The sequence below is a fragment of the Lissotriton vulgaris genome, chromosome 3_1 (assembly GCF_964263255.1).
Source record: "Lissotriton vulgaris chromosome 3_1, aLisVul1.2, whole genome shotgun sequence".
Taxonomy (NCBI): domain Eukaryota; kingdom Metazoa; phylum Chordata; class Amphibia; order Caudata; family Salamandridae; genus Lissotriton; species Lissotriton vulgaris.
The window spans coordinates 659,301,856-659,373,944 of record NC_141689.1 but is presented as its reverse complement, the minus strand read 5'-3'; positions in this window follow the sequence as shown (position 1 = coordinate 659,373,944).

The window sequence follows — 72,089 nt, the reverse complement described above, 5'->3', positions numbered from 1 at the left end:
AGCCCTCAGGAAATGCAGAGAAGCAGGTCTGATACAACAAAGCAATTATCATCAAGACATAAGTGATGGGAAATCTTAGACAGATATTTTCACACAGAAAACTGTGTGAAAAAGGAGTTCCATGGGTGTTGCTGTGGGTGCTCCCACGCAACACCCATGGAACCTGACACATTCCCAGATTTAAGCGAAATTGTAAACCTGGGAAGGCATCATAACCTAATGCCACCCAAGGTGCGGAGCTAGGAAGGTGTAACAAGGAGAAATGTTTTCATTTCTCCTCGTGCATTTCTTATTCAATGTGTGCTGCATTATAGCACACATAGAAAAAGAAAATCACCGGAATTGATTGATTGATTTTGTGCAGAAAGGTGTCCCACCCTGCACAAAATCAATCAGCTCCGCAAAGCAGGCACCCTTGCACTATGGTGCAAGAGTGCCTTCATTGGTGCATGGCAGTCCATTGTGCACCGACATTGGGGAAAAGGGCAGGAATGCGCTGTATCACAAAGAAGCAGCACATTCCTCCCCTTTACAGTTAATGAAAGGCAGCGCAGCAAGATTCCTTGCGGCACTACCCATATGTCAAAACCCTATAAATGAACCCATATGTCAAAACCCTATAAATGAACCCATACGTCAAAACCCTATAAATGAGGCCCCTATTTTTGTTTGCCTCAGAGCAGTGTTGACGTGCTAGGCACATTGGGATTGTTCCACTCAAAGTATTGCTTTATGATAGCCATTCTTGAACCATTTGTGCGAAGTCTTCATGGTCTTAGGCTGTGTATTTTGTCCTCCACCTATGGTGTGCCACTGTTGTCTCAGTTCAACCTCATCTCATTTGAGCTAAGTAGGATAAAAGTAAAAGAAGGTGCTATAACATTGAGAAAAATGTCGGGAGCCTGTATTAAATTTCAAACCAATGTAAACATACCCAAGCTGCTGCGACAATTATGTTCTGAAAGCATTATTCGGTTCTATTTTGCTTGGGTAGAAACCCAACAAAAATAACCATGGAAAAGGTCGACCTGAGTATGCTGACCTATGTATCCTAGGATATTTTATGAGTGCTCCATAACGTGCAGTTATGTGGCCACATTGTTTGAAAATTATACAGCAATACACACCCACTACTCCCAATTTAAATAAAATATCCCAGCATTGGTGGGAACACCCAAACTTTTAACAGTAGGTTCAGGCTTGCCGTTCAAGATGTGCTTCAAATTGGGATCTAACATTTTTATTTTGGCTACTTCCTTGGGGACAGTCATCATGACTCATGCTAGGCTTTGCCTTTCGTGAGTTCCACCTCCGTCCTCCATGGTAATAAATAGCATATTGCACGCAGCACAGCTGCAGGTGTACTATACTGTATGGGCCTTATCTACAAGAAAGTGACTCAGCACAGCATCGCAAGCCATTTGGCTGCACTGCAATGAGTCACTTTCAACGCACAGGGATTGACGCACAATTGGCTGCCATGTGCCTACGCAGGCACCCTTGCAACATGGGGAGATCGTTTTTGTGCAGGAAGGAAACAAGAGAGGTGATTTCCTCTTTCTCTGTGTGCTGCAAAATGCAGCACGCATAGGAAGAGGAGAAAACGAGGAGACATGAAAACATTTCTCCTTGTTGCGCCCCCCTACACCTCCCATGGGGAGGCGTAGCTTTCTGACGCATTCCCTGGAATACAAAAGGTTGTAAATCTGGGAATGCAGCAGAAGCCATAGGCATGGTGTGGGAACACCCACCGCATCACCCATGGCACGCCTCTTTCACACTAAGTGCTGTGTGAAAAGGGGCCGTATTTACAAGGACACGAAAAGCCACGCAGGGTTGATTTACATGCCCTTGTAAATATGGGGCAAGAAAATGATCCGTGCAAGGGATTTGTAAATATGCCCCTATGATTTTTTTTCTGAAACATGAAGGCGGAGAGTCTCTAGGTATTGCATTCCCTTCTCTGTGCTCTTGAAATCTCACAGCAATAAGCACAGCATGGCGCCCCAACCTCTCTGCAGAGCATTCCCATTTGAAGGCTTGCCGGGGACAGGAAACACTGTCATTTATATGCCATGGTTTCAATAGTATTCTGAGATTCACAGATGTTAACGGATATTCCATGTACAAAACTGCTTTTGAAGGATAGACCGTGATCTTGTCTTCAAATTATAATCCTCATTTGCACAACACGCTTGGGGCATACATATGAATAGCCTCACAATATATTCCGTCTCCTTTTTTTATTAGGTTCGATGTTCAGTGTAAGTTTTGCCCTAAGGTAAATTGACAATCAGTGACAAAAACGATGCAATTCCAAAACAAACAGCGATATGCACAACGATTTAAGTGTCGTATCTCATTAACCATTTTCGGAATTAAAAACAAACTATGGAAAAATACTGCCTAAAAGGATAACGTTTTTCTAAGGCAGATAAGTGACTTAAGGGCACTCTGCTAATCGTTTTTTTGATTATGCCACATTCCAAATCCCCACGTAGTTTCTACATCAAACATATTTATCCAGAGGGTCAACAAGTGACAGAATAAGCTTTAACTAAACAGATCAAGCCCAAAATCAATATTGAGATTGTGCGTTTGCTGTCCATTTTCACAATCAATTTTGCCTTGGTCAGCCTCAAATGATCTCAGAGTATGCTACTCGATTTTGAAAATGTTTATGAAACTACCCCACACATTTGGAGACCGCAGTTGGTCTGCTTTGTAAATCTGTATGATGTTGTTAGACCTGTCTGCCTTAGAGTGGTCTTCCCCCAAAAGTTTTGCCTTACACCTCCATTTTTATGGATCTCGTTTTTGTTGACAGTAGGACTCTGAGCACTGGCTATCAGTGCTACCATTCTTGTGCTCTCTCCTTTAAAAATTATTAAATTGGTGTTGGACCTGGCCCTTTTGACGGGTTAACCCCCAAACATTTTACCTTTTGCCGCCTATTTTTCTGACTTTGTTTTAGTTGGCTATAGGAGTCTGGGCACTTTCCCACTGCTGAGCAGTCCTAAAGTGCATACGGTCTCTGTATCAATTGTGACAGTGATTGGTTTTCCATGATTGGCATAGTTGATTTACTGCAAATTCCCTTGTAAAGTGCACAATTTGTGCCAGGGCCTGTAAATCAAATGCTACTAGTGGGCTTACAGCACTGGTTGTGCCACCCACACGAGTATGGCTGTAAATGTGCCTCAGACCTACCACTGTAGCGTCTGCGCACACATTTGTAAACTGCCATGTTGTCCTGCCAAGTGCATCCACTTGCCCGGCACAAACCTTCCCATTCCTTACATGTAAGGCACTCCTAAGGTAGGCCCAATGTATTCTCATGGGCGGGGTGCAGTGTTTGTGAACGGTAGGACATGTACTGGTGTGTGTATGACATGTCTTCTTGGTACTGAAATACTGTGTATTTCGTTTTTCACTATTGAAAGGTAGTCTGTCCCATAGGCTTATCTTTGGGGTTGCACTGTAAAATGTTTACACGTGTAGCTTTCCATAGGGACAAGATCGGAAAATGGAGCTTAGAATCTCTGAACTCAGAATTTATTAATGCTCCTTTTGGTAAAGGTGTTTTTTAAATTCTGTGGTTAAAAACACCACTTTTAGAAAGTGGGTGTTTTCTTAATTTACCATTCTGTGTGCCTCTGGCTGTTTGTGTATTCAGCATCTGGTGTTTGAGTGACAGGAGCTGGGGATGTGCCCTGCCTTGCCTGGGTGACTTACCACAAGGCTGAATAGACCTGATCTGCATTTAGAGTGGTAGGAGGACTTTTGTTTGCACCATAATAGACTGTGTCTCCTTTTTCACAATGCTGTCTCTGCCCCCTGTGGTCATACTGCACCGGGGAGGATAAGACTGGTTTGGACTGAAAGACCTTTACAGCAAAGAGAACAATGATAAAATGGGGCTTAAGTATTACACCTAAACCCCCAGGATTTTAGATTACTTTAATCCCCTGATTTGTATTGGGGTGGGACGCCCTGTAGTGGCTGCTCCTTCCTAGAGCAGAAGAAGGGCTGGACAGCCCTTTACCCTATATTATCCAGAAAAAGAAATTCGTTTGGGAGATTCCTTAAACAAGTGTGGGTTGAGCGTTCTGTGGTTATCTCCCAAGAGTGCATGGTAAGAGCTTTCCAGTTGCCTTTCTAGGGAGTGTGTGGATCACTGGATTCCTCGCAGAACAAAGGCTTGAAAACTACAAAGCGCATGGTGAGCACTTTGAGTCCTGTGATCTGTGGCATGGGCTCACTTTACAAGTGCAGCGGGTCCAGGCCGGAAGAGATCTCAACAAGTGGGTTCAGCCGCTCATCAGTGAGCCAGCAAGAAGGAGTCCCGGGCATTGCCAGTCAACCAAAGTGGCTGCCCGGAGTTACTTTCGTTGCCAGGCAACCACCAGGAAGCTGACAGGGATGCAGCATTGTCTTCGGCCACCCGCCAAGGCCAACCTGCACTGCTGAAGAGGAATCACCTGTGTGGGGCAGCGCAAGGCACTCTCCAGGTAGACTGGAGCTCCTCTTGCACAGCCCCAGCTGCAAAGAACCAATGAGGATGCACCGCAGAGAGGAACAGCACCTCCCGCCCCTGGGTGGAAATCCTTGGGCCATATTGCTCTGCAGGGGCAGCCCGCTAAGTGACACGGGCTACTACCCTCTACAACTGGGGTCCCAACAAGGCCCCCCCATGATTATGTTCATGGGGCTTTGCTGTTGAATTGTCCCCTCCCAATTAACTGCACAAAACCGGGCGAGGTATCCAACGTATTGTACCACAGCAGCTGCCCCTCTGAGCAATCGCAGACTGCTGTGGGTTCACATACCTGGAGGGGGGCACTATTTCTGTACAGTTGTGGCATAAGAATGCTGCTTTGGGGAAACTTACCTACCTACTTGTAGTAGGCGTGCAGCTGTTCCTGCGGCCTACGTTCCCAGGGCTTGCCTAGATTTAGTAATCCACGTGTTTGATCTCTACATCTTACAACTGTATTTTTAGGCCCTGATATATGGATATATGTTGTGTTTAGGCCCTGATGTTGTGCTTCACATATGGTACCTGGAGTTTGATGGACTAATGTTGTGGGTTATGCCAGTTACACCTGGCCATGATAGAGGGATAAGTACCCATGTCAAATGCACCATATGTACCATGAGGGTGCACTAAATGTAGTGTTATCATAATGTTTTACGAAATGTGCACCATATAGTTATTTACTTCAGTGCACTACGTGTGATGTCATGACAATTGCCTAGTTGGAAAAGTGATTTATGACTCATGCTTTATTATGACAATTGCCTAATAGCAAGGTGATTGATGTGATTTTTTTTCACAACAAATTGTATTGAGTGATTAAGCAAAATAAGACACGTGGCTTCCCACAGTCAGGAGATCACCACCAAGCATCATGGCATATTTTACATCACTAGTGCAAAGTCCAATCAATAAAAGGAGAAAAGACAAAAAGAAAAAGAACCCCCCCTCCTCCACCACCTGCCAACCGCCACCACCCAACTACCCTGCTACCCACCCCTTATCCCACCCTAACCCCATGCACGTGAGAATAGAAAACATTTAGCACTTGGTCGTAGTGTGCTAGGCATGACACAGTTCTCAGGCCTGTGCAGCATCCTCCACCTATATTTCTTCCTCTTGTTCCACCGGGGGATCCAGTGCCAACCCCCTATAGTCCGCCCACCGCTTCCAGATCTTAAAATGCTTACGGGGGCATCCTCTCGCTTCAAACACCGGGCGTTCTAGCCCCATAAAGTAGTCTAGTCCAGCCTTCCATGCACAGAAGGGGGGGCTCGTTCTCCCTTCCATGCTCAGGCCAGGTCTCTTTTGGCAACAACAAGTCCCAGCAACAGTAGATGGCGTTTATATATATTCCCACAGACTCCCTCCAATACATGGAGCAACCCTAATCGATGGGTGCGGGGAAGATCCCATCCCAATACCTCTGACAAGCAACTCCACACGCCCCTCCAGAAGCCAATCAGCCTAGTACATGACCACACAGTATGCAGCAGCGTACCCGTTGCAGCCCCACAGAGCAGACACTCCGGAGACCCAATCAGTCCCGTCTTCCACAGCCGCTCGCGGGTGTAATAGGCCCTGTGCAGATACTTGAATTGGATTAGAACTAAGTCGCATTGTAATGGCAGTCCCTCGCGGGGTTCCAGGGCTTCCCTCCAATCATCTTCGTCTAGGGGACCGACATCCACCTCCCAGGCCTCCTTGAGGGGAAGTAGGGTGAAGGAGCAATGAGTGACCAGTGTTTGATAGATTCGGGAGACCTTCTTATCTCCAAGGTCTCCCATTTAGACCTTCGCTTCAATTGGGATAAATTCTGGGAGCGACTCCATGTTACCGATGCTGGGCGCCAGCGCATGGCGAAACTGTAGGTATCGAAAGAATTGGGTCTGGGGCATGTGGAACTCAGCACTGAGCTCCTGGAATGATTTGAGGGTGACTCCGGTCAGTACATGGCTTAACGACGAGATCCCAATTGCGTCCCAGCTATTGAACCCCGCCAGTGAGGTCAGCTCGGGGAGCTTCCCGTTGTTCCACAACGGGGTCTCCGCTGTTAATCTACCCCACCAGCCCATGCGACGCAGCGCCTGTCGCCACACAACAAAGACAATTCTCGTGACACACGGCAGTGTCCGCCGCAGCCTAGCTGAGTACAGGATCGTGTGTAGTGAATTGTCCCCCATCAGCGAGCGCTCCAGGGCATATACTGGGTCCCCCCTGTCTCCATACCACCATTCATTAAGTACCAGTAGTTGGGAGGCCTGATAATAGGACAATAGGTCCGAAGTGGCCAGACCACCACAATACGTGGACAGGAAGCAGGTCCGCAGCGCCACCCTGGCAGCCCCCCAGCCCATAGGAAGCGGCCTAAAACAGAGTTGACCTGCCGAAACCACCGGGGGTTAATCAGGTGGGGGTAGCTCTGCAGCTGGTATAAAAGGCGTGGGAGCGCAACCATTTTGAAGATCGCAGACCTACCGAAAATAGTTAGGGGCATCCGAGACCACGTTTTCACGTCCGTATGAATCCTCTCCCAATCTGGCACTATGTTACGCTCCCAGGCAATATCGACCGATTCCGAGAGGAACACCCCCAGATACTTCAAGCCTCCGGCCGCCACCTGCAATCCTGATGCCCATGGGTCCTCCACGACTCCGCCACCCAACACCCACAGAGTGGACTTACGTGGATTCAGATAAAGGCCCGATACCTCCCCGAAAATACGCATGATTTCCAAAACTCGGGGCCCCGAGCGACGCAAATCGGTAAGAAAGAAGAGAACGTCGTCTGCATACAATGCGATTCTATCAGTAAGGTTCCCACTCCACACAAAGCCCCGCATCTGGGCGTCTATGCGCACCCAAGAGGCCAGAGGCTCCATCGCTAGGGCAAATAAGTACGAGGACAGTGGGCACCCCTGTTGGGTCCCCCGACCAATCGGAAACCTTCCCGAGACCGCCCCGGAGACACGCACCGAAGCTGTAATATCGATGATTGATGTGATTTGTTGTCTAATTTGTTTTATGTGTAATACAAAGGATATTTTTATATAACCTGGAGTGAAGTCTCTTTTTGTGCTGTGGCTAGTGTGTCACTGGTGTGTGTGTTTGTTGCACAAACGCTTTACACATTGTCTCTGAGATAAGCGTGACTTCTCTGCCAAGCTACCAAGGGTATGAGCAGGGGTTATCTTGTGTGTGTAACTCCTTTACCCTGGCAAGAGTGGTGGGTTCTGCCTGGCTTAGGTGCATATCCTAACCAAATTAGAAACCCTGTTTCTAGCAATTGGCTTACACCCAATAGGCATATTTAATTTACTTGTAAGTCCCTAGTAAGTGGTACTTCTTGTACACAGGGACAAGAAATAGAATGCTACTAGTAGGCCTGCAGCACTGATTGTAGACCCCTCTTCAGTAGGCCTGTAAACATGTCTTCGGCCTGTCACTGCAGTCTGTGTGTGCAATTTAAACTGCCATTTCGCTTGGCCACATTTCTTGCCATGCCTAAACCTTCCTTTTTTTATGGATAAAAGTAACAGTAAGGTAGGCCCGAAACAGCTCAGAGAGCAGGATGCAGTGTTTTATTAAAGTTCGACATGTCCTTTTCACTTTTAAATGTAAGAGGGCAGGGTGCAATGTATTTAATAAGTTGGACATTTCCTTTTAACTTTTACATGTCCTGGGAGTGAAAAACCCTTACATTTGTTTTTTATTACTGCAAGGCCTGCTTCTCTCATTGGATAACATTGGGTTAACTTATTATATTTAATAAGTGAGAATTTCCAATAGGAAGCAGTTAGGAATATCAATTTTAATGTATTAAAAATTGTAATTAAAAACCCTCTCTTAAGACAGAATAAAAAAAAAAAACCCCACCTTTAGAAAGGTGGCATTGTCTTGTCCTAGTCATTTGGAGCCTGTAGCTGGTTTCCTGAGTCACATGACTAGGTGTATCTGGCAGTTAGTCTTGGTGTATTGTGCCCAGGCAGTCAGCAAAAGAGCGTAGGTGTTGGCAGATGGGCCAACTCTGACTTGATGAGGGGGAGGACCTGTCACCTACCACACTTGCACATCACAAAGGCTCTGCCTAAGAACACTCACAAAGGGTTTGACACTGGTCTATTGTGACCCTAGACAAGCTTGGGGTAGGGCAGGGAGACAGGAAATTCCGAACATCTCTGGAGTGGAAACTTCTAGAACCTTCTCCTACTTCAAAATGGGCACCATGTATAACAATTGCACCCTCAGATCCATTGCAAGCCCCTCACCGACGGCATCCTCAATGACGACACAGAACTTCACATCACATCCCTGCAGCTTCTTCAGAACTGCTGCTGTGCAACGCATCTTCAGCACAGGACTTTGCACCGCAAACCTCTCGTCAACTGCATCCTCAACGATGAAGCAGAGATCTGCCTCTCAGCTCCTTGGAAACTCAGCTGCACTACACATTCACAATGCAGGATCTTGCAACGCTTATCAACCCAGGATTTAAGGGACTTTATTAAGCGGGCCTAATTTGGTCATGGTGCGGTTGGCCTGAAAATATTATTTTTTGTCCTGGTCTGACGCAACCAGATAACCACAGTTTGCACATAGTGCTTCTAGGCACTATTTTCACTTTAAACTTTTAAATTGCACTCCAGGTCTAGTGATTCGATTTTTTATTATTTTTGTGTCAAGTAGTTGATTAAATGTTGCTCTATTGTTTAAAAATTACTATGGGATAATTCTGGTGTTGTGCCTTCACTTTATCATTGTTTTAAGTGCTGCATAAATACTTTCCACATTGCCTCTAGGTTAAGCCTGACTGCTTTGAGCCAAGCTACTAGAGGGTTAAGCAAAGGTTAATTTGTGGTTTGGTGGTGAATTCACTGTGACAGAAATTGTGGCTGCTGCTTAAGTAGGGTTTTACCCCCCCCAACCAGTTTCCCAGTTTCCAACAGTCACCCATTTGTAGGCCTTTCAGCCCACGAGGAGTTCATGGCTTTTAAAATTAAGACATTTAGAAAACTAATGCTACCATGTCCCTACAGTGACAAAGTCTCCAAAGCTATTTTCACTGTGGCAGACCTAGCTATCCTTTGTAGAAAAGCAAAGCACAATTTAAAATAGTAGTGATGATATCTCAGTAACAAGACCAGCTGGAAAATAACTAATCACTAATTAAATATTTATTAAAAATCCAATTCAATGGTGGAGCCAGATTAAAAATATATATATATATATCACATAAGATTCGCCGCTCTGTAACAGGCAATAATCCTGCACTCCAAGGGGTAGTTTCCACTCGACTTTATTGGTACACTGACGGCATCTACGTGTTTCGGCTGCCACACGCAGTCTTGTTCACAATGCTGAACGCCATTCTGACAAACATTAAAATACTCTTTATGGTGTGTAAACATTGACAAAGGACACCTCTCATTAGCTCAGAGAGGTTAGTCATTCCCAATTCTGGGCACTATATTGAAACATGTTAAAATATTGATACTTAAATAAACATTTTCAAACTGCAAGATAAGTATCCCTGGCTTGGTATGAGCAGTATAATTCATCACTTACTGAAAACTTCACCACTAATGGATAGATAGAAAAATACATTTCCTTATTTTTATAGGAAAACATTGTTTGGCCATCGACAATATATATAGGATTCATCCTAAATTTTAAATGACATAAACCTCATCAAAATGCAAGTGCTAAACCTTATATTTATCTCGTTTTCTTTTTCTCCCTTCCTTGGATACAGTGATAATTAAAGTACTAGTGCTCATTTGTTATATATTTATTTGTCTAAAGAAGTAATTTGTCTTTTAATTTCTTTACTTCTTCTACTATATATTAAAATCATATACTTTTATAAGAACACATTATTCATATTTAAAGTGCTAGTGCATACCTATTCCTATTAATAATTTAAAGTGCCAGTGTCCTTTGTTCTTCTTCTTATATACAAATTTGTCTTTAAAAATGGTTCTTTTTAATGCGCAAACTGAACAGCTCTTCTTAATATAGACAAATAAATAAATCCTCATCTATGTTTAGCCCATTCGGGTCCCTGCTGTCGAACTCCAGTATATAATATGTTTCCAACTTGCAGAGCTCTTTTTCTCTATTTCCCCCCCTCCTTTTCCTGGACACTTCAGCTATACAACGGTATGGTATCAGTGTGGGATCACTTAGATGATTTTTTTTAAAATGTCTAGCTAGAGGGTAACTTCTGTCCCTATTACTAATCGCTCCTCTGTGTTGCAGTATGCTCTTATGCGCAGGTAGGGTGGTACTTCCTAAATAAACTTATTTCACAGAGGCATTTCAACATGCAAACTACAAAGCAAGAGCTGCATGTTAAATAGCCTTTTATATTAATGGTTTTATTAAAAGGTGTTTTAAAACTCGCAAGATTACCTCCATGCTGACATGCTTAGCATTTAAAACACTTTTCAAAACTTGTTCTTTGTTGTAGCCATGATTGTTTGCCCACACTCTCTTGAAATTCGCTCTTGACAATCAGATGTTTTAGTGATTTGGATTGCCTACACGTTATTTCAGGATGTTTTTTAATCTCAGGACCCAATATTGGATCTCCTCTGATAAGGTGCCAATGCATGTTTAATATAGATCTAACATCTTTATGTTTGGTGGTAAACGTCATTATGAATCTGTGAGTTTTCAAATCTCTTTGTTGCTCTTTCTTACACTGTGTTTTTGATGGTTTGAATAGTACCTTTTCTCTGTTTAGATTCCTAGCTTTATCTGACGCCCCAGTTTTGATTTCTAATGGGTAACCCCTTTGAATAAAATGACTAGTCATTTCTTGTTCTATTCTATCATATTCCTCTGGGTTACTGCAGTTCCTCTGTGCCCTATAAAACTCTGAAAGGAGTAGTCCTGATAAGTGTCATTGGGTGGAAGCTCCCTGCATACAAAATTGTATTTCCTGCCTTAGGCTTGCGGAAAATAGTCATTTCCAGTTTATCTCCTTTTGGTTTCGTTCTAATATCCAGTAAATTGATTGAAGATTTACTGTAGTATCACACAAATTTTAAGTTAAGATTATTTGCGTTAAGGTCATTGATAAACAAATCAATATTAGTTTCCGTGGCCTGCCTCAGCACGAAAACATCATCAATAAACCTTACCCACAGTAAGATATTGTCAGACCAATGTTCTAGTTCCGGGCCCTGAGCACCAGCTCCTCCCACCAGCCAAGATATAAATAAGCATAACTGGGGGCAAAGCAGGTGCCCATGGCTGTCTCTTGCTCCTGGTGGAATAAATAATTCCCAAACAGGAAGATGCTTTTAGTAAGGCAACACTCCATCATCTCTAACAGCATTTTGTTGTGATTTAAAAATCTTAATGGTCTCATTTGAAAAAAAATGTTCAGTGGCCCTTAGTCCATCAGTGTGTTTTATACTAATATAGTGTGTAACAATGTCAAGAGTTAATAAAACCATAGTGTCATCCCAGTTTACATCGTATACATGTTTAAATAGACCAGTAGAGTCTTTAATATGCGATGTTAGTGATCTCACAATAGGGTTTAAAAAGTAGTCAATGTTTGGAGGCATTCTCGAACAGACCATTGCATGACGATAATATGGGTCTCCCCGGTGGATTCACAGGACTTTTGTGCACCTTAGGCATCATGTAAAATACTTGTATGACAAGATTTTCATGCTTTATAAACATGAACTCATCCCAACTCAAGAGTTCCTGTTGTTTCCACCATTCCAGTCTTTCAAAAAATGTATCTTTTGCCATCTCATACTCTTTCATTTCAATTTGTTTATAACAATCCCTGTTCTTCAGTTGACTCAAAGCCTCTTTCTTGTACACATCACATCCCCTGAGCACAACATTACCTCCTGTATCAGATGGATTCACCAGGATTCCATCTCCTTGATGATGACACAGAACTCCACATCACAGCCTTGCAGCTTCTTCAGAAGCGCTCTGTGCAATGCATCTTCGGCACAGGACTTTGCATCACAAGCCTCTCGTCAACAGCATCCTCAACAATGAGGCAGAGATCCACCTCTCAGCTCCTTGGAACTTGCAATAAGGAACTAAGAATGTTTTAAATGTCTGAACATCATGTGCAGAAGAGATACATATGTCATTTGCATTCTGGGAGTTATAGTACTTTTAGTAACATTATTTTTGTATTCATCTTTATTGATCAGCTTGTAGACAGTAAAAACATAAGACACCCCGATGTAGGGTTCAGCATTCCACTGTTATTGTTCCCTCACAGGATATCAATAAAAGCCGTTTTGCAGTTACAGTACTTAAACCACAATGCCAAGCCAAGATATAAATTAGCATAACTGGGGGCAAAGCAGGTGCCCATGGCTGTCTCTTGCTACTGGTGGAATAATTAATTCCCAAACAGGAAGATGCTTTTAGTAAGGCAACACTCCATCATCTCTAACAGCATTTTGTTGTGATTTAAAAATCTTAATGGTCTCATTTGAAAAAAAAATGTTCAGTGGCCCTAAGTCCATCAGTGTGTTTTATACTAATATAGTGTGTAGCAAAGTCAAGAGTTAATAAAACCATAGTGTCATCCCAGCGTACATCGTATACATGTTTAAATAGACCAGTAGAGTCTTTTATATGCAATGTTAGTGATCTCACAATAGGGTTTAAAAAGTAGTCAATGTTTGGAGGCGGTCTCAAGCAGACCATTGCATGACGATAATATGGGTTTCCCCGGTGGATTCACAGGACTTTTGTGCACCTTAGGCATCATGTAAAATACTTGTATGACAAGATTTTCATGCTTTATGAACATGAACTCATCCCAACTCAAGAGTTCCTGTTGTTTCCACCATTCCAGTCTTTCAAAAAATGTATCTTTTGCCATCTCATACTCTTTCATTTCAATCTGTTTATAACAATCCCTGTTCTTCAGTTGACTCAAAGCCTCTTTCTTGTACACATCACATCCCCTGAGCACAACATTACCTCCTGCATCAGAGGGCTTCACCAGGATTCCATCTCCTTGATGATGACACAGAACTCCACATCACAGCCTTGCAGCTTCTTCAGAAGTGCTCTGTGCAATGCATCTTCGGCACAGGACTTTGCATCACAAGCCTCTCGTCAATAGCATCCTCAACAATGAGGCAGAGATCCGCCTCTCAGCTCCTTGGAACTTGCAATAAGGAGCTAAGAATTTTTTAAATGTCTGAACATCATGTGCAGAAGAGATACATATGTCATTTGCCAAGTCAAGTCAAATGATCTTTATTCGGAGTAAATACATCCATAAAAGTACAGTATACAATAAAAAAGAGCATAGTTAAGACAACAGGTACATCATATTAGTGCAATTAATAAAACCAATAATGATTGGTACAAAAGTTATATAAAAGTTAAAAAATATATCATTTCCTATAGAGGAGAGCTTCCACATGTCCAATCGTAAACATATACCCATCAAAATGTGTAAAATAGAAGTTGTGCAAATTATGCAAAGGATGCAATTTCACTCTTTTCATCATAGTGAATCCATAGAAGCACGGGAACGGACAGCAGCTTTAAGGAAGCTGCTTACACAGAATATCTCCTCGTCTGACCTTAACATTCGAAAAAAATGTAATGCCAGATTAAAGTCTCTAAGTTCATGTCTGCGACAATACGGCATTAAGTAGCGAGTGGTGTACAGCCTATAGAAACTACAGAAAAAGAAGAAATGCACCAGGCTTTGTTTGCCTCCCATACATGGACAATCCAGCTTATCTAGATGTTTGTTATATGCCAGAGGAAAATTTAACAGATTCACAATACTACCATCCCGGAGACGGAACAGAAGACTCCTATTCCATCTACCAAATGTAGTGAGCAGATATCTCTGTGGTGACACTGATAAACCAACATTAGGGTCGCGGAGGGTAGAGTACTTAATAACAGATGGCTTTAGATATTCCAGTCTTATCCGTTCCATATTATAAAGGTTGTACAAGGCCCCTTTGATTTTATTCTTATGGGAGTGGTCTATGGTGTTAGGGGAAGTAAATAAAGAGCCATACCCCACACTAGTCAAACTTTTCTCAACCGCGTTCAACCATGGGATATGGTGAGACCTATCACTTTTTAGGCAGTCAGTTAGTATGCTGCGTGTTAGGATGGCCGAAGGGTTAAGCCAAATCTTTAGCCAGAAAAGCGCTGGTCTTGAACGGATGAAGTCTTCTATAAAGGTTAAGTTAAGTTCTTTATGGCAAATGTATGTTGCGGCAGAGACAACTCACCCCAATACCTTTCGACAAAATCTGTTTTCTTCAGTTTGAATAGAGATACAGTTAGAATATCACAAAGAATAAACGTAGGGAGGGTCAAATAGAGCTATATTTAACGACCAAAACCACTCATGCCCTGAGAAAGACTGTCAACAAACAAAAAAGTGGCCTGGTCAGAAAACTGTAAGTGTCAATCTCAGCTCTCGTACTCTTACTCCAGTTGAGCAGTCAGTCTTGGAGAGAGGTCTGGGCTTTGTGCCAACTAATGTAGGAGACCCATTGCTTCTAAGAACGGAACTTGAGAAATTCTTCCGTAAAGTGCGCCTTCACTTTTTCTTTAAGGACAGAACTGATGACTCTCAATCAGGTGATGACACTATCAAGAACACAGGACTACGTCCTCCTTCCACTTTCACTCCTTTGAGTCATCAAGTTCCTTCCCTCGTCACTACCTTTGAACAAGCGGTCAGACACGATATTTCGCAGCTGCAAAATACCGAACGGAGTACGTTCCACAATTTCTCAAAACTTGAACAGCAGGCGGTAAAAAACCTCTCACAAGATCCGTCCATCATCATAAAACCGGCGGACAAAGGGGGAGCCACTGTTATTATGGACTTGGAACAGTACCGTCAGGAATGCCTTAGACAGCTGGATAATGACAAATTCTATCGTCGTCTCACTTCAGACCCCACTCAAAGTTTACTTACTGAAATCAAAACTTTGGTGGACGAAGGGAATATGGAGGGGTGGATCACGCCTAAGGAAGCCAGATTCCTTGTAACAGAGAAACCCACTATTCCAGGTTTCTATTGTCTCCCCAAGATTCACAAGGCCACGAGACCACCACCAGGCCGTCCCATCATCTCAGGGATTGGTTCCATTTTGGAACCACTCTCCACTTTTGTAGATCATTTTCTTAGACCTCTAGTTAAGAAAATGCCCACGTATCTGGAGGACACAGCCGATGTCCTCAGATTATTACCAACTATAGAGTACAACGTGGATACTGACCTTATGGTCAGTTTTGATGTAGAATCACTCTACACCTGTATTCCACAACAGGATACGTTGGATACAATCAGAGGTCTTCTGTCAATGGAAGAGCTGGACAGCATAACCTCAGTCAACTTTATTCTATCTCTTGCAGAACTGGCAATGAAGCAAAACTATTTCAAATTTGAAGAACAGTTGTTTCTACAGATCTCCGGGACCTCCATGGGGAGTGTCTTTGCCCCGAGTCTGGCAAATCTTTATGTACACCAAATGGAACAGACTCATATCCTCAACCATAGCAACCCATTTTCTGAACACCTGGTGCTATGGAAGAGGTATATAGATGACGTCCTGGTAGTGTGGCGAGGCTCTATCCCTGAAGTACAGGCTTTCCATACTTGGCTCAATGGATGCAATCCTCATCTGAAGTTCACGCTTGAGTACAGTCATGTAAGACTCCCCTTCCTTGATCTATCTATCTTTCCCGAGGATGGAAGTCTCCGCAGTGAGTTGTTTACTAAACCCATGGCAAGAAACTCACTCCTGTCATTTAACAGTCATCACCCACGTTCCCTGAGGGAGAACCTTCCGGTGGGTCAGTTCCTCCGGGTCAGGAGGAATTGTTCATCCAGAGAACTATTCAACAAGCATGCAACCACACTAGCCACTCACCTAGAGGAACGATATTACCCCAAGCATCTTGTGAACAAAGCATGGAAGCGTGCCTCGAACAACAACCGCGAGGCACTAATTGAAAAACGCCCATCCAAACCACCAATGGAGCGCCTGACATTTGTTAGTACATTCAGTACAATGTCTAACTCTGTCCAGCAATTGGTTCGCAAACACTGGACGATTCTGAACAGTACTGATGCAAATCTTCCATTACCACTGTTCTCATTTAAAAGGGCACCTAGTCTTCGAGACACTCTTGTCCATACAAGACCCAGGACTACCAAGACTGACGGCTCAACAACCCTATGGAACCTTCCTCCGGTTTCTGGTCACTATCCTTGTGGGTCATGTAGTGTCTGCCCCCAGACTGAGAAAACCACTACAGTCGACATAGGGACAGGGAGGACATGGTTGCTCAAAAAGCACACTAATTGTAACACTGACAACGTCATCTATATGATAACGTGTCCCTGTTCCCTTAGATATGTTGGCTATACCACCCGCAAGATCAAAACTAGAATAGGGGAGCATAAAAGCACTATTAGGTGTCGCAAACAGGCCACCAAACTAACAAACCACTTTCTGGATCAGGGACATACTGCTGATGAAATGAAATGGGTCATTTTAGAACGGCCATTTATTCCGTCTCACATCAGTGACGTGGCCAAATTTCTGTTCAGGAAGGAGCAGAAATGGATTTTTCTTTTGAAAAGTCACATGCTAGGTTTAAACGATGACATACCATGGGCATCGCTGTAATCCAACTAGTCCTGAGTTTTTTGTCATCTGTTTACTACATTGGCTCATTCTGTTATCATCTTTTGAGGTCATTCAAGATATTTCATCTCTGACCAAATTAAGTCATTTTGCGCTTGATGCAGTACTCCACATGTATATTTGCTTATTTTAGCATATATAGTCCAATTACTGTCACTATCTGTAGTCATTAGGAGTATATTTACTGTTGCCTCTACTCTGGCTCAAATCTACATACAATACTTACTTTTTCCTATATTGGCAATAGGGATTGAAAATTAGCACACATGATCCCCTTTTTACTCCTTTCAGCGCATGCCCTCAGAATTGACCATATTTTTGTGCCCTTGATGCAGCTGTCTGTGTGTTTGACACCAGTAACGTTCCTTTGGCATTGTGGCGGTGCACACTAGCAATGGGACGTGTTCCAATATCGGCGCATGCGCAGTGCACTCTGGCGCATGCGCGGATCGATGTGCATGGCTCGGTGTCCGCGCATGCGCATTGCGGCCGAGGTGCTGAGCGCATGCGCGTTGCAGTTCACTGCTCACGCGTAGTATTACTGGGATGCCTAGCGCATGCGCACAATAGCGCGGGCACCCTTTTTACGATCTTGATGGAGAATGGACACAGCTGCAGCCCATTACCCAATCAACTTGGGTATAAATAGACATGCGCGCTGTGTGTCGGTACCTCCGTTCCTTCTCGGACGCCGGCATCGAGGTACCGACGGACAGGTAGGGCACCACACCACCATTTGCTGTTCCTATAGGGCGAGTCATCTCAGCGCTAGCAAGAGCCCCTTAAGGAGTGGCTCTGCCCTACAAACCTTAAGTCTTCAGCCATTCGCCCAATACTTGGTTGCTGATAGCGCTAGTGCCTCTATAAGTCATCTTAGCGCTAGCTAGAGTCCCCTAAGGAGTGGCTCTGCCCTCAAACTTTGGTTAATTAATTCTTGCAGTGTCTTTTAGCCAATTGCCTTATACTTGGTTGAGTCTTTTTTCTGTCTAAAGCTAGGTTTTGTTAAGAAAAATTTTGGAAATGGTAGCAATTATTGTTCTTAGTCCCTTTGCTATTTTTCAGAGGTACTTTCTTTTCCATTTCCCCCCTTAACTAGAGCGGGGCCTCCCTTTTTCCCGAGTGGGTTCCGGGTGAGGTGAGGCGTACTCCCACATAATGCTGGGTAAGTTACCACATTCATTTCCATATGCGTGTTTTTATACACTGATTAAAACATAGTAGTATAATTAGCGGGGAGAGATTGTCTCCATCGCCCTGTCTGTGTGCTTAGCATCTTGTTCTTGTTTTCCTAAATTCTGTTGTGCACTACATGGTTTTTTGATTCACGCTTATGTCTCTTCCTCAGGAGATACATAAAGTTCTGGACTTCCTACAGTATTCATCTGGGCTCAGAGGAACTGGTAGGACTTATCCAATGTACATTAGCGTGCATCACCCCTTTTTTTGATTTGCAGTCGCAGTTTCCCAATGGTCCTGAAGAAAGCTAAGACCAAAAGTCAATACAGCTGAAACATGTCGACCTCCACTCACTTTGCCCACATATAGTTATTATTTCAAACTATTTTGGCAATTTTAATCTTGACCCGAGCACCATACTGATTAAAATTAATTTTGGCCCTTGGAGTCAATTTTACTTTCACGTTTTTCACTTTAATTTTTTGCACTGCACCCCATTAGCATCACCAGTGAAGCCCAGTGGTCTGTATCTACACCATGTTAATCCATCTCTGCACCATGACTAGGTGCACTGTTTGAGAATTGGATTGGTGACATCTCCCACATGACGACATTCCACCAAATGGGTGGGCTGATGGGAATTTTCTTAGCAGACCGGGTCATCACTTCTAGTGCTACTAATGGTCTTGGGGCACTAGTTCAGTTGCGGCACACTTACAGTTTTCTGACCAGGCCACTTTTTTGTTTGTTGACAGTTAGAATATCCCCACACCTCTGAGCCATACGTGCCAGTAGGTTGGCATTGAGTACGGTAAATCTTTATAAGGGAGGAGACAACATCTGCATGTCTAGGTTGACGAAGGGAGAGAACCGAGTTGATAGATTTGCCAATCTTATTTCTCCCATAAGCGACATGTGGTTGCCAGGATCCAGAATTTGAGAAGAGTAGTCCCAAATATGGAAAAGTGTTTGTGCTTTTTAGGATATTTTCTCCAGATTTGATTGTGGTAATGTTATATCTTTTAGGGCCGCAGTTCATAATATACGATTTATTAAAATTGGTCGACAAACCCGAATCTGCCATAAAGGAAACAAAGCCTGAAATAAGGCGTTGGGTGTTCGGCCCATTAGCACCGCGTCATCCGCGTACAATAGGGCGGGGATGGGGGTGCCATTAACAATTGGAACATCATTGGTTAAAGTGCATAAGGTGTTGCTCAGCTCATTGATATACACAAAAAAAAGGCATTTGCATTCTGGGAGTTATAGTACTTTTAGTAACATTATTTTTGTATTCATCTTTATTGATCAGCTTGTAGGCAGTAAAAACATAAGACACCCCGATATAGGGTTCAGAATTCCACTGTTGTTGTTCCCTCACAGGATATCAATACAAGCCGTTTTGCAGTTACAGTACTTAACCCACAATGAACAATCCCTCCATCCACTACCCCCCCATCTCAGCACTGTGAATAGCTTTTCAATAAATCTTGGGTAGCCTTTCAGAGTGACATGCAGCATATTGTTTAACAGTTCCCTTTCCCCTCCATATACAGCCTAGCACTTCTGATGGTATCTCAGCATAAGAATGGCTTTACAAGTAAATATCCCATAAGGGGAGCCATGGAATTCCATGGGGTGAGAGACCTCCAGTAGTTCCTCCCTATAAGTGTCCAATTGGTCCCTACCGTACAATAAGTCCTGGATCCACTGTTTCACTGTTGGAACGGCTTTAGCCCCCCACCTCTGCACTACAGCTTGCTTAGCTAACAATGTGGCAATGGCTACGAGTCGCATGTTACATGGTTTAAGCTTTTGTACCCATCCCAGCAGACATGGCTGGCAAACATAAAACAGACTCCATCACAACATCCGTGAGCACTTGCGTGACCTTTGTCCAAAAATTGGCAATACCTGCACAGTTCCAGGCCAAGTGCAGGAAATCTGCGACCACAACACCCCCAGCGCACACTGTCCGAAACGGCGCAGCTGAAGCGGGGTATAATAGAGTTGTTGCCGATATTTGATATGGATTATTCGGAGATTACAGTTCGCCGTTAGTCGTCCGGTCAATACACAGCAAAGTTTCTATTCAACGAGTGACATGCAGGAACCCACTGCCATCCCCCATTTGGTATATGAGGGGGACTCCGCTAGTTTAGTCTCCCTAAGAGATGCATTGTATAATTTTGTAATCAGGCCCCAAAGCTCCTCCCCTACTAGCACCACCTGCAGCGCCTGCAGAGTACGTGGTTCAGCCCGCAATTCTGGGTAGATATCATGGATTTCTTGTTCCACCCGGACGTACGTGAATCCCAGCATCAGACCTGTGCCATGGCGACTCTGTAAATCTGAAAATGCCCGGAACTGGCCCTGAGTGTACAAATCACCAAGGCGAGTAATCCCTACCTTACCCAGTGCTTGAAAGGCTGTTTGTTCCCGTGCAGCCGATATATCAGGATGTGCCGCGATTGGCAGTTTGGGGGCTAATAGGTAGAGTACCCATGCCCTCTTAGCGAGTGCATTCCACGTCCATGCCGTACAATGAACCAGGCTGATTTCACCCCATGGTCCTCCGCCCCCTCCCATTAGGGCAGCTGCTGCCAGGGTCACCAGAAGTACAGAATCCGCCTGAATAGCCGTGTATGGTTGAAACCTCTGTGGAAAATATCAGAAGTGCACAAACTGCACCTGAGCGCATAAATAATTTAGATAGAAATCTGGGGCCTAAAATCCACCTCGCTTGAACGTCCACCTCAAAACCTTCAAGCTACACCAGAGTTTCCCACCGCCCCAAACGAACGCGAGCAGGACCGACTGTAACGTGTTAAATAGCGCAACATTCAATCGGACAGGGGTGTTTATTAACAGATACAGTAGTTTGGATAAAAATGTCATTCAAATGATCGCAATGTGATCTGCAAGTGAGAGAGGTAGCTTAGCACATTAATAAACAGGAATAGTGTAGTCGCAAATAAAAGATGAGAACATGTTATCTGCCTGTATATGAATTAGAAAGACATAATACTTGTTAGTTATGTATTGGGAAGTGTTTGTCAACGTGGTTTTTAACTTACATGACAGCTTTGCATATGCTTATATGGTGAGATGTGGTTCTTGTGCTTGCAGATAGCTATATATACAGTGGGACCTTTGAGTTTACTTAAAGATGCAGAGATGTATATATTTTTGGAAAGATAGCTTGAAGGTGTACATCTATTGAGAAATTGCATCTATATGTATACAAGGTGATCTAAGTTCAGTAGGGTGATGAAAATGTTATGTATATGGTGAGGGTGGTGTTTTTTCTTTAGACATAGTTTGTTTAAAATTAAGGAGGATTAATAGTGCAAAATGCACTCAAGAGTTGTTGTGCGAGCTTCATTCAGAGTGTAACTTTTGTTTGGGAAATGTTAAATATATGTTTTAGAACCAAATTAACTATGTGAGAAGTTATGTGGATATGCCTACCACAAAAGTTCTTGTGATTCGGAAAATTTGAAAATGTTTTTTTTCCATTTTAGAAACTTGCTGATGCATGTGCATGTTAAGTAACAAAGCAACTTCGCTCCTAGAGAGCCATGTATGAAATTATTTATCAAATATGATATCTAGACTTCACTCCTACGTAGCTCTGTAGAAACGCGTATATACAGTAAAACAGGTAGTTTGATACTGACAGGAGTTAACCAATGAGTCAGATATATAGTCACAACTGTTATGTATCTAACAGTAATGAAGGTACTTTCACAGTAAGTCACTCGCTATTCAGGTACTCATGCAATCACCCAACCACCAGTGAGGCAGTCATCAAATCAGTGATTCAGTATCCATGGAGTTATTGAATTACCTGGACACTACACATGTACTCTTCAAATCAGGCATGCAGAAATGATGTAGTCATTGAACTATGGAGGCACTACCTATACATTCATCTAATCACACAGACACTAACGATTTACTTATGCAATTAACAAGGCTGTAACTATGCAGTCATTGTAACACTTGAGCAGAAGCTATGCAGTCATCTAAATATACACTTACAACCCATGCAATCATTGAAATACTGAGGCACATGCATGAACTCATGCACTCAGTTACTATTCATGCACTTATCTAAATACATACAGAATACCATTGTAGTAAACCTGTTATGTATCCAGTAGCTATGCACTCACTTAATTACTGAAGGCATACTCTGGCACTTATACAATCACCCAAGCTGTACACTTACTTTCATCCAATCTCTAATGCTTTAACAATGGAGTCATGCAATCACTCAGACAGTAGTCATGCACTCATGTAATCAGCCAGGCACTACTGATGCACCTATTAAATTATCCAGGCCCTACTCATGTAGTTATGCAAACAACCAGGCAGTACCTTTTCACTGAACTAAAAACATATGGACACAATGCATGTAGTTGGCCAATCACTGAAACACCAGTCATTCACTCATCCAATCTGCTATGTGCTATGCATGTATTTAAACAATTATGTATACACTATCCATGCACTCTATAAATCACCTATATACAATCTATACACTACTGCAATCATCCAGGCACTAAAGTTGCACTAATTTAATCATCCAAGCACCATATATGCATGTATTGAATTATTAAGCCATTAGTCATGCACTTATCTAATGATTTAAGTATCACTCATACACTCATCCAAACACCAAGATAGTAGTGATATATCATGCAAACATGCAGACAGTAACTATGCAGATATGGAACGACCCACAGAGTTCTGATATACTCCGGGAATCATCTAGGTACTACCTGCTTCCTCAAAGAATCACCAAGGTACTATCTATGCACCCTTTTAATCATCCAGGGAGAATTCATGTATTCAACCACAAACACATGCTTTTACAAGTTTTACTGAGGAATATGTAGTCTTTTAGAATGATCTAGTGAATTATATATGCAAGTTGTGACACACTCTTTGCATGTAGTTGTAAGAATTAGTGAGATATAAGCTTTGATAGAGATTAACACGCAGATTTTTATATTCACTGTATCCCAAAATGTAAATTTGATACATTTGATTATAACAGTACTAAGATACTAAATACACCACTAACACAGTGGTAGAGAGGCATCCAATAGTACTTATGTTGTGTTTTTGTATTTATTCACAGTGTTGAGACACTGTATGTGTTTGTACTCTGGGGGCTAAATTTAAAAGAAAGTAACGCAGTGCAGAGCAGCAAGTCATTTGGCTGTGCCATGTTGCATTAGTTTCAAAGCACAGGATGCATCATATTTACAACAATATAATGGATTCCTATGCTCTTCCCCGTGCTGGTGCACAACTGACTGCTAATGCATCAATGGATGCACCCTTGCACCATGATGCAAGGGTGCCTGTGTAGTGGGGATGATTGTTTTTGCACAGGAAGGGACACCTTCCTGTAGAAAAACAATTAGGAGAGGTATTTTCCTGTTTGTATCTGTGTTGCAGAAAGGAGAAAGAAAAGTATTTCTCCTTGATGCATCTCCCTGCAACTCCTCTGGGGAGGTGTAGGATTCTGACACATTCGCAGGTTTACGAGTTGTTGTAAATTTGGGTATGTGGCAGAATCCATGGGTGTTGCATGGGAACACCCACAGCAACACCCATGGCATGCTTCTTTCAAGCAAAGTGCTGCCTGAAAAGTCGCTGTATTTATAAGGCAGTGAAAAGTTACACAGAGTGACTTTATGTGGCTTTGTAAAGATGGAGCACCACATTACGGTGCCAGTATGTCAAAGAAATGCTGTTCCAGAAAGTGCAGGGGGCTTGTCACTACGCCTCCGTTCCTTGATGTTCATTTTAAAATTTACTGCAGAAGGTATAAACTGTTCTGTTGCCATGTATAAGTGAGAAGTGAGATATGCTTTGACTGTGTTGTATGACAGGGTGCTAAAATGTTGAAAGGTAACTAATAAATAAAGTTTTGTGTTTTACTCTGGGTATGTTATACTAAAGTAAGTGCATTTAGCGATATATCTAGTTCATCTGTAGATTTAAAAATGAAACATAACAAGAATACTGTTTTTGTATTTTGTGTAAATATTAGTATAGTAGTTGGCAGATTGGCTAGGGTAAAAATTTAAATATACTTGTTTTTACAGAACAATATCTACATAGCTACACAGAGTTTTGATGCCAACAAAATCTCGGATGAAAAAGCAGCAGAAGCAACTACAGTATGTTGCAGAAAGGGGCAAAATGCAGAAAAAGTGGTGAAAGAAAAAAGAGCTATTGGTAAGAGTAAAAAGTCATTACTTAAAAATATGTGTGGACATTTGCAAAGGTTGCAAAATAAAGAAAGTGAAATTATGACAAAGAGAAACAATAAGAGTGGACAAAGTGTACATTGCAAGAACAGAAAAGATTGTAAAAACATGGACACATCTGAACCAGGAGACAGAAGCAGTTTAATGAAATCAGAGCCAGAATGTTTTGTAGTAGAGTGGCAATAAATCTACTGAGAAATTTGAAAAAGTATGAAAGAAGGAGAGATGCACTGATGCAGAAAGGATGAGTTGAGAGAGTATTTGATAAGGCCTTTGCTTTGAAGAGAAAGTTTTTAATTTTGATTCTAAATAGAATGAAGGAGACAAAACCAGAAGAAAACCTTAGTGAATAGAATTAACTTTTGTACAGTTTTTAGTGGAGAATGGATTCATACTTCTTGTGCAGAGCCTTTCTATAACAAAGAAAGCTATCTTCAGGATAACAGATTAGTTCATGGTATTTATGAAAGCGGACAATGTTATGAAATGAAGAATGCCATTCCCATAGCAAAAGAGGTGATGGCACCTAGAAATGTAGAAGCTGTTATTGAAGAAGAGGTACAAGGGAGGCATAGTCAGTCCCCTGTATACAAGTAATTGTAGTAGTGTTTGTAGTATCAGACAGTAATCCATTGATATATTAAGGAAATTCATATGTATATTTCCAAGGCAAATTTTAAAACACCTTTCAGAAGTAATGGTAGTGAAATCATAGATGAAGGTAATATTGCTGCGGGTGGACGTGAAGGATGTTTGGTGAGACATAACAAAGACAATTTAATTAACGATTGAAAACTAAGTTGCTAAACTCCAGACAATAGAGAGTTTTTCTATTTAGCCTTTTTACAATTGTTTAAGCCATGGCAAACAGAAAGTGAGATACTTGGAGAATTCAACTGTTATGAAGCCTCTTGTGAAAGACAGCATTGAGTGCTGTGTGTTTTCAGTGTATCTTCAAAAGTTGAGAGAAGATATTGAACAAGAATAAACAATTGCTGCTGAGATAGTAAGAGAGAGTTCTTAGAGCAGTCAAAGTTCAGCACCTGGAGGTCAAGATCCTCTTGGACAGCACATCATTGAAAATAAAGCTGCAATGGCTATCAATTAAGTGGAGAATTCAATGCAGCAAGCAAGATGGTAAACTGTGGATCTAGAACTACTAATACAGCAAGTGAATGGAGATCAGAAAGACATTTTTGAAGAGGTAAAAGGTAAAGTAGAACATGGATTTCTTCATGAGAATACAAAGTGTGCATGTTCTACATATAAACCAGTTCTATTGTACATAAGTGGTCAATCTGGAACTGGAAAAAGCTTCTTGATTAAAGTACTGACAAGTTACCTACAGAAGACAACAGATTCCAATTTGTCGTGGGTCGTCACTGCACGAACAGGCTCATCTGCTCATAATATTAAAGGAGCTAGCCTTCTTCGATTACTAATGCTGCCAGTTGAACATGACAACAAATTTTCTGGCGATGCTTATCATGAAGTGGCAAGAGTATTAAAGAAATTGAAGCTACAAATTATTGATTAAGTGAGCATGGTGTCTAACCTAATACTAGCTTCAATACATTTAAGAATGCAGCAAATATTAAAAACTGACTACAATGTACTTTTTGGAGACCTGCTACAACTAACTCCCATAAAAGGACTACCTGTATTCAAGATTGAATGACTACATACTGAAACAAGGAATTCACTAGGAAGTATTGAAAATGTAACGTTTGGAAAAACTTTCAATACAAAGAGTTAATCCAAAATATGCACAAACCAAACATCCGAAATGCATTATGCAGATATACTGAAGGACATGAGAGAGAGTCCTTATTCCAAGTAACGTTTCAGCTGCTGAAGTAATGTATAATTTTGTTAAGGACGAGAAGTCTATTGTTTATTTGATGCCAACTCTTGAGGAGTGTAGTAAATTCAATGAACAATTATTGCAACTGGAAAAAGAAGAGATCATCGAAATTAGAGCAAATTATGAAATAGTACATCAAGGAGTTACAGTGCTACTAACAGAAAAACTGCAATTTAATTTGGATAGTTTAGCCAAGTCTGTGTCAAAAAGTGCAGGACTAAAAGAACAGTTATGTATCTGTAAAAATGATTGTGTTATCTTACTTCATGGTTTAAATGTTGAAGAAGGGCTAGTGAACGGTGCAATGGGTAAAGTTATGAAATGTGTTAATTATCCAAACAGAAATGATGTGGAATATTTAGCCATAACATTTTATAATATTGTTGAAGTTAAGCAGATCAGTAAATGTGTTGTCTGTTTCCTACTTGTGAAGGACTTGTATGTCAGGCAAAAGCTGTTCCAGTGTCTTCACCATTTGCAGTAACTATTCACAAATCTCAAGGTTTAAGTGTAGATAGAGATCTTGTTAATATTGGTAGTAGTGTGTTCAAAAAAGTAATGTCACATTTGTTTGTTTGTTTGTAAAGCTTTATTTTGACATATTTGTCATGAAGCCATAAAAACATTTTTAAAATACATTCATTTACAAAGGTATAAAGAGCATAATTACCCAAGGTACAATAACTACATCTGTGGTGCACCAGAAACAACATCCTCAGGGGGTATATACAATTTGGATAAAGAAACATTACTGATTCATTATGAGTGTTTATATACAAAATGCAATTTGATACATTTTAAAAGTCTGTTACAGGACCGAAGATAAAAACCTATCTACATTATATAAATGATTAAAATGCCAGTAAATTAAAAGCATGTTTTTACTTAATTGCAGATTTAAGAAATTCCTTGTAGAAATCAGGGCTGCGGGGTGTCAAGCCCTATGTTTTAACCCCAAGTTTCTTCCTAGTCAAGCAAACACTGAGGAGATACCTACTGACTCCACAAGCTACCAGCTGAGAGGTTGTAGATTTAAGTATCCTCTCTGCCTCTTTGTAAGATCTTATGCTAAATTTTTACAAAGTGGTTTGATCCATTTCATACGTGGGTGTTTGTACACCGGACAAAAGAAGAGAATATGGGCCTCATCTTCTTTATGTTTGAGTTCACACAATTTGCAATTAAACAACTCATTTCCCGTGCTTTGTCCCCATCTACAGGTATTTACATTTATTTGTAAGACACCATACCTGTATTGTAGGTATATAGTTTTGGCCAAGGGTGGCTCTATTTCATCCATAAACTGTTCAAACATGGGTATATCCTTAAATTGCAGAAACTTCAAAGTTAAGGAGCCGGTACCACATTCATGTAAGTATGCATTATTAACATAGGACCAAAAGGCAGCTTTTGTATGTTCTTTACAATTAGTTGACAGTACAAGTGGGTTATTCCAAAAGTGTGATAGACCTATTTTTGTGAACCAAGTGGATATATGTCTCAGCCATTTAATTGAATTGAATATGTCCAGTTCCATAATTTCTAGTAAACCAAGTCTATAATCAGCGAGTTCCGGGGTAGACCATAATCTTACCCAGTAAAGGAGTGGTCTTAAGCTACATAATAAGTCTGTGCGTTTCACGTTGATGCCTAGGTAAACTGACATTAAGGGCGTTCTTAAGGGTAATCTCAATAAGCGCCTAAAAAACGCATTCTCATCGGTGTCAAAGGTCTTATTTGAGTATGGCCCCCATATCTCTGCCCCGTATAGGGCTGCCGATTGGGCTTTGGCTTTGAATACTTCCATCGCCGGTGTTATGGCTTTGGAAGCACTCCCTCCATGAATCTTTAGGATAGGAAGGGAACTATGTTTAAATGTCAGCCTGCTTTTTTCCAATTGGTTTTTCCAAGACATTTTACTATCTAGCCTAATGCCCAGGTAGTCAAAAGACTCCACGTATTCTAATTTTATGTTTTTTAGGGCTAAATTTTTCTTGAACGTTTTTGGAGGATTAATGGCCATATACTTAGTTTTTGTTGAGTTAATTTCTAACCCCTTTACTTCGCAATAGCTATGGAATTGATTTACTAAGTTTTGTAGTCCCTTCAGGGTTTGGGATATTAGGATGGTGTCATCAGCAAATAACAATGCTGTAATTGCCTTGTTTCCCAATTTCGGGGAATCGTGGTTACATTGTGCCAGGTAAGGAGGGATATCATTCAAAATTAAAGAAAAAAGGGTAGGGGCCAGCACGCACCCTTGCCTTACCCCCCTTTTTACTGGTATGGCCTTGGTCAGTTCGCCATTTCTTCCCCACCTTACTTTGGCAAAATTGTCTGTATGTAGCTTTATAAGGTTTGTTAGCAATTCACCCGGAACACCCATTTTCCTCAAAGTATCCCAAAGAAGGGAGCGCGGAACAAGATCAAACGCTGCACGTAGATCCATAAATGCTACATAAAGACTACCCTTCTTTATTTGTACATATTTCCAACAGATGCACATAAACATGTACACCTGATCCACCGTGCTTGTCTTAACTCTAAACCCCGCTTGATATTTGGAGAGGATTTTAGATTCCTCCATCCAGTCTAAAAGTCGATTTAAGATGTGCCTGGCAAAGATTTTCTGTAAAATATCAATTAAACTAATCGGTCTGTAATTGGCTGGGTTATAGCGATCCCCTTTTTTAAAAATGGTAACTATTTCAGCCCCCTTCCATGTCTCAGGGATTGGAGTCCCTGCCAATATGGAATTACACAAAAAATTTATATATGGGCACCATACTTCTGTATTGTGGGTAAATAGGTCACCAGGCAGTTTATCAGGGCCAGGTGCCTTGCCCACCTTAATTGCATTTATTGCACGCAGGGTCTCCTCTTCACTGAACTGTGGTAAGCTAGTACTCAAGGACAAATCAGTTCCTGATTCATTTGGACCTAGACACACATCTACCGAATCGTACAATTTAAGGAAATGGTCATACCATATTTTCTCATTGAGGTAAAAGTCCCTGTTGGAGCGCCCGGTTTTGTTATTTTTTGATAGCAGACTCCAAAAAGTACTTTGGTCATGCTTCCTAGCTGCATTTAGGAGATCTTCCCAGACTGAGTTGTCCCATTCCTTTTTTGCCCAGGCGAGAAGTGTTTTATACTCATGTCTACATTCTCTTACCATCCTCTGATCCTTGGACTTAACAGCTTTAATTAGGTTGCTCTTCGCTAGGCGACACTGTTTGTTGTACCATGGTCTTTCTAGTTCGAGTTGCCTGCTTATGTTGCTTTTATCGTTACTACATATTTTACTCAGGAGGGGAATTAATAATTCTACCAAGTGGTAGTGCATGTTTAGAACTTCCTGGGAACCCAGGCACAAATTGTTATATGAGGAGATTGTGTCTGAAAAGGTGTTATAAATACCAGCAAGTGTGTCTTTTTTTGCTAGGATATATGGCCATTTTATCGCTCTTCTGTTATTAGAGACCTCAACCTCTCCCACATCCCTTATAGGCTCAGTTACCTCAGATGATGTCATAAATAATTTAGAAGGTAACCCCAATTGTAAAGGGAAGTGATCCCTTTCAGGCCTATTCACAACTATAAAATCCAACAATAAGTGCCACAGGTTAGTAGTTACCAACATGAAATCAATAAGTGATTTGGAAATCCCCTTGCTGTATGTGTAATTAGCAGGTTTATTGGAATCAAAACGACCATTACAAGCCCTTAGGGCATGAGACACAGTTAGTTCAAAAATCTGTATTGCTGCCACTGAGCTTTTAGCTGATTTCACACTATCTAGATTGGGGATATCATGGGCCCTGTCTTCATTTTCTAATAGGTTTTCAAGCCCCAATACAGGTTCGAATTGACAGTTGAAATCCCCACCTATAATAACTTGAGGATTTAGTTCTAGTGTGCCCAAATACGAACTTAACTGTGCTACAACCATGGATTCCTTGTTATGAGGATTGGGCCTGTTGTAAATATTTATAATGTATACAGTCCCCATTGTCTTCGTAGTCACTTTTACCCCAAGCAAATCATTGGAACAAAGGTAAAGATGAGAGACAACAACATTCAGGGTTATTCTTATCCAAATTATTAAACCCCCAGACGGTCTACCTCTTATAGACGCAATTGCCCCACAATGAAAAGCTTTGTACCCAAGTCTATGAATCATGTCAATTGCCCAAGTTTCTTGTAAGAGTATAATATCATGCTCTTCCATAAAAGAGCTCCAGGCCCTATCACAAAGATTTCTTGTTACCCCTGCAATGTTCCATGATAACATTTTTATCTCTCGCATCATTTTGCATTGGGCTGAGCTACAAGGGGAGACGTTCCTAATCATAAGTACATTAGATATTTCCCCCCTCTTTAGACCAACCAAGAGCCCATTACTAGACACTGGCTCTTGGGCATCTGTGCATGCTGGTAATGACACATTTTTATCCAAGACAGTAAGCACATGTACAGGTGCCCTCTTTAAGCGTTCTCCAACAATACTAGCAGGCGGTGTACCAACCCGTTGGTTTTTGGCTGTTTCAGTTTCGGGCGACATTATACACGATCCTACACATCTACCCCGTAGAGCTTCACTGGGCAGAGGAAAGGCATTTTCCCCGACTTCAAACTCTCCTTCTTGTCAACGGCCCCACCATGACCAGTTTGTATCTGCACCCATGTTCTGTAATGGCGTTCCGCCCCCTGGTGTTGGGGGATCAAAGAACGAGTACCTACTGCTCATCGTGCCTACACGAGGTGGGCCTCTATTACTTGATATTGTTTGCTTTGGATAAAAATAGCTAAGGTCACATGTTCTAATTCCTGAGTATCCTCTCCGTTGGTTATGTCCATACACAAGGTGGGCTACCGACGGATCTTTAAAGTTCACCAAGATGCAGTCCCCCCTTATGTCCTTTGGTCTGGTGCCCAACCAATTAACTCTTCTGACGTGTATAACCTGGCAATTAATAGTATGATGAAGAGGCCTATTTTCTCTTAACCAGTATAAGGTCTTGTTTTTGAGTTCATCGTAGGACTCCCTCCTATCTGGTTTCAGAGGTGGGACCCCTGTAAGGACTACCACGTACGGTTGGCAGCCGGGTGGAAGGTCAGCATTTGGAGCTAGTTTTGGCACTGATTGGCCTAGGTTACAATCAGGTACTGAATCTTTAGCGTTGGTAGCAAGATTTGCAGTGCAAATAGGAGTGCCTATCCCTTCGTCTGTTCTCAGTGGCCCTAACATTTCAGTGGTAATGGGCACTGTCTTGGTTGTTAGTGCATCCTGTTTTCCTTTACGTGGCGCTGGTTTTGGAGGGACAGCAATTTGTTTTCCTACGTTATTTGACAGGGCCCCTGAAGGGGCTGGATGCAATCCCCCCTGTACAGCAGTATCCTTTTTCTGGGCCAACGTCTTATCTTTTCTTGGAGGTCGGGTTTGTTCGAGTGGTTTGGGGGTTGTCGGGCTTGGTTCTCCCCTTGGTATATCAATTCCGATTTTTGAGTGTAATTTAACTAGCGATTTTAATGCAAAAAAGTTGTCAAATGAAGCTTGTTCGAATTTGTCCAATCGATCCGAGAGCCCTTTCAATCTTTCGATCACAGGTAAAATCAAGGATGACATTAAATGTTGGATCTGGTCCATCAAGGGTTTATCTACGGGTGGGTCCTTTGGACAATTATCCTGGGTAGTGTCAGGTTGGGGACTAGTAGGGGCATTTGCAGGATCCGCCTCTTGTCGGTCACCTGCTCCTGCACCTACTTTCTTACTCTCAAACCCTGTAGATTTACAAGGGGCGCCCACATTTATATAATTTCTTCGTGCTCGTTTGAAGGCTTTAAATCGGTAGTCCTTGCGCGGGGTGACTAATCTTTTCCTTTTTAATGCTGCACAACTTGTTTTTACCGAAGTGGCCAATGAATCTTGTCGTGTAGGTGCTTTGTGGATCGTTATCATGGGCAGGGTAGGTGAATCTGCTGCTGATGTAGCTGGGTGAATCGGTACTACAACAGCACTACTTGGGCTCCTGTTTGCTATCTCCGGGTCAGGGAGGATGTCAAGGATTCCATTACCTTCCCCTGGCTTGGCTATACAGGGCTGCGTATTGCCTGGCGTTGTGATAATTAGAGGTTCCGCTGGGTTAGTATTATTAGGAGATGTTGCCCGTACCAATGCTCCCAAGGAAGAGCGCTTATGTGCGAGGTATTCCCGCGATAGTCTTCGCTCAGCTAAGATAATTTCCTTCTCCACAACGGAGACTGCACGGGTTATAAACTGATCCATAGTACCTATTGTAGAGTTTCCCCCTCGCCTCATACATCTTCCGGAGCGGGTAGACATAAGTGTATAGCTAGACATAAATGTAAACCAGCAGATTGCCCAGTTACAATATTAAATCGAAGTCTATGTTTTACCTGATGTAGTTCTTAGGGGGGTAGCCCATCCTGGCCCCTGCTGGCCCCGGGCGGCCACAAACGTCCCGTCCTTTGCCCGAGCTTCGCCCGGCGTCCCGCAAGACGGGCCCTCACCGGATTATGTAGATTAGGGGGCGATTGTGGGCGGGGCACGCAGGAGGCGCTGACAGGATGTTGCTTGGTCGCGCAGGGACTCCTGGGAAAGTGAGTCCCTGCCGCGCTACTCACCCGCAGCCTCTCAGCACCACAAGTTGGTATCAGACACGGGGCAAACAGGCAGCAGACAACGTTATGGGTAGTCCTCCCACGAAGCGGCTCCCGCGAAGCGGCTCCCGCGAAGCGGGAGCGGCGAGAAGTTGACGGTAAGGGGCAAAACAAGCAGGAATCCCCACAGCGTTCAGTAGTTGCAGGGAGGGTCACATTTTGCTTTGTCGCGAATTAGAACATTGTCTGTTTTTTTCTGATTGATTTTGATAAGAAAGTAAGTGCTGATGTGAGCTGTGTCATGATGGAGTATAATCTGTTGAGAGCTCAATATGCTCCTCATTTAGGCCAGCATCCTGTGGTTCAAAAAGTAATACTGTGTCCAAAGTGGACAATATCGAAATAGTCTATTTGAGTTGAACAGAAAGATGAACAAAAGGAAAATCAAGGAGGGAAAAAAGAAAACAAAAGCACAATCAGGAAATACAACATGCTATCACTTTGATAATGAATCTTGAGCGAACTGTTATGCAAATGCAGTGTTAAATGGACTATCATTTGCCTCATTTTACAAATTCTATTAAAGAAAATGTAGATAAAAGAATGTCTACACAACTATGTAGTTTACTTGAAGAATTAAGAAGTGACAGAAGTATTATACATTCTACTACCGGAATTAGAAAACTCACTGATGACTGTACAGGATCAGAAGTGTTCTCTCAAATACTTCAGCATGATCCTCAAGAATTTCTAATGCTGCTAGGACTATTAGATGAAGAAGATGTGAGTATCAATTGATTATTTGGTTTGACTTATAAATGGACCCATAACTGTGAAGATTGTGAATTTACATCTAGCACTGAAATCAATTCAAAACGATTCCTCTACTTGACATTACCAGATTGTAAAGCTGTGTCGTTTGAAGATTTGACTAGAAATGCCCATCCAGGTATGAACTGTCCAAACTGCAGATCAGAACTTAGGTCAACATTGTTTCTACAAAGGTATGGAAAATATATCATAGATATGCTACAGCGATGCAGAATGGATGGAACTGAAATTACAAACTTTAAAGCTGCACAAATTTCCATCTCAAAAAGTTTCACAGTCATATTTGATAAAGGAGTTAATATAACCTCGGGACACTAAACAATGTATTTAAGATGTCACAGAGTGGTGAACGGAGTGCAATAACATACAAGTAACATTCAATTCAAGATGACCAAAAAAGTCTTTTTGTCAGATTATGTCTGTTAATGTTTGTTATTTTGCTGTTATTTGTGAATTTCCCACAACATTACAAGCAGGGGCTGCACTGGCATTGCGACGAATTTGCGAATATCACTTGTGGGAAAAAAACCTGTTTCTCAATATATTATACACATCAGAGATCACTCAAAGACCCTTATATGCTAAGCATAGGGTCAGGATACCTTGACCCTGATCCTTTTTTAAAACTTTTTATTTTATTTTTCAGCCCCGGAGACTGTCCCAATGAGGTAACATGATATGAACAGTTTTCTCAAGGATTACCCAGACGATGAGGAGGGAAGCCCTGGGACGCCGCAGTACAGGTAAGTGGTTTTTAATTTATTTTTTATTAATGTAGAATTACTTGTTAATAGGGGGGTGGAGGCGGGTGGCTTAGCGTAGCAGAGTTCCACGGAGTTTGTTCGCAAGTCCCTAGACCTCCGCATAGCCCTGCTCTGCCTCCACGCCCAGAGTTACTTTTTATGACCCCCACTTGACGGATCACCCCAAAACTTTCCATGCACGAAAAGAATCAGCGGTGTACTTGTTTTGTAAACTTTCATGAAGATTCGTCAAACAGCACCAAAGATATAGGCGAGTCAGAAAATGCTTTCCTATGGAAACATGGTCCTAACTATAACGACCTACTGGTGACAATCTAATAGGTAATATACACATATAGGGCCTCATTACAATGTCGGTTGGAGTTGCCTGGTGTGGTCTCAAACTTCAATTTTACAATGGAAGCCTGGGGGGCAGTCCAAAACTGGCTGCAGCACAAGCTCCCATTGTAAAATGGAAGTTTTTGCACATCTTGGCATGAAGTGGCAGGCACCTTATGGTGCCTGCCACACAGTGCTGGGATATGGACGAGGCCACGATAGGTGCCCCCTAGGGCCACAACTTTAGGACCAGGGGAGAAGGGAGCTCTACTACGGGCCCAAGGGGGCCATGCTGGGCCCCCCTAAAGTCGCTTTCCAACAGCCTTTCAATGTTAGGAAGGCCAACATGTCAGAAAACAACATCATAATACCGATGGCATAAACGTCATCCTTAAGGGATTATGTGCGGTTTTGATGCCAGTCAGTTTGCCAGGCTAGTTTACACTCTGACCGCCGACATTGTAATTCCGCTATATACATATATATAGCTAGATTACCTACTGGCGGTTGCCAGTAGGTAGTTACAGTTAAGACCTAGTTACCATAGGAAAATCGCAACATTCTATTCCCAATAACTTTGGTGCCGATTGACAAATTTTTAAAACATATGGCCCCCTCAGGTCCACTCCTATCTTGAAAGTTTGGGGGTGATTCATTAAACAGGGGCCGAGAAAAAATGGGGGGGTCCCAAAACTTGTTTTCTCCATGCAATTTTCCATAGGAAACTTTAGACACGTCTACAGCCCGAACTGCTGAATGGAATTACACCAAATTTGGCAAAAAGGTAGCCCTTGGTTCAACAAGAGCCCTTTTCATTAAATGGTGTAAAACCGTTCAGTAGTTTTTTAAATAATAATGAAAAATATATATATATATGGGCAGAGCATAATCACACATCTTAATCCAAGAAGTGTTGGCAGCCATCTTGGGACCAATATACATGATAGCACCTCATTAAAAAGCATTGCAGTTCATAGAATGTTTTAAGGTTTTAGTTACATTATAAATCATTTGTTGATGGTACCATACTCATTTTAAGAATTGCGGGGTGTTCTAAGGTGATTTTACCATGTGACAAAGCTTTCTGCTGGGATATCATGAATCATGTTTGAGAGAAAACTATTTTCTCATACTTTTCCCACAGAGGTTTGGAAGGTGATCTATAAGCTAAACTGAGAGCATATTTTCTGTAAATTCACATTATCCTTCTCAGTCATGTGAGAATGAAGTCTGACATTCTCAGTAAAGCATGTACATTCAACAAAGTCAGTTGAATCCTTTGTGTTCTACTGCAGCTTCCCAGAGTGTTCTAAAGAACAACTAGAGCGCTAACAGTCCTACTTATGACAAACGTATTGCACACCTGAAGCTATCCTGATTGGATTAAAGTTGTAACTCTTAAAACATTTAATTTAAAAAGGAACACAATGAGGGGGGTTCATTTTGCCATAGAAAGTATGATTAGTGCTGCAGAAAGAAAAAGTAGGGCACATTTTGAGTGACTTTTCAAATCCTCTTCTATTTCATTAAAAAATTCTGACATGCAGACTGAAACATGCACTTTGAATACCAGCAGCAGAGATCCCAGGTGAGCAGTAGCTTTACCACAGAGATCTAATGAGCAACTAGAGTGCTAACATTCAGAATTTATGGCAAACGTGTGACACGTCTGAACGCGTTCTGGATGGAACCAAAAGTGAAAAACTAAAAGTATTTCCTACTGAGGAGACTGCAGTAAATGAGGAAATTAAGAAACTTCATATCAAATAAGTCTCCCAAGATGGCCACCAGAGACAAAAGAGCCCAAATGTTGCACAAATATCACCCAGATGTTGCCCACATGTAGCCCAATGACAGAAGTGTGCAAAACAATTTTAATTTTTTGTGTTTTTGTAGTTTTATATAGTGCAGACTTGTCAGATATTGGGGTGCTTTACATGAGCATTGGTTACATCACACTAGAACAAAGTCATTTTGGTTTTGGTTTTGGACATGGGGAGATTAAGGGATTTAACCAGAATCACAGAATGTCGAGCTGCAGCAGAAACTCCAACCTGGTTACCCAGTTGCAAAGTCTGCAGCTCTGGAAGTAACACCACATCCTCTACCCTAAGTGCAACATTTAATCAATTGGTCAACTGGTTAAAAAACATAAAGATAACAAATAATTTAAAAGTGCTTTGTCGCTATTTGAAAACTCAGAAAATATGTCCTCATTTTAGTTTTTTAAAGCACTAACCATAATTTTGATGCAAATAAGACCCTCTAGTATATGTAATTTCTAAAGGAAAGGCTCTAGGTATTACAGTTTTGATTACATCAAGATGATGTCAGGCGTTCCACACTTTTGTATTAAATATTGAATGTTAGCAATCTAGTTGTTCATTAGGATACTGTTGAGAGGCAGAGGCCAGGGGCACGGACGCTGAAAATTGAAGGCCGGTAGGAGGGTGCAGAGGCAACAATTTGACCACACTGGGCAGGCAGGAAGGGCAGTGGCAGCACAACAAACTATGGAGGGCAGTGGAAAGGGGGGCAGGGGGAATAAACCAACAATACAGGACTGTCAAGAGAGGCTGTGGCAATATAATAGACCATTGTGGGCAGAAGGAAGAGGCAGTGGTAGTACAACCATACATGCCAAAAGACCCAATTCAACCAGGAAATGTCCAATGCTTTAAAGCCCAAATGGGCTTTATTTGATCTGTCCCCTGTCTACAATCTCCTCTTTTTCAATGTAAGTCAAAGGGGAAAATCAATACCCCAGTTTTTTTTCAAAATCTCCCTCTTACCAAGTTAAAAATGTTAGCAAGTAGAGATCAGAGGGCCACACCTAGACCTGCGGTGGGCTGCTTGAAAACGCTGCTTCGCTTTACTTAGAGAACATTGCTCAAAACACTGCTAATTTTTAAACTGCTGACGTTTTAATAAGTTTTAAGATTTTTGCCTGTGTAATTTGTGACTTGTACTTTGCACTTGTAATCTCCTGCATCTGGCTCCCAGCGCCCCCTCCCTTCTGCATTTTGCACTTCCTGGCAATCACACGGTCTAGTGCTTGAAACAGGCAGCTGCTGCACAGCAGGGCTGAGTGGTGGGTGGGAGGAGTCCCTGGCCTTAAAATCAAAGCTGGAGCAAGCGCGCCGGGCGCGCGCTGTGGGCGTGCCGCAGGCACACCAAAGGCATGCCTAACGCAAGCACGTCTGTGCCCTTCCCTGCCCGGCTGGGACCAGGGGCCAAGACCCCTAGCCCCCGCCTCATGTACTCATGTACTCTATCAAGGAACTCCAGTCCTTAAACCAAGGCTTTCCACACCTACAAAACAAAATAACAGCTAAGCTCAGGCGGGAAGGGTTGCTGAAGCCACGATTAAGCACGAGGAGGTTAAACCATACCACACCACTCCCAAGGCCGGCAAGGGTCTTTTCGCTCCTTCGAGAGGATAACCTGGACATTCTAGGCATCACGGAAACGTGGCTGGAAAAGTTCTCAACCACGGATTTGGTAGCTTCGCTTCCACCAAATTTTGCAGCTATCCATCATAACAGAGCTAGCAGCATAAAAGGGAGGGAGTTGCCATCCTCTACAACCGCTCACTAAAGACAGAAACTCTCTGCTTAGAAAGCATCGAGGGTACTGATGTTCTGGGGGTTAAGTTTTGTTCCCCCACGGAATATTTTGTAATACTGATATTATACCGCCCACCATGTACGCCGCCCAGGTTTGTGGAACTCTTCCTGGAACTAGTCCACGATCTCTGCTCACGCTATCAAGGGTTGGTGGTGATGGGGGATTTTAAATTCCGCTGGGAGAAAGCACCTAAGGGTAGCCAGGCAAAACAGCTAGAAGAGGAACTGCGTATCGCAAGGAGCTGGAAGCGCGACTCAACGAGAAGAAGCGTGTCACCGTCGTTGTGCCTGCCATCGCAACTTCGAAGGAGGGTGTCACCGCTGGAACTGTCGCACTACACCGCATCGGAGAGAAGCGTGCCGCAATGAAGAGGAAGCGCGTCGCCGTCGCTGCTGCTGTCGTCGCAACTCAGAAGAAGGAGGGTGTAGCCGCTGGAGCTGTCGCACTGCACCGCATCAGGAGAAAAATCTCGCAACGAGGTCATAGCGTGTCGCCGTCGCTGTGCCTGCCATCGCAACTCCGAAGGAGGGAGTCTCCACTGGAACTGTCGCATTGCACCGCATCGACAAAGAGCACCTCACATCCCCTGAGAAGTGCGCCGCCGTCGGAGCTGCTGCCGTCGCATCTTGGATGTCGCCGCTGTAGTTGTCGCATCAAGTGGAAGCTTCACGCATCGGTGGAGAAGAGCGTCGCCGCTGGAGCTGCTGCCTTCGCATCTTGGATGTCGCCGCTGAAGTCCACACATTGAACCGAGAGCTTCTCGCATCTCCGAGAAGCGTGCCGCATCTGGAAGATCTTCACTTCTTTATTTCTTTGCACCTAACTTTGTCGCATTTCCCATCACTGTGACATTGCTTGTCGTGGAAGCGCAACGCAACTTAAGGTACAGTGACGCAGAGTGTCGCATCTAAGAACTGATCTGAACTAAGCTTAAATCTACCATCTTAAAGTAATCATAGTGTGTATTTTTGTCGTTTATGGTCTTTTGGTAACTCTATATAAAGTCTACTTATTTTTGATATAAAACCTGTGTGGTGTCCATTTGTAGTGTTGTCACTGGGTTACTGTATGTGGTCACAACTGCTTAACTTACATCGCCTTGACTTCTCGCGCTACGCAGCGTAGAGGGTGAGCAGGGGTTATTTTAGGAGTGTAATCCCCTTGTCCTGACTAGAGGAGAGGGTCCCTATTTGTCACAAGTACTTACCTGTGCCAACTAGAGACCCCCAAATCTAACATTGGAAGCATCAGCGGCAAGGATTCTGGATTTGCATTTGTGACTCATGTACAGTGACTGGTGAACACTACTTAGTGAGTGCAGACCATAACGATACCGCATACTTTTTGGTGGATTCCTTTTTGGATTTTTTTCTTCTATTTTTGAAAGATACCTAATTCAGTTGTGATAGAAAGGGCAGAATCCATAGCCTCTACTGATCTTGAATGGGAAGACGAGAAATTGGAAAGCTACAAAGTTGCACAGCTGAAGTTTTTTTGCAAAAAGTTCAATGTTCCCACCTCTGGGTTGAGAGTAAAAGAAGAGTTCTACAAAGCGCTGAGGGCCTGGATAGAAGCAAGGAAAACACCTGTGATTGAGGAGGATGACTTGGCAATTGTGCAGCAAGAAGGGCCAGTGGGCCTAAGAGGAAGGAAAGCACCTTCCCCCGCATGTAGCAGTGCTTCTAACAAGAGTCTGTCTCTAGAGGAGTTGGAGGACAGAGAGAGGTCAAGAACTCATTTTCCATCGCTGCAACATTGTTTGTCGTGAAGGCGCAACGCAACTTAAGGTACAGTGATGCAGATTGTCGCATCTAAGAACTGATCTGAACTAAGCTTAAATCTACAATCTTAAAGTAATCATAGTGTGTATTTTTGTCGTTTATGGTCTTGTGGTAACTCTATATAAAGTCTACTTATTTTTTATATAAAACCTGTGTGGTGTCCATTTGCAGTGTTGTCACTGGGTTACTGTATGTGGTTACAACTGCTTAACTTACATTGCCTCTGAAATAAGCCTTGACTGCTCGCGCCACACAGCCTAGGGGGTGAGCAGGGGTTATTTTAGGAGTGTAATCCCTTGTCCTGACAAAAGGAGAGTGTCCCAATTTGTCACAAGTACTTACCTGTGCCAACTAGAGACCCCCAAATCTAACACCCTTCTTTAGCCAGGAAGATTGTCATGAATTCCAGACCTTTTTTTCTACAAAAATTAAGGACCTTCTGATGAAAATTCACAGCTCCCCGACTCTTCCCTGCTTTACAGGACTCACCTTCTCACCCCCTACGTTCGCCAACCCACTAACCACCTTACCATTACTCACAAAGGAGTCCCTGACAATCTTATCTGGGCGGGTGAAATCAGGCTCACCAGCAGAACCCTGTCCATCAAAGATCTTCAAGAAGGCCCTCTCGGGAATTGATAACGAGGTGCTCTCGCTCCTTAATCGTTCCTTGGAAGCAGGGCTCAACCCTGCTAAGTTTAAGGAGGCCTGTGTCATCCCGCTCCTAAAAAAAACGGGCGCAGACACCAAGAATTATAAAAAATGTAGGCCGATCTCACAGCTGCCTACCTTGGCCAAAGTACTAGAACAGCATGTTTTAAAATCCCTTTCACGCCATCTTGAAGACAATCACCTCTTAGAATTTAATCAGGCCAGATTCAGGGCCCACCACAGCATGCAATTGGTCATGATTTCCGTGCTGGATGAATTAAGACTAAGGGCAGACAAGAAAATGCCATGTGCCCTGGTGTTTCTGGACCTATCTGTGGCATTTGACGCGGTCAATCATGACCAACTACTGTCCCTGATTGCGGATCTGGGAATTCGAGGCACGGCTTTGGCCTGGCTCACATCCTTTCTTAAAGACCATTCTCAGAGATTCCAGTTAGCTGATTTGGTGTCCGATCCAGCCACTCCTTCATGCGGGGTTCCTCAGGGCTCTACACTATCGCCGCTCCTTTTAAATGCCTATCTGCAGCCCCTGATCTCTGAGCTGAGCCAGATGGAGTGCTGGATTTATAACTACGCCGACGATACCCAAATCATCATCCATATTGACAGTTCATCAACGGCTCATTTAATGATGCAAAACATATTAAAATTTACTGTCAACTGGATGTCGGCGAATTCCCTAAAGATCAATCCCGATAACACTGAGGTACTGGCCATCACCATAGTTTCCAATCCATGGAACGATCTGGATAAAAGAACTTGACCTTTTCAGGAACCGGCCGAGGCAGTGAAAATCCTGGGCATCAAAATTTATGCCAAGCTATCCATGACACAACAGGTGTCGGCAGTTGTGGCAACCTGTGAAGGCCTGCTGAGACAGCTGTGAACACTGTCTCCACTTCTCACCTTTTCCAAACTCAGACAGGCGGTCTCAGCAATGATATTGTCGCGTCTGGACTATGGCAACTCCTTGTACTCTGGCCTCCCGCAACAACTGTTCACCAGATTACAGGTTGTTATGAATGATGCGGCCAGACTAATTTTTAAAATGCCGAGATGAGTACACCCCACTCCTCTGCTACGCGAGCTACACTGGCTCCCAGTGAGGTAGAGAATTAAGTTTAAAGGTCTCTGCATTACACATAATACATCAAGGACAGCCTAGCCAACTATGTTCCCAGCAGGGTGCTTCGGTCAGCAGAGGCTAGCCTACTGGTCTTCCCCCGTTTTAATCTGTCTTCCATGTGAGGGAGAGCCTTCTCAACATCAATCTCTCAGGTATGGAACAGCCTCTCGGTAAATCTACGCAAGGAAGCGAACCTCCTTCCCTTTGGGAAGAAGCTGAAGACTGTGCTTTTCTCAGAGGTGTGGGGCACGCGTTAAGCAGACGCCCTCTCAAACCACCCGGTTAGGTTCTCCCTCTGGCAGTGCTTAGAGACCACTGGGTGGTAACGCGCTTTATAAATATAAATTACAAATTACAAATTACATTGGATCATGGAAGGCAGGAGGAATTGGGGTAGGGACATGGACTCGGATGACAGAGGACAGGTGGGACATGGAGAGGTGCACCAAACTGAACCTACAGGGCAGGCATAAGAGTTTGCCGCAGCACAATATACCACACAGGGCATGCGGGATGGGAGTGCAGCACAACATTCAATAGAAAGCAATAGGGAGGGGACAGGACCATGCACATAGACAACAGAGAACAGAGGAGAAAGAGGAAATGGTAGCTAGCTGACCATAATGGACACACAGGAGAGAAAGCTGCAGCATAACGGACCATAAAGGGTAGGAGGGACGGATCAGGGGCATTACAATGAAACAGACAAGCCAGGAGGGAGGGAATAGGGGGCTGCACACAGAAACAGAGGGCTGGGGGCAAGGGGGCAGGATCAGCAAGATGACCATGGAGGTCAAGCAGGATGGGCACTAGAAAAAGACACACCATGGAGAGCAACAGTGAGACTGTAACGACATACACACAGACCATGGAGGTTCTTCAGGCTCGATCTCTCCACGAGACCTCTGTGACCGTCCTGACTCGTCAGACGCGGTCGCTCCACCTGAAGCTGCCGGCCCGACCTAAGTGTGGTATTGTTACCTGACCTGAGCTTCACTCGATTGAATTATCTACTCCCACAGCGCCCGACCGCAAATCTAGAATTGCATAACTGCCGATATTATTTATTTTCATTCCCTGCCTTGATTAGAGCTGAGCTGCACCGGACCTCAACCACTTACTCCCATAGCGCCCGGTTTCAATAGTTAACTACTCATCCCCATAGCGCTCCAACTCCTCCATAGTTGCACTGTCTGTCTCACAGCGTAGCGCTTTTGCCACTTGCACCAATTAGCATAATCACACAGCGCTAGCCTCCATAACGTGCTGTAACGCTGAGCTCTGTCTGCTTTGCCTTGCCTTTCATTTATTTGACTGTCTGTGCCCGATTTTGTTGATCAGTCTGTGCGTGTCATTTATACTGTGTGCTCCCATCTCTGCATTGGTTTTGGCCGAATGCCATCTTGTTTCATCTCTTGTTGTTGTTGTTGTGAAGCCTTCCCTCCCCGGATATCCACCCCGCCTCCCAGCTGCTCCGCCCTCCCCCTCCACTATCCATATATGACCGATGCCAATACGCGCAGCGTTCACGCGCAGCGATCACGCTCCATGCGCGCCGAAGGTGCGCCAAAGGTAAGCCCGTCTATGCCCGTCCACGCCTGGACCGCGCCCAGCGCCAGACCCCCTGGTCCCCGTACCACCCACCCCACCCGCATCACATACAACGCCTCCACCCTCTTAGCCCTAAACCCTGGCCGCCTCCCCAACTGCGCCCTAGCCGCTCCTGGATTCACCCATGGACCCTTCACATGCAATTCTTGCAAGTATGACGGCACCAACACTATCAAAAGAGGAGAATGGACACTAGTTTCTACAAAACCATTAGGTTATTATCGAAAACCCTCATAGACTTCCTGGTATTATCGTTGCGGTATATCTTTTTTCTGCCCCATCAGGAGTCATGGCATAGTCATTGGGTGATCGATTAACGTGCTGGATGCCTGCCTCACCAGAGGTAGCCTCTGGTGAGGCAGGCATCCAGCACGTTAATCGATCACCCAATGACTATGCCATAACTCCTGATGGGGCGGAAAAAAGATATACCGCAACGATAATACCAGGAAGTCTATGAGGGTTTTCGATAATAACCTAATGGTTTTGTAGAAACTAGTGTCCATTCTCCTCTTTTGATTAATGGAAACCAGTTCAGGGGAAATGAATGGACTTCTAATCCTCTTCCCTCCCAATTTTTTGATATAAGGCACCAACACTATCTCCTCATCCACTAACGCCAAACAGAGATCTGACACCAACCACCTAAAATGCATCCTGCTCAACACCCGATCGGTCCACAGGCACGCCATCGACCTCTGGAACCTACTAGACACCATCTCTCCGGACGTCGCCTTCCTAACAGAAACATGGATGAACGCCTCCTCAGCCCCAGACATCACCATCGCCATCCCGGAAGGCTACAAGATCATCCGAAAAGACCACACCCACCATACAGGTGGAGGCATCGCTATCGTCCACAAGAACTCCATCCGCATCTCAACCAGCTCAGACGTCAACCTCGCTAGTGCCGAGCACCTTCACTTCCAGATCCACACCGACCCCAAGACCACACTCAGAGGCACCCTCCTCTACAGACCACCAGGACCCCGTGCACAATTCAGTGAAGACATCACGGCCTTTATCACCCCACACGCCCTCCCCTCCGAGGACTACATTCTATTGAGAGACCTCAATTTTCACCTGGAAAAGAGCAACGACCGCAACGCCACCACCCTTCTGGACAATCTCGCCAACCTCGGACTTAAATATCTTGTTAATACCCCTACTCACTACGCAGGTCACACACTCGACCCGATCTTAAGAAATCCAAGAAACACTGTCGCTCCCTTGAGAAGGCCTGGAAAAAAGATCCAAACACCAGCACCAGGGACGCCTTCAAAAACGCCACCCGCATACACCACCAACTGATCCGGACCGCCAAGAGAGCCGCACTCAAAGACCGACTAGACAACAACGCCCACAACAGCAAGGAATTATTCAACATCGTCAAAGAGTTTACCAACCCCACTGCCAACTCCAACGACATCACCCCCTCTCAAACCCTTTGCGACTCCCTAGCTTCGTTCTTCCACGACAAAATCGCTGACATCCACAACAGCTTCGACAGTCAACCCGAAGATCAACCCACACAACCTTGTGCTGCACCTTCACCCCCCTTGAACATCCTTAATGACTGGAACCCAATCTCCACGGAAGACACCATCAGACTGATGAACTCCATCCACTCAGGATCCCCCACAGACCCATGCCCTCACCACATCTTCAACAAAGCAGACTCCATCATAGCACCACACCTCCGAGACGTCATCAACTGCTCCCTCAACTCCGCCACCTTCCCGGAAAGCTGGAAACACGCCGAACTCAGCGCCCTTCTGAAAAAACCCACAGCTGACCCCACCGAACTCAAAAACTACCGCCCCATCTCGCTCCTCCCATTCCCGGCCAAAGTCATCGAGAAAGCTGTCAACAACCAGCTCGCCACCTTCCTCGAAACCAACAAATCCCTCGACTCTTCACAGTTCGGCTTCCGAGCAAAACACAGCACTGAGTCCGCACTCATCGCAGCAACAGACGACATTCGAACTCTACTGGACAATGGAGACACAGTCGCCCTCATCCTCCTCGACCTCTCCGCAGCCTTCGAAACAGTCTGTCACAGCACCCTACTACAACGTCTCAGAAACATCGGAATCCAAGGAAAAGCACTTGAATGGATCACCTCGTTCCTTGCCGGAAGAACTCAGAGAGTCCGCCTCCCACCATTCAAGTCAGAGGCCACTGAAGTCATTTGTGGCGTGCCACAAGGATCTTCACTCAGTCCCACCCTCTTCAACGTATACATGAGCCCCCTCGCGGCCATCGCACGCCAACACAACCTCAACATCATCTCCTACGCTGATGACACTCAACTAATCCTCTCACTCACCAAAGACCCCAACACCGCCAAAACCAACCTACATGAAGGAATGAAGGAAGTAGCCGAGTGGATGAAGCACAGCCGTCTGAAACTGAATTCAGACAAAACAGAAGTCCTTATCTTAGGTACCTCCCCCTCCGCCTGGGACGACTCTTGGTGGCCAGCGGCCCTTGGAAAAGCACCCATCCCGACGGACTACGCACGGAACCTGGGCGTCATCCTGGACTCCTCACTCTCGATTACCAGACAAGTCAACGCCGTTTCATCATCTTGCTTCAACATTCTCCGCATGCTCAAAAAAACATTTCGCTGGATCTCACCGAAACTAGAAAAACGGTCACCCATGCACTGGTTACAAGCCGACTGGACTACGGAAACACCCTATACGCCGGTACCACCGCAAAACTTCAGAAAAAACTCCAACGCATCCAGACGCAGCAGCCAGACTCATACTAGACATCCCACGTAAAGACCATATTTCTGGTCACCTGAAAGACCTCCACTGGCTCCACGTCAATAAACGGATAACATTCCGCCTCCTAACCCACGCACACAAAGCACTTTACGAACTCGGACCCGAATGCCTCAACACACGACTCTCCTTCTACACCCCCTCCCGCCGGCTGCGCTCTTCCAACCAAGTCCTTGCTGCTGTACCTCACATCAACAAAACCACCATGGGAGGAAGATCCTTCTCCTACCTGGCTGCCAAAACATGGAACTCACTTCCCATTCACCTTCGCCTCACTCAGAACCACCTAACAAACATTCAGAAAGCTACTTAAAACGTGGATATTCGACCAGTAATTCCCCACCCCTCTTCAAGCGCCTTGAGACCCTCTGGGTATGTAGCGCGCTATGTAAATTCATTGACTTGACTTGACTTGACTAAGGTAGGAGGGGGTCAGGGGCAGCTAGCTGACCGCACAGGGTAGGTGGGAGGGGCCGTGGCAGCACAGAAGACCATACAGTAAAACAATCCCCCAACCCAAGAAACCAGCCCCAAAACGCCCGACACTGCCTCCCTGTTTGGCGGTGTAAGAAACTCCCGCCCACCAAAATTAGCAGAGTGTATATCGCCCAACCTCACCAAATTTATGGATGCGCATGCCAACCGTACACCCGTCTAGGCATCTAACAACTGGTACATACATTTTACAAAGAATTAGATCGATTGGAAGACGCAAAGAAACCCCCCTGAAACATGTTGGGGACACTAAAAAGAGGCCAAGGATCAATAGAGAAAGTCCCATGAAGTCTGTTGCAGAGGAGTCCCCAACGAGGCCCAGTCTCAGTCCAAAAACATGGACAACATCATAGGCAGAGAGGGCAAAATTATGTTTAATCCCCAGAAACAGCAGCAACCCCACCATCCCTAAGGAACCCACATACAGACCAGTCACTCCGGCCCACCAGTTGTTGCCTCCTGCTCTTTGGGTGGGGTACTTCTATCAGGTGGAGTCGTGCCCTCCTCCAGCCACGCTCTCCAGACACGATTGCCCCTCAGGCCACCTGTACGCCAACCGTCGAGCCAATCCCAGGCTTCTTCAGGGGTGGTGAAAAACCAAGCCTTCCCCTCCAATTCTACCCTCAGCTTGGTGGGGAAGAGCATAGCATACTTCAGTTCCTGCTCACGAAGCGCCTTTTTCACATCCAGGAAACTGCGGCACTGATGCTCTAACTTGAGGGTGAAGTTTGGGAAGAAGGTAATACAGCTGTTCTGGAATGCCACCAGTGCCGCTGACCGGGCAGATTGAGGGATAACATTTCTGACCTGGAAGTTGAAGATACTATTAATCAAAAATTGGGGAGTAGGGTAGACGGTCCATTCATCACCCCAGTAGCAATGGCTTTGTAATCAAAAGAAGAATGGACACTTGTTACCACTTTAACCATTGGTTAAGATGGGACACTCTCATAAACGCGGTGTTGCTCGTGCGGTGTATGTCTTTCTTCCGCCCCTCACACGCGTTATGGCATTTATCATCGAGTGTTCCAACAACGTGCTATATGCCAAGCCTCAACCCGAGGCAACCTCTGGCGCTAGTAGCAGTGTCCAGAGATAAGGGAAGGGGAAGGTAGGGCACCCAGAGAGAAAGATAAGAAGCATATACTACACCGATGGAAGTTTTATTAAAAAGGTGAAGCATTGCTATTAAAATTGGTTGCGGTATAATGGGAGGTCGAGTTAATGGATCTCTTTATACCTTTTTAATAGCGTCAACATGTTTCTGCTCCATGTCGCCCAGCCGGGTCTGCGGAGCATTCGTCAGGACAGGTACACAACACAAAAACAGATAATGAAAATTACTTGCACCATTTGTGTAGTAATGATATATGCTGAATTTTCGCCTTTTCGGGAATTGTCTGAAAAAAGGAGGAAGGAAATAATTCTATATTAGGAATTAAGTCTTATGGGTGCATATATAGCATACATGTGATTTCTCACCGTTTGTGGAGGATTGCTCTATATGAGTGAAAGTAAAAAAGTAAAAAGAACTGGTATAGGGCTCTGAGGAAAAACGTGGTGCTTATGGCTTCTTTGGAGGGTTTATAGTTAGTTGCTGCAAGTAGCCTGACGTTTATTAATGGACTGACAAGGAAGTTAGCTCAATGTGGAGTTTGAGACTATGTCGGTCAATACGTGCAAGACAGCGAGGCTAATGCAGCGTTTAGTTTTAAAGTGACACACGAAGGCTAATAATCTTAAAAGGTGAAGTGTGCACACAGTCAAACAGCGGTAATCTTACCTATTGTGCTTGCTGAATTCAGCTTCAGTCAGGTGGCAACGGGACTCTCTGGTCCCAGACTGAAACGAAAAAGAAGTAAAAAAGGGGGGGGGCCTTCAGGTAGAGTTCTTACCCCGTAACGTTCAGTGTTTACCCGAAGCCGGCCGCCATTCTTACCAGCGCGTGGAAAGTTTCCAGGACTTGTGCTGTCTCTGCCCCCGGATGCTAGATGCCGGTTTCCTGTTACAATTTGTAAGTTGGAAATGTTATGGAGCTGGAGAACAGACTATACATCTGCTGGCGATATCGGCAGGTTCAGGTTTTAAAGTGAGGTCGAATGTTGAACTACAGTTCATTATGGTGGAGAACAATTAGGGTATTTTAGCGAAATTAGTAGAAGTTACAATTTTTTGTTATTTGATATCGATAATCTCCTACCAGAAAATAGGCTTATCTTTTTCATGGGGTACTATTAAGAGCATCACCGATCAATGCATCATCAGGCAAAGGTATTCTGTATTTTAAGAGAACTGGCACCAGGGAATATTGTCATTGAGCCCAAATAGATGGGTTTTCAATCGGTCCACCCACCGTTGCTCTTTTTCGAATAAGATTCGTGTGGCATTCCAAGGTCTGTCTGTTAGTTTTTCAAGAACTGTCCATCTCATTTTATCACAATCATGATTTAGATCAACAAAGTGGGAACAGAGCTTTGTGTTGTTCTTTTTTAATCGGATGTTACTTTTGTGTTCCCCTATACGGGTCTTGACTTTTCTACAAGTCATTCCGATATATTTCTTCTCACATGGGCACTGGATCATATAGACCACATGGGTCGAATTACAATTCGTGTGTTGTTTTTGTGTCCAGGTGAGGGAGTCTGTGAGTTGTAGTGATTGTGTGATGGTTGTTAATTTGCACACTTGACAGGAGCCACAGGGATAGTGACCTGTGACAGGTGACATTTCTAGACTTCTCAAATTAGTGGGTTTGGTTTTGGGTACAGTGGGGTGAGTATGGACAAGTAGGTCTTTTAAGTTCTTTGTCCGCTCATCAATAAAAACTGGCCCATTCTGTGTACTGGAAAACATACCTGGCCGAAGCCTCGCTTTTCCAACAAGCGGACAAAGAACTTAAAAGACCTACTTGTCCATACTCGCCCCACTGTACCCAAAACCAAACCCACTAATTTGAGAAGTCTAGAAATGTCACCTGTCACAGGTCACTATCCCTGTGGCTCCTGTCAAGTGTGCAAATTAACAACCATCACACAATCACTACAACTCACAGACTCCCTCACCTGGACACAAAAACAACACACGAATTGTAATTCGACCCATGTGGTCTATATGATCCAGTGCCCATGTGAGAAGAAATATATCGGAATGACTTGTAGAAAAGTCAAGACCCGTATAGGGGAACACAAAAGTAATATCCGAATAAAAAAGAACAACACAAAGCTCTGTTCCCACTTTGTTGATCTAAATCATGATTGTGATGAAATGAGATGGACAGTTCTTGAAAAACTAACAGACAGACCTTGGAATGCCACACGAATCTTATTCGAAAAAGAGCAACGGTGGGTGGACCGATTGAAAACCCATCTATTTGGGCTCAATGACAATATTCCCTGGTGCCAGTTCTCTTAAAATACAGAATACCTTTGCCTGATGATGCATTGATCGGTGATGCTCTTAATAGTACCCCATGAAAAAGATAAGCCTATTTTCTGGTAGGAGATTATCGATATCAAATAACAAAAAATTGTAACTTCTACTAATTTCGCTAAAATACCCTAATTGTTCTCCACCATAATGAACTGTAGTTCAACATTCGACCTCACTTTAAAACCTGAACCTGCCGATATCGCCAGCAGATGTATAGTCTGTTCTCCAGCTCCATAACATTTCCAACTTACAAATTGTAACAGGAAACCGGCATCTAGCATCCGGGGGCAGAGACAGCACAAGTCCTGGAAACTTTCCACGCGCTGGTAAGAATGGCGGCCGGCTTCGGGTAAACACTGAACGTTACGGGGTAAGAACTCTACCTGAAGGCCCCCCCCCTTTTTACTTCTTTTTCGTTTCAGTCTGGGACCAGAGAGTCCCGTTGCCACCTGACTGAAGCTGAATTCAGCAAGCACAATAGGTAAGATTACCGCTGTTTGACTGTGTGCACACTTCACCTTTTAAGATTATTAGCCTTCGTGTGTCACTTTAAAACTAAACGCTGCATTAGCCTCGCTGTCTTGCACGTATTGACCGACATAGTCTCAAACTCCACATTGAGCTAACTTCCTTGTCAGTCCATTAATAAACGTCAGGCTACTTGCAGCAACTAACTATAAACCCTCCAAAGAAGCCATAAGCACCACGTTTTTCCTCAGAGCCCTATACCAGTTCTTTTTACTTTTTTACTTTCACTCATATAGAGCAATCCTCCACAAACGGTGAGAAATCACATGTATGCTATATATGCACCCATAAGACTTAATTCCTAATATAGAATTATTTCCTTCCTCCTTTTTTCAGACAATTCCCGAAAAGGCGAAAATTCAGCATATATCATTACTACACAAATGGTGCAAGTAATTTTCATTATCTGTTTTTGTGTTGTGTACCTGTCCTGACGAATGCTCCGCAGACCCGGCTGGGCGACATGGAGCAGAAACATGTTGACGCTATTAAAAAGGTATAAAGAGATCCATTAACTCGACCTCCCATTATACCGCAACCAATTTTAATAGCAATACTTCACCTTTTTAATAAAACTTCCATCGGTGTAGTATATGCTTCTTATCTTTCTCTCTGGGTGCCCTACCTTCCCCTTCCCTTATCTCTGGACACTGCTACTAGCGCCAGAGGTTGCCTCGGGTTGAGGCTTGGCATATAGCACGTTGTTGGAACACTCGATGATAAATGCCATAACGCGTGTGAGGGGCGGAAGAAAGACATACACCGCACGAGCAACACCGCGTTTATGAGAGTGTCCCATCTTAACCAATGGTTAAAGTGGTAACAAGTGTCCATTCTTCTTTTGATTACAAAGTTGAAGATACTAGCCAGCAAGGGCCATGGGGGGGCCCTGGGCCTTGGCCAGCCACCTGGCACGCGATGAGCCCTTTCAAGGGAAAAAAGTTAGAAAGGCCAGTTGGCTTTAGGTAGGTGGTGATCAGTTCTTCCACAAAATGGCCCTCTGATGGCCCCTCTGCCCACTCTGTCACCCCAAGTATACGAACGTTATTGCGCCGGGAATCCCCCTCGTAATCGTCCAGCTGTGCCTCCAGTTTCGCAGCATTCGGCTGCATGGCCTCCATCTTGCTTTGGAGATCAGAAGTGTCCTCAATCAGGGAGCTCTTCTTTACCTCAATTTCTTTCAACTGTGAGTTCATCGAGCGTATGTCCGCCCGGATAAGGGACACCTTTGAGGAAACAACATCAATGCATGACTCCATAGACGTATGCACCGTTGTTATGGCCTCCATAATGTCCTGCAGCTTCGGTCCCTTTTTCTTCCCGCCGGATTGTGGTTTCTCAGGAGGTGTAGCAGGCCCCTCCTTCAAGCTCGCGCCGGGGCCACCATCCCACACATACTTCGTCAGCTTGGCCTGCACCGCTGCTTTAGAGCTGCTACCCCAGGCATGGCTCCTGAGACGTAGAGTACAAAAAGCAAAGGGCAGTGGACTGGTTCGTGCAGGCAGCGTGCAGCCCGGTTTGTCCCTCCTACCGCACCAGGCCAGTCCCGATGGGGCACCTTGGGTCAGAGAATATGGGCACACAGACACCAGCAGCACACCTAGGCAGCCCCTGCTCGAGTTATAGTCAAGTCAAGTCAAGTCAGTTAAATGTATTGTTTTTGATTATTTAAAATCATTACAAATCACGATAGAAAAAAGGTCCTTAAAATTTCAAACAATTTATAAGACACATTTACATAAAATTATCATCTTGTTGCCTTGTCCATTACTGTGTGCTTATAATCATGGAAATCATTGGGGACGTTTGTATTGTACAACGTTAAATAAATGGGTGAATGGTCCATAGAAGTTTTAAACTGGCCATCTCAATTAAATCTTTCATTTTAGCCCATTATTAACATTTTTTTCCACCCTTGCTAAAAATATCTGTCAAGTTTTAAGGTTACTATTTCCTTCTTCACTTGTTTCCTCGAGTTCAACTTGTCGTAGGAGAGATTGTACTTTTCTCATATATTTGACCCACCTACAAGCCAACGTTGGTGACGTTCCCTCCAACCATCGAATTACAGCTTGCCTGCATGTGAGAATATTCGATTTGTTAAAAATGTCCTTTAAAAGCCTTCTCCTTAGATCCATGAGAGCCGGGCACACGCATAACAGATGGGGTAGTGATTCTTTTTGGTAATCACATAGGCGACAGTGAAGATCCATATGAACGACTTTCCAAAATGGTTGTAGATCTTTCGAAATGTGTAAGCCCATCCGATTTTCTATGTATCTCATCTTTAGCATTGTGCTAAAGTGACTTTCTAAGTATGCCTGGGGTTTTATCAAGGAATATGAATTAATCACTGTCCACCCATGTCAGCGCTTGGAAATTGCTGATTTATATTCCAGAAAGGACTTCCATTTGGCGGCATTATTTATTATTTTGTCAAAGCTAGCTCTATCTGGAATAGTATCCCATGTCGATTGGATTTCTAACTCCCTCAAAGATTTGATCAGGTAAGCTCCCCAACCACTTAATGTGGTTTGATTCAAATGATTTTCAATTTCTTTCCAACACAGGCTGTCTAGTGAACCTTGTGCTGACAGGCGTATTTTGTGGTAGTTTCACAAAACTACTCATGCCCCGAATCTTCTGGTTCCGCAACCCAAATTCCGGTCGAACCTGTGCCGGCGAGGCTGATTTTGGAAGGTTAAAAACTGCTTTGTATGCCTTTGTTTGGAGGTTGTTTAACAACCCAGCCTCTTTACCACACCAGGTAACCAGAGCGTATAACAGAGTGGGTAAAGTTTGTGATGCCATCACCTTTAGAAGATGCATGTAATTTGGGCAATCCAATTTTTTATATAATAACCTGTATGCGTAGATCAAGAAATATGTTTTCGCCTTTAGGTCCAATTTATGTTCTTTGTGGGTCAATCCTCGCCCCAACTTTAGACCTAAATATTTATAAGACGCTTCCTCTTTTATTAGTGATCCTTTTCCATACCATTTAAAATTCGATTTTTTGGGGTCTACTAAACGTACCACCTTAGTCTTCTCCTTGTTCAGTTCCAAGATTTCATGCTCTAGGTAAATAACAAGGTTGTTGATCATTCTTTGCAGCCCTATAGGGGTTTGGCTCAGCACCACAACATCATCGGCATATTGTAAAAAAGGAATTGGACTATTTGCCAGGTTCGGTGGATGGCCTTCCCCTACCTGCATGTGTTTAACAATATCTGCCATGTGTAGGTTAAATAAACTAGGGGCCAGGACGCAGCCTTGTTTTAATCCCTGTTGCGTACTGATTTCGGCAGTGATGCTGCGACCATCGCCCAGTTTTACTCTTGCCCAAGTTTCACTGTACAAGCCTATTATTGCCTCCAGTAATTTCTTTGGCAGCCCCCATGATCTTAATTTTTACCATAATAGGTTTCAGTTCACCCTGTCAAAAGCTGCTTTCAGATCTATAAAGCATGCAAACAGTCTGGTCTTCTTTTTTTCTGCTTTTTCTATTAGGAGCGCCAAAGTTGTCAGGTTTGTTAATGTACCTGTCCCTGGCCTGAAACCCGTTTGAAACGTGGGAATTATGTTTGTTTCCTCCATCCAATCTTGAAGGTGCATCAGTACGCATGATCCGTATAATTTCGCCTCCACGTCAATCAGCGATATCAGCCTGTAATTTCCTGGCTCATTATGATCACCCTGCTTTAAAATTGGATGGATGATATTCCCTTTCCAGGACTTGAGCATTTTGTTTTGGATATAGATCTGATTAAAAAGCGGTGTTAAATATTCTGCCCAAAAGTCAGGTGAATGTCTGAAAAGGGCATTAGGAAGCCCGTTTGGGCCTGCCGCACCTTCTGTTTTTAGGCGTTTTATTATTCCCTTCAACTGTTTAATGTTTATCAAGGTGTCTGAAACGGTACACAGACAAAATATAGATTTTTAAATATCGATATACAAAAATATCGAAGTTTAAATATCGATGGGACAAAATATCGAAGGTAAGTAATATCGACAGTCTTAATATCGATATTAGTATGATATCAGTAATATCGAAGTTTTAAATATCGATGTCAATAATATCGAAATAAATAACTTCGATGTTACTAATATCAATTTTTAAATAAATTTAGTGTATATTATATTGTATTTATTATGTTTTATTATTTATTTTTAATGTAATTTAATTAAATATTGTCTTTTACTTCTGTAGCGGGTTGTGGGTTTATAGGGGAATAGGGTGGGAAGGAATTTAATTATGTTAAATTCATTAATAATTAGTAGGAATTATTAATTAATTAATTGAGAAATAATTTTAATTAATTTTAATTAATTGATTAATTGATAAATATGTTCTGTAGCGGGTTATGGGTTTATAGGGGAATAGGGTGGGAAGTAATTTAATAATAATTAATTAATTAATATATGTTTGTACATATTTAAAATTAATAATTAATTGGTAATTAATTTATAATAATTAGTTAATTAATTAATATAATCTTGTACATATTTATAATTATTAATTAGTTGGTAATTAATTAATATTATTTATTTAATTACATTAATTATAGTAATTTTTTTATATATAATTTTTTGTTTTTCTTAATTAATTAATTGGGAAAAATAATAATAATTATTACATTAAATTAATTACAGCTAATGTGCTAATATATTTACTTTATTGTTATTGTTAATTAATAATTAATTGGCAATTAAATAATATTAATTAATTTTGGGTAAAGGAGTATTTTTAGGGTTCAGGGTCAGTTTTCAGTTTTTGGGTAAAGGGGTATTTTTAGGGTTCAGGGTCAGTTTTCAGTTTTTGGGTAAAGGGGTATTTTTAGGGTTCTGGGTCAGTTTTCAGTTTTTGGGTAAAGGGGTATTTTTAGGGTTCAGTGTCAGTTTTCAGTTCATGGGTAAAGGGGTATTTTTAAGGTTCAGGGTCAGTTTTTAGTTTTTGGGTAAAGGGGTATTTTTATGGTTCAGGGTCAGTTTTCAGTTTTTGGGTAAAGGGGTATTTTTAGGGTTCAGGGTCAGTTTTCAGTTTTTGGGTAAAGGGGTATTTTTAGGGATAAGGGTCAGTTTTCAGTTCATGGGTAAAGGGGTATTTTTAGGGTTCAGGGTCAGTTTTCAGTTTTTGGGTAAAGGGGTATTTTTAGGGTTCAGGGTCAGTTTTCAGTTTTTGGGTAAAGGGGTATTTTTAGGGTTCAGGGTCAGTTTGGGGTTTTTGGGGTACAGGGATATTTTTAGGGTTCAGGGTCAGTTTTGGGTTTTTGGGGTACAGGCGTACAGGGTAAAAACAAAAAAACATTACATTAAATCAAATAAATAACATTAAAAAAAATATATATACATTAAATTATTAAGTGTTTTATTTATTTTAAATGTATATGTATTAGTTTTAATTTTGTTTTAATATTTTTATTTAATATTTGTAAAATTATATGTATTTTAAAATTATTTTTACATTATTATTAATACATTTAAAAACACGATATTTTTGATTCCGATATTTTTGTACTACGATATTATTTTTTCGATGTTTTTGTACTTACCTTTATGAAGATAGGATTCCGATATTTTTGATGTGGATATTTTTGCTCCGATATTTTTGTATTTCGATATTCTGTCTGTCGATATTATGTCAGACATTCATCTGAAACTGGTGTTGTATGTTTTGTTGTTTCTTTCGAGTGATTAGAATCTGGCAAGGTAACTTGATCATTACAAATGTCTTCTTCGGACAAGCTCTCTTTACCCTTCCATGGCATGCTAATATCTTCCTATAAGTTTTCTTTATTTTCGCAATGTTCCTGCAAAAACTATGTTTTTGGCACATATTTTGCACTCTTTTTTAATGTGCCTTTTTTGGTCATGCTCCCTGCCAAGAAACATATTTTGTACATACTGAATCCAGATGTTTTCTCCAATTCCTGCCGCTTGTCTTAGTTGGTTACCCTTTGTCAAGTTATTAATAATACCCCAAAATGTCCGACCGTTTGGGTTCTTACCGGGCAGTAATAGTTTTGACCAAATACCTTCTTGGTATCATTTTTTGGCTTTGCCCAGCATCTTCTTACAGTTTTTTCGTAGGACTCTTAATTTCACTTTATCTACTTTCCTTCCCCTTTTTGCCACTATGGCTTGTCTTCGGATTTCACGTGAGATCTTCCTTTTTTCCTCTAGTAGACCCTTGCTAGAAGTAGTAACAGGAAAATTACGGGTTAGGACGTCGCATAGGTGTTCCCAAGTCTTTATGAGATCTTCTTTATTTTGGGTTTTTATTAAAAGGAGATGTTCTTTAAATGTATCCAATATTGGTTTTATATCCTTTTCAACCCATTTCAATTTCCGTAAGTTAAACTTTTTGGTATGTTGAATCAAGGTGTTAATTTTTTGGGTTTTATCAAAGGAAATATTGATTTTTGTGATTAAAGGGAATGGTCACTTTCTATTCGTTGACCAACTTCTAATGCATCATATTTCGGAACCAGATTGCTGCTGATTATCGTAAGGTCTATTGTCGATTGCCTTTTGCCACTTAAAAAAGTAACAGCCACAGGTCTATCCCCGATTGTGTTCCCATTCAAAATTGTCAGGCCCAGACTTCCCAGTTCTTGGATTATGTGGTTATCCTTTACTAAATTGCTGTTAAAATCACCAGAGATAATCAAGGAATACCATTTGTGTGACTTTTGTAGTGCTTGAATCAGGGTCATTAATATAGTGATTTTTTCCTTCTTCAAATTTTTTATCCGAATGAACGTAAACATTGCGCACTAATAAATTGTGGTTAAGTGAGTTTAAATCGGGTTTCCCTGTTAGTTTTGTGGCTTGCAGCCAATTTACCCCAGTGTCTATTTCTTCCACTTGCCATCCATACTTTTGTGCAATGTATGTTGTTAGACCTCCTCTCGGGTGCCCGAAAGTTGACAATCTTTCTGCTAGGGTATGAAGCTCTATGTATCCAGGGATTGATACTGGGCTCAAATTCCAAGTTTCTTGGAGTAATAATAATTCATGTTGTTCCAAACATTTCACTGTTTCGTGGTCTTGCCCCATATTATTAAAGCCATGAACGTTCCATGAACAGATACAGATCTTATCAGAGTTCTCCACGCTGGGCTCATCCCTAATTCTTTGAATATGTCCTGTTTTCTGCCAATTGCAATGTATTATCTGATACTGGGGTTTGGTTTCCTCGTTTAGCTTGCTTTGCATGTTAGGAACACTTATTGCTTAAGGCCTTGGGAACCCAGGACCAATCTGTGCTTTTATCCAGCCTGGTGTCTTGCTCCTCTGAGCTTGTCACTCTCTTCGCACTTAATGTATTTTGAGGAGCTCTTTAATCATGACTGCTGGTTTTTCCAAACTTAATTTTCCATTTTTTGGTTTATGGTGTTTTTTAGAAGGGGAAATGGATATTTTTGCCGTTTGTGACGTCTCAACGGAATGCCCCAGGCATCAAAGATCAGGTAAATAGCATATATCCTATCTACTAAGGCCTTTGAGGTCCAAGTGGTGAAAGACTCCTCGACATCGGGGTAGTTTACATTGGTTTTAAACTCTACGGATAGAAGATCTTGTAATGATATTTCTTCTAAATCTGGAATTTCTTTAAAGAGCTGCATTAAATTCCCTTGGTTCAAGAAATCTTGTCTGCCATTTGTACGATATTCTGGTACAAATGTAAATTTTTCGGAGGTTTCTCCTTGTATTGGAGTAACTGGAATGTCGTATTTTCCTTTTTGCCCTTGATTGTTTTTTACTGTTCCACCATTCACATCATTTGCTTTACTCAGTTGTTCGATGGGTATACTGCTCCTTACTGTGTCCAAATTATTCCCTTCTGTTTTGACTTCTTCAAGTGTATCACTCTTTGTGTGCTTTGATAATTGCGTGGACTCTAAGTGGTGTTCTTTATGTGGCAACTTACATGTTCTCCCTTTTTCATTTATCCTTATTTTTATTAGGATCCTTGCGCTATGCTCTACATTGACTATTTTTTCTTTTGCTTTTTGTTGTGAGGTGATTTTACCTCCTTCGTAACTTTCAGTTGTTTGTTTTTCCTCTTGCCTGGGAGAGTTTTGGACCCCCATGTCTCTCTTCGCTCCTCCGTCCTTAGCTGTTATGTTTTCATGTACCCATTGTGTCGTTCCTACCCATTCTTTGATTTCTATTTGGCACAGTTGCTTTGTATCCCTTTTACAAGGGTCCGATCTTTGCATGGTTGATGTACAGTTTTGTATTTTTGTAAGTCTTGACTCTTTCTCTTTTGTCTGTTCTCTTGCTTTGTAAAGATTGGAGAGTTCAAGGATTCGTTCTGCAGATTACTTCCCCTAACCACTCCGTGTTGGTTTGTTTGCTCTAAAACCATGTTTGAGAGGTTTGATGGGTTTCTTTCCCGCGGGTGATTTTCTTTCTTTGTTATTGTTTGATTATTGAAAATAGGATAAATATGTTAATTTGTAGGTGGTTTCTCATTACGCTGGACCCTACCCTTTCTGACCCATTTTCTTTGTCTTTTTGTTAGCTTGACATTCTTTACGGTGTCGCTCATGCTTTGTGTGGCATCAATTTGGCGAACTCTCAAGTTATAGTTCGACGTCACCCGCACAACGCACCTCCTTCAGGGCCCAAGACCAGCCGGGCCCGGCAATCCCATGTGGCCCCTGATGATAAGAGGGCCCAACACCCCCAACAATATTCAGGTGCTAAAGGTGGCTACCTCACGATGTATTTTTCCCCGTGGTCCCACACAATAGATGTAATCAACCCAAGGACTCCAGAGACAGCTAGGGACCCCAACCAGCCCCTGCAGAGTCTTCGAAGATGGCCAAGTGGAGGGACCAACAGCTCCATACGGGGGGTACGGGAGTCCCAGAAGGGAAGCTACGCCACAGAGGCAAAGTCACTCCTTGGGTGTCAAGCCACGTCTAGGGGAGGTTGAGGCCGCACTGCCTCCATACACAACTAATGGTGCCCAAGTGCTGTCCCAGGTCAGGCGAGGGACAGAGGGATCGGCCTGAGTGCGCTGCCACAGCTGCAGGCACTGGTGCACACCCTTCAACAGGCCCCAGGTGCCGAGAGTGTCACTCAGGAGTCGGAGCCCCGCAGGATATTCAAATCGAGGCCGCAGGTTTTGGCACTGCGTAGGCCACGTTGTCGGAGAGGCAGTGCTTGCTCTACAGGTCAATTATGCTGCCGGCCAGACCTCTGCGATCCCGGAATGGAAAATCACAGGGATAGTCTCCTTAGGTACCCAGGATTGTCTGCTGCATCCCGGTGTCTACATGCACCAGTTGCTGGATCAGTGTATGACGGATATTCATGGAAACGGGTGCGCTCGGACTGAGCCGCCTCTTGAAGCCGCCATTTCCTCCAGCGCTTGGCCACACCCCAACTTTTACGTTTTAAGTGCAGTGACCCTTATATATAGTAAACCTATATCTTAAGTAAGTGGTGCATACACCGAATTACACATGCTGTGATCCTGCGGGCTACCAACCTGCGGACATTTATCACTATATACTCATCTGGGCCCACAAACACACTCACTCATTTAGGCTGGTGAACACCCCTGGGGATCAATTTTATAGGGCTAAAATTGTAGATTCATTTGTGTATCAAATCCATAATCTATTACTGAATTGAAGCCCTTTCTATAAATAATTGATCTATTTTAGTTGAATAGGATTTGATGATTATAACATAGGTTCATTTATCTGATTATCTCATTGAATAACCACAGACTCAGGTAACTTTTAAATGTTTATCAAATTAATCATAAGAGCAAAACAAATTACAGTGTTAACTCCATCTTTTGGAGGAAGTAAGATCGGTCTATCCAATTTTAAAATAAGATTTCACAGCAAAAAGTACCCCAGGAGATAGAGGATAGAGAGAGAAAGCATATTGACACAATACACAGAATTATGTTTACCTAGGATGGTGCGAAAATCATACCCCTCTGGTCAATAGTTAATTGGCCCCTTAGAAAGTTCCGGTGACAGATCTTCTTCTAATTCTATTACCTCCATGATTCTTCTGCGATCTTCTTCTAATTCTAATTTGTTTTGAGATTCTAAGTCTGCTTTTTCAGGTATTCGATCAGCATTTGGACAGCATCTCGGTCTTCCAATGTTCCTGCTGCGACTGCTCTTCTAATCTAACTAACTATCCCAATTATACTTTCTTAATGGCATGTACCATCCCCAAATTTTTCAACCTTATAAATCTCCTATTTCTGATTGGACGAGCTGAGGGGATGATCATCACACCATGCTAAGTTTTATTAATTTTCCTAAGTTCATTGTTTTAAGTTCCTGCCCAATATTTTGTTCTCTCACATTTTATTTCCCACCCATATTTGTAAACTTTATCAACAACAATGTAAACAATTTCACAGTTGTGCATTGAATCTTTAGGATGTTCAGCTGGTTCCAAGGACATGTGTGGAGAACGTCCTTGGACGTGTCCCAAGTCTTGAGCTCACTGTTATGGAGTTTGTCCCTCTTCCGCATGCGGGCAAAACCACATGGGTGTCAGACTTTAGCATCGTTCAGAGGCCCAAATACGAACTAATAGAGAGGTCAAAAGAAAAGGTATTACATTCAAAATAAAATGATTTAACTGTTTACCCCCTATCTCTGCTTTAATCCCATTTACTTATAAAACTATTTGTGCATTAGCATTTAGTATATCATTCGGTTTAGTCTCAGCGAAGCAGATGCTTAGCACGTGAGTTCTCAAGCAGCCATATCAGATGCGCAGAAGCAGAATTTTCCCTCCAAGCGTTAAGACGTCATGCAGATGATGCATGCGCAGTACCTTTTCCCGCGTTAGCAGCCATCTTTAATCACACTAGGGTTACTTGTTAGTAAAACACATAGGCAAGCTTCCCATATCTAGAAATATATGGTATGTTGTGCATATTTAGTATTACAAACATTATTAATACTTCGCTACTGGAATATATGAGAGGATTGCGTCGGAGCAAGTCTCTTTTACATGAGTCCTTGCTCCATCAATCCACTCTCTGATGGTATTTATGCCATTATAAACTACTTATACCCAATCAAATGACAACTTTAACACATCTCAATTCCCTTCTTTGCCTTTTTTAATTTCCACTTCATCTTTCTCTTTCATGTTTTTCATTTTCCTATATAATTCTCCTTTTAATTCTTCAAACTTAATTTCTTCTTATGTTCTCTTCTTTCCCTGTTTATTTACTTCATACCTTCTTCTTCTACAATATTTGCACCAAATCATTATTATTAAAACTATCATAGTTATTCAGAGTATAGGTAGTAGTACTTGTGCTACAACATGTATGTATGTATTTCCCAAATTCTATACTATTGACAGGAATGTAAGTGCAACAATGTTGCACTTTCAGAATGTTACAGACTCCACCCTCTTTTGCCAATAATATATTAAGAGCAAGTCGATTCTCCAAAATCATTGATCTGATCGCAACCATTTTGGTATTGATCATCAGAAAACCTCCAGCAGAATCAGTCGATAAACGATCCACTACTGTAGATAATTGACAAAATCTTAGTGAATTCAGAATTACTCCCACTAAAGGTATCAATGCACTAAATATGTCCCCTACTACTCATTAGTTCATTATTGTTTTCATTGTATCCAGTGATTCTTTTCACATGATAGACTTTAGTGAATACTATTCCAAAATAGCAACTCCCATACCAGGTAGCTTGAAATACACCTTATTTCCACATATGTAATAAATTCCAGGAAATACTGGATCAGTTCTAGATAAGTTCCCCTTTTTAATCCCCATTCCCCAATATCCAGGAAGTTATGTTCATATTCACTGGAACCAATAAATAAGTTGGTATAGTCAGTCTTTAACCTATGGCGACAGATCTTCCCTTTCCTTTCTAAATCAAGGGACATCGCAGCTTGAGTCTTGCCAGACGTATACATTCTTTCCTTCTCAGCCCATGGTGGAATATGACTTTTCTGTTTGTTGGCCTTTTTCTAGAAATCCTGTCTCCTTTCTTCTACTAAATTCAAAAATATATTTTCTTCTTCTTTTAGTGAACAGGTTAAATTATTCCTCTGAGCTTCTGCTATATCTATTACATTTTGTGTTAAGAAAAATTCCCCCATAAACCGCGCTGCTAGGCCACTACATACTGGATTCATATTCTTTCGAACAGGAACCTCTGAAAATATTACATCTAAGTTTGAATTATAATATTGCAATTTGCCTGTTCTATAAAACAGACTTGTTAATACACTACATGAAATGCCATATGTTAGCGGTAAATGGTGATATGTGACACCTTCTGCTACTGAAGCTGGTAATTTCATACATACATAACAATCACTAATTTCCATAGTGTCTACGTATTGAAACAATAACTTGGTGAAAACATTTAAATGTGTGCTATTATCTGTTACTGAGGGATGTATTTCTGACTCATCTGATCCTTCTAATTCTACTCTATCTCCCGTTGAGTTAGCTAATTTTCCCTTTGTGTCTGTATTATTTCTCTTTTCTACGCTCATCAAATATGGTATTGCTATAGTTAAAATTAACCATACTACAATCGGGGGGGCGCTAGAGAGCCCGGAGCAAGATAGCTGCGCTTTAGTGCTGCTCTGCTGGTTGAGTTAACTATCCGCCTACTATCAGTCACATCAGGTGCCATTCATGGCTGACATAGACTAGTACCTGCCCCTCTGTCTTTGTTTCGTGGATCGACTGCCTATAATACCTCACAACTTGCTGCACCTTCCAGACCTTGCCGGCTAAAGGATGGCGGCCACCATGAGTGCGAGCGATTAATCTCCCTGATCTGGAATTTGTCTCCTCAACTAGCGGACCACCGGGAGCTGCTGATCTCTCTGCCTGCTGCCTGACCCTCGGCGTGTGAGGAGGCGACTCTGTGATGCTCCCTGCTAGATCTGGGCCAAGGTGGGTGGCCTTTTCACGGCTCCTAATCTGTGGTGTGTGTGATGTGTGCTCCTGCCTGCGGTGGCGGGTCCCACTCCGGAGGCCTGCGGAGGCTGTGCTGTGACCGAGGTGCCCTGACGTGGCGAGGTGCTGCTGCGGGGCGGGAGTGCGGGCGTAACTCGGACCAACCTGCCCCCACCTGACGTCCCTTCCTGATGGCACCATCTCAGGATCTTGGTTCTGGCTGCCTCTGTGACTGCGGCACGGCCATTTTGGGGCTTTCAGTGGCGGAGTAAATAGTCAGTCAGGCAGTAGAGAATACAAACCAGATTTATTAGTAAATCTCTGCAGAGAGAGCCCCAGTCAGACCCGCACTCTAGGATGGACCTGAGGAGGACTGAATTCAGGACAAAGGGGAACACATAGTAAGCTTTTCCACCCCTCCCAGACATGTCCAGACTGGAATTTTCAGTTGGGACCAGTTAAACAAACCAAGACAGTTGGTAAGTTTCGATTCTGGGGCTGAGCACACTATCTGCGCGCCAAGGTCATTGTGTCTGCTTTCGCAGCAGAGCCAAAGGGAGGTGGGAATTGCTCCAGGAGGCAGAGAGGAGTTAGGGGAGCAAGCTTCTATACTGAAGTTTACGAATAACAAGGATTCATCAGTGGGTTGCATAACATGAAGACAAATACAGGAAAACAGTGAACACACAATTGAAGCTGGCAGTACCTTAGTCAAACAGGCCTTCTATACTGCAGGCGTAAATTAGAAGGCCGCAAATAAGAAAATCTGTGTGCATTAGTTAGCCACACTATGCTAACTTTATAAACACTCTCATATGACTAGACTAAAGAAATTTAAAACCCTCACTATCTCTCATAAATACTGATGTCAAAATTATAGCGAAGGTGTTAGCCACGAGAATACAGCTGCTCCTTCCTGTTACGGTGCTTTCGGATCGGGATTTGTCGGGATTTGTCCCTACCCGATCTACGTCCCATAATCTGTGCCTCATTTTTCGCAACAATGCATGTATTGGAGCCCACGCTGCCAGCGGTGGCGGTGTTACTCGAGGCTGCAAAAGCGTTTTACTCGATATCCTGGTCATACAAGATCACGGTCCTTCATCGTATGGGAGTTCCGCTTGTCTTTACTAACTGGATTAGGCTAATATATACTGACCCAGAGGTGCGGGTTAGAATTAACGGGCAGCTGTCGGAGAAGATTCCTATCCAACATGGCACAAGGCAGGGTTGCCCGCTGTCGCCACTGTTAGTTGCTCTTGTGCTTGAGTCCCTAGCCTGTATCCTAAGACAGCGTCATGCTGCAACGGCCTTGCGGTTTTTGCAATGTCCACTTGCAGTCTCCATGTATGTGGATGACATGGTGCTATATGTCAGGGAGCCGGCACAATTTCTAGCACAGCTCATACGAGAGTATGTCCGGTTTGAACACTTCTCAGGCCTGGGAATCAACTCGTCCAAATCAACTATACTTCCCCTCATGGACTGCACCAAACAATTTGACATGGAATATCCCCTAACCAAGACAGTACCGACACTGTAAAATATTTATGAGTATGGATGCACAGGAACCTGCAGACTGTTATACAATCCAACTTTGGCACCGCCATCACGCGACTTGAGGGGCAGGTGAATCGCTGGATTAAGTTGTCCCTGTCCTTTGCGGATCGAATAGCACTGATGAAAATGGTGGTTCTTCCACGGTTTTTATATCTGTTTTTAAATGTTCCAGTACACCTAACGCGACACTTTTTTGATAGTCTTCGCTCCCTTCTGGTCACACTAGCCTGGGGGGGTAAGAAATCTCGACTTAAATGGGAGACACTGAACTTTCTGTGTGATCAAGGCAGACTTACAGCTCCAGACTTCCATCTTTACTATCTTTGTGCACAGGCACACTACGCCTACTGCTGGCAACATGATCCAGCATACAGCATATATCCCACATGTGGTGGTAGAGGCGGGAGCTGTGCGCCCCATACCACTCAAGGCCATGATAGTGAACAAACATACAGTATTTGAAAAAGGGGAATTCGATACGGTACAAATTACATTTAGGGCCTGGCAAGAACTGGGTCTGCGAGCACATAAATTGCCACTATACCCACCTAACATGCCGCTGCTCCATCACTCGAAGCTTTCGGTCACCACAGAGGCTTGCACGCTAAAAGCCCTTGGGAATATGGGACTGTCCACCATGGCGGATATGTTGCCTGGGTGCCAATTTGTGGCCCCAGAGAACATAGACGCCCGGGGCGAGGCTCCCAACATGCAACAGTGTGTATAAACTAGATTGCGCTCAGCTTTGCGTGTGCTTTACCCACACTTCCCTTCAGAGCCACCAACCCTAGAGGCATTACAAATCCTATACACAGCTACATCCAATGCTAAGCTAGTCACCAGAATATAAAGGGCATCGCAGAGTGATATGCCACCTGGGGGCACAACTGTATTGGGAATGCTGCGCTGCCAGAGCCACTCTCTAAGGAGGATTGGTTAAGTAGCTGCTGCCTGACAGGTCAACTGATAGCAAATGGCAATCTACGGCTCGTAAATTTTAAATATTTGCAACAGTTATATTACACTCCTGCACAACTTTATAGATTTGGGCTGCAACAAACTGCCACCTGCAAGTGCTGTGGTGCGCCCGGGGCAAACTTTTATCATCTGGCTTGGGAATGTCCTAAAGTGCTTGACTATTGGCTTTCAGTAATAAAAATTATCTTTCTGATGATTGGGGAATCTGTTTAGTGCAACCGGGGGATGTGTCTGCTGGGGATTGGAGCTAAGGTAAAGGCATCCAATAAGAAATGTGTGTCTATATTGCCGGGACCAGCTCACATGTTACACAGGGGAACTACCGTCTGCGTCCAAGCCGCAAGACATTTGGGAGCCGCTTACATCCTACCTACTGTTAATTACTGATATTTGATGACAGTACTGTAATTGTACCACTACCCTGTCAATCACCACCCTGCAATGTAAATCCTGCGAGTACCATGTCTGTAACTATTTGTACTCTTGACAATGCGCTTTGCAACACTGTGATTTCTGCAATGTAGTTATATATATCATACATGCTATACTAATGCCATAATCTGGAAAATTGTAAAATGTTCCTTTCTGTATCTGGAAAATCAACACATAAAAAATCATGCTAAAATCACTACTAAAATGCTACATAAAATGCTAGTGGAGAAGTGTGGCTCAATGGTTAGAGCGGCAGACCCTGATGCAGAGGTCTGGCCCGGGACCAGGGTTCAATTCCCGACGCAGCAGGGTCTTGGGCTCATTGTCTGCGGACTCAATAATTCTTGCCTCGGCGCCTACTCTAATCATGGGGTCCCATACTGCAACTCTGGGCAATAGCTTGCTTAATCTCCACAACGGCCCCTACAACACTGGGATGCCTGACTTCACCTTGGGGGTGCCCAGTAGGGGCATCTCACAGGGAGAGCCAGGAAGGGTTCCACAGTGTTATACAGCGCCAGGACGCCCCAGTGATGGGCAGCTGTGCGCTTTACAAGTATCCTACATTTACATATGCATATTCTACTGCATTTCTTTTAGCAATTTCGTTTTGGTCTTTCAGCAACTCCATCCTTAGCCATTTTAAGAAGATTTATATTCTTTATTTTATTTCTGTAATTTTAAATGTCTCGTATTATTTCGAAGGGGTCTCGCTTCTCCTTCATCAATCTGATCAGCAATTATTTCTTCGTTTAAATCTAAGTTCTCAAGTTCCTCAAGAATCACATAGGTCTATTCAGGGCCTTTGAATTTATTAGTCAGTATTTTTAATCTTTGACTCCTTCGCCTGGGGCTCTCGTTTGTTGTCCTGATTGACTAGTGACTTCATTCACTTGGTCAGGTTATTCATTTTTTATTTTTAAATGATAATTTAATCTTTTGACATATCTAGGCTAATTATCACCTTTTCTAACCCTTTTAGTTTGCACTTCCCTTTCACTTTCCTCGTCACTCTAAAGTGTTCTTTTATTTACATTATGTTGTGGCACAATTTGATTTTCTTCGTCTTCCAAATCCCTCAATAACTGACCTAGTTCACGGCTTCTTATTGTGACATCATTTGCCTGAACATGTTCTGCTTCTTCTATCTGATCCTGTTCAGGTTTTACTCTAGTTTGCTCTTCTTCTTCCTGAACTTGTTCTTCTTTTCCTAACTGGTCCTGCTCAGGTCTTATTGCACTTGACTGACTTGACTGAGTTGTTCATCACCACCCCCTTTTCTGAATCATTTTGTCCACCATAAGCGTGGAAGGATATACTCAGATGCGAGTCCCTTGCTCATTGCACCATCAGGATTCAAGCAAGCCGGGCCCGTCGACGGCTGAAAGTCAGAAACCGGTCCCCGGAAGCTTGTTTCCTTCCCAGTATAAGAATTGGCTTGGTAGTTTGGTTTGCCCTGTTCCCATCATGCACTGGGACAGGAACAGACTAATTTGCATGTAGCCAGGTTCTGAGCTGGGATGGTGCAGTGAGCTAAAAAACGGTGATGGATCAAACCCTGATCTTTGGACTGGGTATGAGTGGTCTGCTTAATTCAGACACTCTGTTCATCACCACCCCCTTTTCTGAATCATTTTGTCCACCATAAGCGTGGAAGGGTATACTCAGATGTGAGTCCCTTGCTCATTGCACCATCAGGATTCAAGCAAGCCGGGCCGACGACGGCTGAAAGCCAGAAACCGGTCCCCGGAAGCTTGTTTCCTTCCCAGTATAAGAATTGGCTTGGTAGTTTGGTTTGCCCTGTTCCCATCATGCACTGGGACAGGAACAGACTAATTTGCATGTAGCCAGGTTCTGAGCTGGGATGGTGCAGTGAGCTAAAAAACGTGATGGATCAAGCCCTGATCTTTGGACTGGGTAAGAGTGGTCTGCTTAATTCAGACACTCTGTTCATCACCACCCCCTTTTCTGAATCATTTTGTCCACCATAAGCGTGGAAGGGTATACTCAGATGTGAGTCCCTTGCTCATTGCACCATCAGGATTCAAGCAAGCCGGGCCGACGACGGCTGAAATGCCAGAAACCGGTCCCCGGAAGCTTGTTTCCTTTCCAGTATAAGAATTGGCTTGGTAGTTTGGTTTGCCCTGTTCCCATCATGCACTGGGACAGGAACAGACTAATTTGCATGTAGCCAGGTTCTGAGCCTGAATGGTGCAGTGAGCTAAAAAACAGTGATGGATCAAGCCATGATCTTTGGACTGGGTAAGAGTGGTCTGCTTAATTCAGACACTCTGTTCATCACCACCCCCTTTTCTGAATCATTTTGTCCACCATAAGCGTGGAAGGGTATACTCAGATGTGAGTCCCTTGCTCATTGCACCATCAGGATTCAAGCAAGCCGGGCCGACGACGGCTGAAATGCCAGAAACCGGTCCACGGAAGCTTGTTTCCTTCCCAGTATAAGAATTGGCTTGGTAGTTTGGTTTGTCCTGTTCCCATCATGCACTGGGTCAGGAACAGACTAATTTGCATGTAGCCAGGTTCTGAGCTGGGATGGTGCAGTGAGCTAAAAAACGGTGATGGATCAAGCCCTGATCTTTGGACTGGGTAAGAGTGGTCTGCTTAATTCAGACACTCTGTTCATCACCACCCCCTTTTCTGAATCATTTTGTCCACCATAATCGTGGAAGGGTATACTCAGATGTGAGTCCCTTGCTCATTGCACCATCAGGATTCAAGCAAGCCGGGCCGACGACGGCTGAAATGCCAAAAACCGGTCCCCGGAAGCTTGTTTCCTTCCCAGTATAAGAATTGGCTTGGTAGTTTGGTTTGCCCTGTTCCCATCATGCACTGGGACAGGAACAGACTAATTTGCATGTAGCCAGGGTCTGAGCTGGGATGGTGCAGTGAGCTAAAAAACGGTGATGGATCAAGCCCTGATCTTTGGACTGGGTAAGAGTGGTCTGCTTAATTCAGACACTCTGTTCATCACCACCCCCTTTTCTGAATCATTTTGTCCACCATAAGCGTGGAAGGGTATACTCAGATGTGAGTCCCTGGCTCATTGCACCATCAGGATTCAAGCAAGCCGGGCCGACGACGGCTGAAATGCCAGAAACCGGTCCCCGGAAGCTTGTTTCCTTCCCAGTATAAGAATTGGCTTGGTAGTTTGGTTTGCCCTGTTCCCATCATGCACTGTGACAGGAACAGACTAATTTGCATGTAGCCAGGTTCTGAGCTGGGATGGTGCAGTGAGCTAAAAAACGGTGATGGATCAAGCCCTGATCTTTGGACTGGGTAAGAGTGGTCTGCTTAATTCAGACACTCTGTTCATCACCACCCCCTTTTCTGAATGATTTGCAGCCTAAACGTGTTCTTCCAAGCCTATCTGTCCCTCCTTAGATCTGTGAATATGTTGGTTCACCTCTGTCTGAGTGTATTTTTCTTTCTGTATCTGTTCTTGCTCATGGTCTCCAACAATCTCAAATTCAATTTCCTGAGCTTGTTCTTCTAAACCTGTCTGGTCCTCTCTAGTGTCTTGCTTTTCTAAATTGTCCTACTTTTTGTTCTTATATTTACATCAGGTGTGTCAACCACTGGTATCCATTCCTCCTGACTAGTGCTCGGTTGTTCTTGATCAGCTACTTCAGAGTCTGTTATTCTAGACTCCTCAGCTGCACAACCTTCGGCACTCTCAACTGCTGGCATCAATTGAGGATTTTTCTCATCAGGAGCTGGTACTCTCTTGGTATGACTAGTGTGTATCCACTTAGGCAAACCTGCGCATTTCACTGCTTTTGTTGTAACCAGTATGACCTGTTTCGGAGTACTCCACCTGGGTGCTAGACACGTCTCTCGGGTTTGATTTTTCACCACCACCCTGTCTCCTGGATTTAGATCATGTGCTTGATCTGGCTACCTGCCAACTGCATCTTCTCCAACCTGGTAAGAGACAGAACTCACTACGCCAGCCAATCTTTTCCAATAGTCTAATACCAGATCATCAGTTATTCTTAACAGTTTGTGTCCTGGTATAAAGGCTAATCTCATTGTTCTTCCCATGAGTATTCCATGGGGACTCAACCCTGTGTTTCTGTCAGGATTGTTTCTGAGTCCCATCAGAACGCGAGGTAATGCATCTGGCCAACACAGTGATGTAGAGGCGCACACCTTTGCCAAACTTGATTTTATTGTGCCATTCAATTGTTCTACCACCACAAAAGACCATGGACGGTAAGCATAGTGCAATTTTTGTTCGAATTATTTCATTAATAAAGTGAGATCCTCTCTCCTCTATCCGGTCGACCATCTGGAGAAATCCAGACACCATCTTCTGCTCTCCTTTGACATCCTGTTTTTATCCAACCTTCCTTTTCACTTACTTCCACCTCATCCTGTAAATGTCTTACTTCATCCCATGTTTCTAATGCTGAGATAAGCATAGGTTGGCATCTGATTCCAGTTGTTTCTTGTTTTCTGCCATTTTGGTTTTGGCACAGTATTGGCAACATGGTCACCATAGTCATTTCCGGACTGATGTGCAGCACACTGGACCACACCCACTTCCTTTGCCAATTGTATAGCTTCTAAAAGCTCTTTTACAATTTTTCAATTTTCGATAGGGATTCATGAAGAAGTCATGAAATCCCTCTGCATTCAAAGTTGGCCAAAGTCATACACAAAGTCATGCACAACCCTGTAACCATTCTGGCTATCAGTGTAAATGGTTACTCTCCAATTCTTCCCAATTTTGCATGCTTTAATTAAAGCATCAATTCAGCTATTTGTGCAGACTTGACTCCTGGTAAATAGGATTCTTCGACTATTCACGCCAATGTACAGACAGCATAAGCAGCACTTAATCCTCCTTCCTCATGCCTCATACACGTGCCATTTACAAATAGCTCATTTTCTCAGGTTCTTCCTGTATGTCTGAGCGAGGTTTATTACAATATGTAGTAACAACTAAGCAATCATGTTCAACATCATCTCTCACTTCTTCTCC